Raw genomic sequence first — 72089 nt, forward strand, 5'->3', positions numbered from 1 at the left:
TAAAATCACCTCAAAACTTATTATTTTCAAAAATAAGAAAAAACATCAACCATATTTTAAATAATTAAAAACAATTATTTAATAAAAACAATTTTCATTTTTCAGCCCTCGGTCTCCGTTCCTCGATCGCAACTCGAATAACCTTTAAAATTACATTTTAATGCATTCAAGTAGACAACTACAATAAAATCATGTAAACATATCCCACATAATCCATTTAAGCAATTAAAATACATAAGAAGTTGATAATCTTGCATGCATGTGGTTCATGTGGACCTTCGAATTTTCGGGACGTTACATTTTAAATATTTAAAATAAGGTTGATGCTAAATGATATTTTTGAAATTAAGGTGTTTTGAGATGATTTTATACGCCGAGTCGTAATTTTTAACGGTATTTGATTTACAACGAAAATATGAACTTTTTGACAGCTCGGCTAATAATTACACGAACTTTCCTAAACAAAATATTTTAAATATTCACTAATTGGCTAAACGGGCCTAGTATGTCATTCTAATGGGCCTAAGCATATACTAGTTATTTTAATTAAAATAAATAGGCCACAAACCTCCCCCATCCCACAAAACTCACGTCCCCTTCCCCTCAAAATTTACAAGGACTCTCCCCTCCCCCTCAACACAAGCACACACGAAAATTCTTCAAGCAAAAAGCCACGGTTTTGCAAAGGAAATTCAGTGAGGAGTTCTACGTCATCGTTCTTCGCATCGTCGATTCGTTTTCGTGCGTAACATACGTAAAGGCACACCATAAATCTTTATTTTCTCATCTATCACATCCTAATATGTGTTTAATTATTGTTTGCATGAAAAACATGATTGCTTTATGGAAATTTTCGTTTTTATTCATAGACACATGAATAAGGTATGATTTATGTTCCAAACTTGATATATTATTGTATGAAGGGGCTGCCATGTTAAAGGATCAAGGAGGGACGTTTTTCCATGAGTTTAAGAGTCCTTAGACGCCAAGACGTAGGCTGCACGTGAACTGGAACAAACCACGGCTCATGGCTCGGCCAGGGCTTGACCAGGGCTGGGGCTGGACGTGATTGGGTGTGTGGAGGAGTCCTATCCACGCTAGGACTCAAGCTCGACAGCTAGGGAAGAGCCCATGCAGATGGGACTCTTCCCAAGCCACCTGAGAGCAACAGCTGGTGCGATGGGTTATGGCTTGACCAGGGCTGATCTAGGCTAGGTCACAAAGAGGTCTAGGGTTTGTCCAGAGGGTGAGGGTGAGGGTGGTGGCCTGGGCGAGGAGTCTTAATGGAGTTAGGAGTCATTTGCACAAAGGGTAGAACTCGCGCAGCTTTTTGTTTAAGTGCAGGAGGTTTGCAGCGGGTTAGGGGTTGGTTCGAGGGGTCATGGCTGGTCATTAGGGTTCATAGATGGTATGGGAAGATCTTGGCTTGGGGTGGCTCGATCATGGCTCGAAGAAATTGGACGATGGCTCGAGGGTACCTTGTTACGGTTCGAGTTAGAGTTTTAAGGGCTAAAGGGTTCGAACGTGGTTCTCGGGGGTCAAATCATGGTTCACAAGGGTATTTTAGGCAATCAAAAGTGTAAATTTAAAATTTGGGAAAAAAAATATTAAATTTTGAATTTATTCGGGAATTAAACGTTTCACGAATTAATAATTACGAAACAAAATGAAAGCCTCGATTTTAAGATAAATAAAAATATTAGAAAACTATTTTAAGCTTAAATAGTTATTTAGGATGGTCTAGAGTCAATGAAAGTAAGAAAAAGTCAATACCGAGAAATTTTACGTCTAGGGGTAAAATGGTCATTTTACACTTAAAATGGGTAGGCGGCATGACAGTGCCCCAAATGCTATAATATATGATAAAATGGTTATTTTGAATTTTTATGAAGTTTTATGATAAAACCTTAAAGCTAAAATACGTGTTGCATGCTTGGTTTTTAAAAAGAAAAAATGATATTTATATGCATGATTTTTTTTAAAGTAATGAAAATATGAAACATTGGAGGAGATGAAATAATTGTGACTATTATGATGCTATGATGATATGATTGGAGATATCGTGAGGGAAAATGTCCCAGAGGGAGCCCATTTAAGGGAGAAGATCCTAGAGGGAGCCCCTTTATGGGAGAAGGCCCTAGAGGGAGCCCGTTTATGGGAAAAGAACCCAGAGGGAGCCCGATGATCGTATTTCTATATGATGATGATAGGCCAAGGCTCAGTTGACGGGTGAGAGTGTCGTTGATTTACTCGCCGCCCAGTACTGTCGTTATATGTAGATGGATCCATCAACCTTATGATGAAACGAAAGTCACAATTAACGATTTGAACTCAATAAAGGAAACGTAAATATTTATGACGAAAAGGAAATGTTCATGATGAAACGATGTATGATATGAAATGATGAAAAGTTAAAATGTTTATGTTTATTCATGTTCATGAAATGTTATTTTAAGTATATATATGTAAGGTCCAAAATTAAAACGACGTAATCCAACTGCATGCGAATCTAGGAATTAATGGAAAATGAGTAATTAAGTGACTTTAATTGCTAATTAATTATGTGACATACATGTTGATATGTTAAATAAGATTCTTATTGTCATCATGCATAACATTGTATTTTTAGGAATATTCAAGTGACGATCGAGAAACGGGGACCGAGGGCTGAAAAATGTTTTTATTAAATAATTATTTTTAATTATTTAGAATAGGGTGGTTGCTTTTAGTATTTTTGAAATTAAAGGGTTTTGAGGTGATTTTATACGCCGGGACGAAAATTTTATCGGTGTTGGTTTTTCAACTAAAATACGAGCTTTTTGGCAACCCGATTAATAAATTCACATGTTAATATTTTATTTAAATCCTAAATAAGCACTAATGGGCCTAAACTTGGCTTAATAGGCCTAAACTTGAATTAATAACCTTATTTGCTATATAATATGCAAATCCCCACCCAAAACCCTACACCTTTTTGCATCAAGGATCGGCCACCTATTTTTAAAAATCTGAAACTCTCTCCCTCAATCACCAACCTCACGGCACACAACCCGAGGACCAGCGCTTCTATTTTTCCGCATTTACGTTTTTGATTCATGATTTAAGCTAAAGATTTTTTTATTTATGCTTTTGAGAGATTTTTGAGAGGTTTAGTATGGGCTATTCTTTTCAAAATATTGCTTTTTAGGTTTGGTAAACAGTAGACGATTTCAGTTTTACGACTCTTTCACCTGATTTTTAAATGCTTGTTGGTTGATGTTTTATTTCAAAGGGGAAAATATTTTTATGTGATGGTCGAAAATTGTAGAGGAGGAAAAAAAAATTTAGTACTCTTAAAGCAATAAAAAGGGCAGACGTTACAGTTGGTATCAGAGCAAAGGTCCTGTAAAGGGTTGTGCCACCATCAGCGCCGGGAAGATCAGTCGTCAAGCCTCAAAGTTGTAAGTTTTACATGATTTATGTGATTTAATATGTTGTTACCTGCATGACGATAGGAATATTATGTTTATGATACATGTTTATTAGCTTTTTGAGTATTTATGCTTTGCATGCTTAAATTGCTAAAATGAATTAGGACATGTCACATGATTAGAGAACTTAGATTTAAATGCATGTTGGTTACGTTAGAATTTGGAAAACGTTCAGATAAAATGCCTCCTAGACGTGCACTCGTTATCGAGAATCAGGAAGAGAACAGTGTTAATCGTCGAGGGAATAGTCAAAGAAATGCACCACTACCACCCCCTCCTCCAGGGGATCCTGCTACTCGTGCATTAGAGGGTATGGCTCGCCTCTTCGAGCAACAAATACAGCAGCAGCACTTACAACAGCAGCAGTTACAGCTACAGTTACAGCAGCTACAGCAGCCACCTAGGCCACAGCATGATATTTATGAGCAGTTCCGGGGGCTAGGGCCGAAGGAATTTTCTGGCACCATCGATCCATTTGCTGCTGAGAGTTGGATCCGTTCACTCGAGGTACATTTTCGCTATCTGGACATGGGAGACGCCGACCGTGTGAGGTGTACTACTTATCTGTTTAGGGACGACGCTTCTTTATGGTGGGAAGGAGCCGAGCATGGTGTTGACCTTGCTACACTCACCTGGGCACAGTTCAAGACAAAATTCTATGAGAAATATTTCACTCCGGATGCTAGGAGCCGAATAAAGAGAGAATTTATGGCCCTCCGTCAGGGAGATGCTACTGTTGCTGAGTTTGTAAAGAAATTTGATAGGGACTGTCACTTTGTACCCCTTATTGCCAGGGATGCAGAAGAAAAGCTCAGACATTTTATGGATGGCCTTCGACCTACCATTCGGGATAAGGTTATGATGATGCGTCCTGTGGATCACGCTACAACAGTTACCTATGCATACCAGGCTGAGCAATCCTTGAAGGACATTGACTTTGAGCTACAGCGCAAGAGGCAACTAAATCAGAATAATAATCAGCCTAATAAGAAGCCTTATACAGGTCCTCCTAGACCTCAAGGGCCTCAAAAGCCCCGAGGTCAAGTCAAGAAGCCAGCGCCACCAAAGCCACAAAATCCTGGAGCACCAAAGCCTGCTGAGAGGCAACTATGCAAACAGTGCAACCGCCCACATCTTGGCAAGTGTGAATGGGGATCATTTAAATGTTTCTACTGCAAGGAAGATGGACACAAAGCTAACGACTGCCCAAAGAAGAAAGCAGCTACTACGGCACGAGATTATGTTACGAATGCCGAAGAAGCTGAGGAGGAGGCAGACACTACACTCATCACGGGTAATCTAGTCGTTTAACATTTTATATTGCTTATTACTGCATGAAATGTTAAATTGGTTGTTATAATTGATTCGGGATCAAGATTTAACCTAGTGGAAATTAGGTTGCATGTTCTACCTAGTTGGATTTAAGTTATGATTTTAGAAACCATAGAAAATGATATGAATTTTGTGCCTTATTTTATGTAAAGGATGAAATGACTCCAATTAAAAAGTTTAGGGCCAAAATTAAAGAAAATCTTAACTAAGGGATTGTTAGGTTCGAATTATTGGGGGATAATTGTGCAATTTTCGAAAACATGGGGTCTAAAAAGGTAATTCTCGATAATTAAGGGACCAAATGGTAATTTCAGAATTCTTAAGGACCATGATCATAATGCGAAATCTTCTTATAACTGTGGAAATTAATGATAGTAAATCCTTAAGATTCAACGCAAAAAGATATATAAGACAATTTTCATCACAGGGAGGATCATCATTCTAGGTGTAGCTACCTGTGCATTGCTAGATTCAGGAGCTACACACTCTTTCATATCTGAAACTTTCATAAAAAGACTGAAAATTACTTCTCAAGATATGGGTTTGGGTTTCAAAGTTTCTATTCCATCCGGCGATCTTAAGAATCTGGAGCTTCGATTATTCAAAGATGTTGTTCGGGCAGATCTTATTGTGCTTCCTATGCCCGAATTCGATATTATACTTGGGATGGATTGGTTATCAGCGAATGGAGCATCGATTGATTTTCGTCAGCGATCAGTATCTATTAGGCCACCTAGTGGTAAATCTTTTGTCTTTGAGGCGGCAAGAAACAAGCAAATGCCGCACATTATCTCTTGTCTATGTGCGAGGAAGCTTATTAAGCATGGATGCCAAGCATATCTAGCATGTGTCACTACTACTCATGAATCCATCAGTCAGAAGTTAGAAGATGTTGATATTGTGAGAGATTTTCCTAGCGTCTTTCCCGACGACGTTTCTGGCATTCCACCCGATCGTGAAGTGGAATTCTCTATTGATCTTATGCCGGGCATTGTTCCTATATCAAAAGCACCATATCGTCTAGCACCTGCAGAAATGAAAGAATTGAAAGATCAAATTCAAGAATTGCTAGACAAGGGTTTCATTCGCCCTAGTTACTCTCCATGGGGCGCTCCGGTATTGTTTGTGAAAAAGAAAGATGGTAGCATGCGTCTTTGTATCGATTATCGAGAGCTTAATCGGGTCACTATCAAAAATAAGTATCCACTGCCAAGAATTGAAGATTTATTTGATCAGTTGCAAGGAGCATCGGTATTTTCTAAAATTGACATGCGATCTGGATACCATCAATTGAAAGTAAAAGAGTCAGATGTTCACAAGACAGCATTTCGCATGAGATATGGGCATTATGAGTTTATGTTCATGCCATTCGGGTTGACCAATGCGCCAGCGATCTTAATGGATCTCATGAATCGCGTATTTCAGCCGTATCTGGATCAGTTTATTATTGTCTTCATTGATGACATATTGATCTATTCCAAGAGCAGAGAGGAGCATAGCCGACACTTGAGGATCGCACTGCAGGTATTGCAAGACAGAAAGCTATATGCAAAGTTCAGCAAGTGCGAGTTTTGGCTTGATAGAGTGGCGTTCTTAGGCCACATCATTTCTAGTGATGGAGTGGAAGTTGATCCGAGTAAAGTGGAAGCAGTGAAAGAGTGGCCAGTACCGAAAAGTGTCACCGAGAGTCGCAGTTTTTTGGGACTAGCTGGCTATTACCGCAAGTTTATTCAGGGGTTCTCACCTATAGCAGTACCTATGACCGCCTTGACTAAGAAGAATGCAAAATTTGTTTGGGGACCCGAGTGTCAAGACAGTTTTGACAAGTTAAAGCAAGCCTTGATATCAGCACCAGTGTTATCTATGCCATCAGAGCAAAGGGAGTATGTTCTTTATACCGACGCTTCTAAACTTGGTTTGAGCGCAGTTCTGATGCAAAACGACCGAGTTATCGCCTATGCGTCAAGACAGTTGAAAATTCATGAAAAGAACTACCCTACTCATGATCTTGAGCTTGCAGCAGTAGTCTTTGCACTAAAAATTTGGAGACATTACCTTTATGGGGAGAAGTGCAAGATATTCACCGATCATAAGAGTTTGAAATACTTCTTCACCCAAAAGGAGTTGAATATGAGACAGCGCAGATGGCTTGAATTGGTAAAGGACTATGATTGTGACATTAGCTACCATCCGGGGAAAGCTAATGTAGTGGCAGACGCATTGAGTAGAAAAGCAGCAGTTATCACTCCAAAGACCGTTGTAGTCCGAGATACAGCGGTTTGAGCTTACAGTGTATGCTAGGGGCGAGGCCTCTAATCTTGCCACATTATCAGTACAGTCGACTTTGAGAGACAAAATTCGGGATGGGCAGTCTACTGATGAGCAGTTGCAAAAGTGGAGAGCTAGAGATGAAGCCAAGGGCCAGAATTTATATTCAGTAGTGGATGGCTTGGTCCGTTATCGAGACCGTCTATGGGTTCCTAGTGACGATTCCTTGAGAAATCTTATTATGAAGGAAGCCCATGACACACCGTATTCCATTCATCCGGGCAGCACAAAAATGTATAGAGATCTGCAGTTGTTATATTGGTGGCCAGGCATGAAGAGGGACATTCTGAGATATGTATCCGAGTGTTTGACTTGTCAGCAAGTCAAAGCAGAGCATCAAAGACCAGCGAGAAAATTGAAGCCACTCCCTATTCCCGAGTGGAAATGGGAAAATATCACCATGGACTTTGTTGTGGGATTGCCAAAGACTGTTAAGGGATTGAATGCCATTTGGGTGATAGTAGATTGTCTTACGAAATCAGCACATTTTCTACCTATTAAGACAACATTCACCATGTTTCAGTATGTCGACTTGTATATTCGGGAGATAGTTCGGTTGCATGGGATTCTGGTATCCATCGTTTCTGACAGGGATCCGAGATTCACGTCATCTTTCTGGAAAATTCTGCATGCAGCCATGGGGACCAAGTTATTGTTCAGTACAGCGTTCCACCCTCAGACCGATGGTCAGTCGGAGAGAGTTATACAGATTTTGGAAGATCTACTGTGAGCTTGTGTTATTGATTTTCAAGGCAGTTTGGAACCAAAGCTACCTCTAGTGGAGTTCACCTACAATAATAATTTCCAATCATCAATTGGGATGGCTCCTTTTGAGGCACTTTATGGAAGAAAATGTAGATCTCCTATTCATTGGGACGAGGTCGGGGAAAGAAGAGATATTGGTCCAAATGTGATTGAAGAGACAGCTGAGCTTGTAGTCAAAATTCGTGACAGAATGAAGACTGCACAAAACCGACAAAAGAGTTATGCAGACAAAAGACGAAGGGACTTAGAGTTTGCAGTGGGCGACCATGTGTTTGTGAAAATAGCACCTATGAAGGGTGTTATGCACTTTGGCAAGAAGGGCAAGCTAAGTCCAAGATTTATTGGTCCATTCGAGATTTTGGAGAGAATTGGGACACTAGCCTATAGAGTGGCGTTGCCACCAGCGCTTTCAGGAGTTCACAATGTGTTCCATATATCAATGCTGCGGAAGTACATGTCGAATCCGTCACATGTGCTTAATTATGAACCACTACAACTAACTCCAAACATGACCTATGAGGAAAGACCTGTCCAGATCTTAGCAAGGCAAGAAAGAAGATTGCGAAACAAAGTCATTCCAATGGTCAAGGTCAAGTGGCTGAATCACTCGGAAGAGGAAGCTACTTGGGAAACCGAGAGGGACTTGAAAAGTCGCTATCCAGAGCTATTCGGTAAGTTCTAATTTCGAGGACGAAATTTTATTTAAGGGGAGGAGGAATTGTAAGGTCCAAAATTAAGACGACGTAATCCAACTGCATGCGAATCTAGGAATTAATGGAAAATGAGTAATTAAGTGACTTTAATTGCTAATTAATTATGTGACATACATGTTGATATGTTAAATAAGATTCTTATTGTCATCATGCATAACATTGTATTTTTAGGAATATTCAAGTGACGATCGAGGAACGGGGACCGAGGGCTGAAAAATATTTTTATTAAATAATTATTTTTAATTATTTAGAATAGGGTGGTTACTTTTAGTATTTTTGAAATTAAAGGGTTTTGAGGTGATTTTATACGCCGGGACGAAAATTTTATCGGTTTTGATTTTTCAACTAAAATACGAGTTTTTTGGCAACCCGGTTAATAAATTCACATGTTAATATTTTATTTAAATCCTAAATAAGCACTAATGGGCCTAAACTTGGCATAATAGGCCTAAACTTGAATTAATAACCTTATTTGCTATATAATATGCAAATCCCCACCCAAAACCCTACACCTTTTTGCATCAAGGATCGGCCACCTATTTTTAAAAATCTGAAACTCTCTCCCTCAATCACCAACCTCACGGCACACAACCCCAGGACCAACGCTTCTATTTTTCCGCATTTACGTTTATGATTCATGATTTAAGCTAAAGATTTTTTATTTATGCTTTTGAGAGGTTTAGTAAGGGCTATTCTTTTCAAATTATTGCTTTTTAGGTTTGGTAAACAGTAGACGATTTCAGTTTTACGACTCTTTCACCTGATTTTTAAATGCTAGTTGGTTGATGTTTTATTTAAAAGGGGAAAATATTTTTATGTGATGGTCGAAAATTGTAGAGGAGAAAAAAAAAATTTAGTACTCTTAAAGCAATAAAAAGGGCAGACGTTACAATATATTTTCACTGTTGCATGCGATTGTATATATATTACTTGTTATCAAGATTCTGGTTTGCTGAGTCATTAAACTCACTAGGTGTGATGGGTGCAGGTGAGCATGATATTAACGATAATGGAGGTTTCGATAGTTGATCTTGCTGGACTGAAGGTGCAGACAACCTGAGTCCAGCGTTAGATTTTCCGCATTACGATTACGATTATGATTATGATTATGATTTACGTTTAGGTTTATGATAAAGATTTCTACGACTTTTATATGATTTTGAGTGGTTTTGGAGAGGATGTTAGAGTTAGGATGATTTTGAAATATTGCTAAGTTTAGGTTTTGTAAACACGTGACGAATTTATGTTTCAAATTATTTTCTTTTTAATTTACAAATATAGTTGGTATATTTTATTTTAAAATGATGTCAAAATATTTTATACATGTATGCATGTGTTCGGCCGAGACTAGGAGGGTACGGAAAAAATTATTGTTTAGTATATTTTATAGAAAAACGAATAGTGGACGTTTCAAGATTTTTAGTTTTTAAAAATCAAGTGTTTTTCTTGAGTCATTTTGTAATCATTTCTTTTCGTGTCTTTATTTATTAGGGTTGTAGTTTTGTTGAGATCATTATTTTGTTTGTTTTTTTAAGCTTAGAGTAAAAAAAAATTGAAAACCAAAAATGTGGTTGGATTTGTTAAGTCCGAAAGATTTGATTTTGAAGGGTTTTGAATAAGAAAATCTCTATCATATATCTTATTTACTTCAAATAGGATTTTTGATTGACTTTTTCTTTATTTATGACTCTAAACTTTATCAAAATGTTGATTCTTTCAATCCTATCACATATTATCCGCACACATCTTCAATATTTACCTACCGTTTGAGTCAATTTTGCGCTATAGTTGAATCTAATTTTCTAGAGTTTTCGTCTTTTCAATTTCTATCATTTTATGTCATAAAATTGCTATGAGATCCTCAGATTTTCAATGTGCAAGTTGGTCCTTAATCTTCAAGTAGTTGCAATCTCATTCTTCAAATTTTGGAGACTACATTGCGAAAGTTGAAGAATAAACATGATTTGATGACAAATCTTTCTAAAGAAAGTGGGAATGATGTGAACTCATGCTCGAGCTTTGAAAAGCAACTGAAGTAAGAAATGAATCCAATGAGAGCTTTCCAAAGAAATTGAAGGAAAAAATGAGCTGCACAAATATTATAATAAATCACATGGATTGAGCCAATCCATAACATGGATTGTTAGAGAAATAAAAGTCCAAGATCAAGAGTTTTGATTGACATTCTTATTTTTGGACTGTTTATTTTTATAATAAATTGTTAGTGGGTTTAGTGTGGATTACTTATTAGTAGGTCTTTTCTTAGTTTATTTTTGTAACTCAATTTTGTAGGCTATTTAGAAGGTAGTCTTGAGCTTATATTAAGTCCATTATGGTTAAGTTAGGCTTGTATTGTCATATATATACCTTGTCCTTGTCATTTTATGGAAAAATATTAGATCGAAATTCATCCTTGAATTTGAGAGCTCCAAGTGTCATATGGGATTTTCATCCCAATTTCGATCCTTTATGAACTTATCAAGGTAAATCCTTGTGGCGTTCGGATCTGGATACCTTTTGTTATTGTCACGATTATAAGCAATAGGTCAAGGTATGTTATGGATACTTTTGGTTCTTTATTCTTTGTAGTATTCGGTCAAGGTGCGATTTCATGTGTCAAAGTTGTTCTTGTCCAAATTATAAACAATGAGTTCATGCATAATCATACACCGAGGTTCTTACTTGGATATTCAACGGGTCGAAGTTCTTCATACAATATTACGTTCTTTTTATTTTTTATTTGCGTGTCTTGTTTTAAATAAATCGTGCCTTGTATGATTTTTAAGTCTAGGCAAAATAAGAGTCTAAAATACTATTATCTTGTTTCATTGGTTCAAGTTTATCAAACGATGTCACATGAGAGTCATATTATTTGGCATCAGAGCCTTAGTTTTTAAAAATCAAGCTTTTTTAAGTCATCTTGTCATCATTTATTTATGTGTCTTTATTATTCGGGCTGTAGTTAGGTTGAGATCATTGTTTTATTTGTTTTTTTAAGCTTAGAGTCTAACATAAAAAATTAAAAATTCGTCCAAAAATGTGGTTAGACTTTTTAAGTGTGAAAATATTTAATTTTGAAGAGTTTTGAATAAAAGAATCTCTATCATATATCTTGTTTACTTCAAATAAGATTCTTGATTGATTTTTTTCCTTATTTATGATTCTAGACTTTCTCAAAATGTTGATTATTTCAATCCTATCACATATTATCCTAACATATCTTCAGTATTTACCTACCATTTGAATCAGTTGTTGTTCATAGTTGCATCTAAGTCCCTAGAGCTTTCATCTATTCAATTTATATCCTTTTGAGTCATAAAATTGCTATGAGGTCTTTGGATTTTAAGTGTGCAATCTGTTCCCTAAACTTCAAGTTGTTCCAATCTCATTCTTCAAATTTTGGGGACTACAATGCGAAAGTTGAAGGATGAACAAGATTTGGGGACAAAATTTTCAAAAAAAGGGGAATTTGTAAGAAATATGACACATATTTAAAGAGGCGTGGCGTGTAAGAATTGGCGACGGCCAAGAAACCTACCATTTTTTACGAACATGCAGCCTCAACTTTAGAAATTGAGACGAGCACGCACCTCTTCCTTTGACAATAAGTCTCCCGCAATAACTCATCGATGATATGAGATGCCTATAAATAGCAGCGATTGAGGTCTCTAAGCACACACCTCATAAGAAATATACACCATCTACAGAGAGCGTGAAGTGCTTAGAAAACTTCAACCGAAAGGAAATCAGAGAAATTAAAAATTTTCAATGGCCGGAGGTAATACTCGATTTATTTCCGCATATTGATTATCACGTTTATATATGTGCAGAAACATGATTTTTAAGAAAAAATTCTATCATTTGGTATCAGAGCAACTAAATGCCTCTGCCTTGAAAAATTGTTTTCATATCATGAAAATTTGAAAATTTTTCTTTCTGAAATTTACGTAAGAAGCTTGAAGATATGAAAAAAAATAACTTACCTGAGAATTTGTTATCGGTTGCACCTTGAAGTCTTGAGATGAAAATATTCAGTTTTCTAATTTTTTTTTTTGAAAAAAAAAATTTTTGAGAACAGAAAATTTTAAGACAAAGGGTTCTGAAAATTTTTTGGAGAAGTTGAAGAGATGTCTTCGTGATATGATGAAATGCCTTCGTGAAGGCAACATTTCACAGAAATCACGTGAAGCCTTCAATATATATTAAATGAAATGAGACCCACGAATTAAATTATTCTTGTCGGTAAATGCATGAGATTCACGAATTCAATTATTCTTGTGGATTATTTTATTATTATTTAAATAATAATAATAATGGTAATAATAATAATAATAATAATAATTGATTTGGAAATAGATTTTAATAATTCCAAATTTAGTGCAATTTTCAATACATGTTTAGAAATTATTTTTGAAGTTAAATATCATGTCAAATATTATGGATAAGTGTTTGATGTGTACATGCAAATTTAATATTATGTTTGCATTTATTCTTGAAATTTAAAATACAAATAATATTGAAAAGTAATTGGTACATCAATATTCACATTGTGTTAATATTAAATTATATTAAGTTGTTTATAATTTGAAATGAACATATTAAGTAAGATGTGAATATAATATTATAAAATAAAATATTTTAGATGTTCACAAATGAACAAATAATCCTCACTTTATCATTACTCTGATAAAAGAGAAAAACTGATGAGAAGTCCACATTTTCACGTAAATGTGATCCTCACTTTATCACTACTCTGATTGAAGAAAAAAACTGATGAGGAAAGTATTTGTTCATATTAAGTAAAAATGTGAATATAAAGTTATTTAATGAAAATTTTTTGCTTATAAAGATTCCCATAAATGTGGATAATTAAGTTGAATAATAATTATAAGGTGACGTAAGAAAACATGATCTGAATGAGTTCTTCATAGATCGGTTTAAACTGCCTTGACTTGCCACTGGTCTCTCTGAGGAATGTTGCTCTGACTAGGAGTTAGGTATTTAAAGGGCCTTAGCACTACCTATCTTTCCTGGGAGTACTCTTGAAAAATGTTGATTATGTTACTAAATAATTATTATATAAAATATTAAAGTACAGCCAAAATTTTGTCCAGTGAACCGTATACTTTTAAATAATTGTGGAATAGTCACAACATCTTTAATTATGAAAAATTATGCATTAAGTGGATTTGGATCACATAATGGACATCAATTGTAATTAATTATATAAACATAATAAATTTTACCCCACATGGATTTTTATTATATTTATATAACTAATTAGTTTAAAATATCAAATTATATTTTTCTTAATTTACCCACATGAGTTAAGGAAAATACATTTTGATAGTTTTATCATAAAGTTAAAGAAAAATCTTATTGAATTAAAATCTTAGCCCACAGGCAAATTTTATGTCACTAGATTTTTAAAACATGAATTATATTGATAAAACATGATATTGTCTCAAAATTTTAAGCATATGATATTTTGTGCAGTTGTGCAACCTGCGAGTTTTTCTGATATGAAATGTGACATTCCCGAACTAAAGGGCGATAACTATAAAATATGGAAAGAAAGAAATCTTCTTCAATTATGGTGGATAGATATTGATTATGCTATACGGAAAGACGAACCATCTGCTATTATTGAAAGCAGCATTCCAGATGATGTTAATCTTTATGAAAAATGGGAGCGATCTAATCGACTCTGCGTAATGTTCATAAAGACCAAAATCTCTGCTGGTATGCGTGGTTCTGTCGACCAGCATAATAATATTAAAGAATTACTGAAGGCTATTGATGAACAGTTTCAGTCTTCAGATAAGGCACTTGCCAGTACCTTAATTATGGATGTCTCTTCATTAAGGCTCATCAGTGTGAGAGGTGTGCGAGAGCACATAATGAAAATGCGGGACATAGCGGCTCGGCTAAAGACACTTGAAGTGGAAATGTCTGAAACTTTTCTTGTGCACTACATTTTATGCACTCTTCCACAACAATATGGACCCTTCAAAATTTCATACAACACACATAATGATAAATGGTCAATCAATGAATTAATGACCATGTGTGTTCAAGAGGAAGGAAGGTTGTTAATGGAAACGAGTGATAATGTATTTATGACTACACAAAGAAAGTATAAGAAGCAAGCCAAAGTCAAGGGAAAAGGGAAAAGAATAATTCCACCCCAACCTGAAATTAAGAAAGAATCCAAGTATTTCTTCTGTAAAAAGACGGGACACATGAAGAAGGATTGCAATATGGTTGATATGATTTATAACACATGGTGGATTGATTCTGGTTCTACAATCCATGTTACAAATACCTTGCAGGGTATGCAAAACCTAAGGAAGCCAATAGAAAATGAATGGAGCATATATTCAAGAAACAAGATGTCTTCGCATGTGGAGACTATTGGGACCTGCTGCCTTATATTGGATAGTGGTTTTATTTTAAAATTGGAAAAGACATTTTATTTTCTTTGTTTTTCTAGGAATTTAATTTCAGTTTCGAAACTTGTACCTCTTGGTTATTCATTTCAGTTTTTAGATAAATCAATAAATTTGTTTTATAAATCAAATCTTATTGGAAATGGTACAATGGTTGATGGTCTTTTCTCTATTTCTTTAAAAAATAATAACACCACTATGCATGTTCAAGTAGATATTAAAAGATGTGTTATAAATGAAGATTTTTCTATATTGTGGCACAGGAGATTGGGACACATCTCCATATAGAGATTAGTAAATGATGGAGTACTCAGTACTTTAGATTTTACTGATTTTGAGGCTTGTGTGGATTGTATCAGGGGAAAGCAGACCAATAATTCTAAAAAAGGTGCCAAAAGAAGTACAGAAATATTAGAAATCATACATTCAGATATTTGTTGTCCAGATATGGACATGCAATGTCCGAAATACTTCATTTCCTTCATTGATGATTATTCACGATACATGTATATCTACATTCTTCATAATAAAAACGAAGCACTTGAAGCCTTTAAGGTTTTTAAGGCTGAAGTAGAGAAGCAATGTGAAAAACATATTAAGATTGTGAGAACAGATAGAGGTGGAGAATATTATGGTAGATACACTGAGAATGGACAAGCACCTGGTCCGTTTGCGAAGTTTCTCCAAGAACAAGGGATTGTTGCCCAATATACTATGCCTGGTTCTACGGACCAAAATGGCGTAGCTGAGAGGAGAAATCGAACATTATTGGACATGGTGATGAGCATGTTTAGTAGCTCTAAACTTCCTAAATCCTTGTGGACTGAAGCTCTTAAGACAGCTGTGTATATATTAAACCGAGTTCCAACTAAGGCTGTCCCAAAGACGCCATTTGAGTTATTTAAAGGTTGGAAACCGAGTTTGCAACATATACGCGTTTGGGGTTGTCCTTCTGAAATAAGAGTTTACAACCCACATGAAAGAAACTGGACCCAAGAACTATAAGTGGATATTTCATTGGGTATGCTGAAAAATCCAAAGGGTACAGATTCTATTGTCAATCTCGCAACACTAGAATTGTGGAATCAAGAAATGCAAAATTTCTTGAGAATGATTTGATTAGTGGGAGTGATCATTCAACTGACATAATTCTTGAGAATGATCCCATTAATGCACAACCCTCTTATTCAAATGACAGAATGGTCGTTATTCACACCCCTCAAGACCAAATGGGTGTTAGACAACCAGTTACTGAAGTTCTACAAATTGCTGATGAAAATCCAGTAGATCAACTTGTTGGTGAAGAACAACAATAAATTGTTGATCAACCAAACAACCTAAGAAGATCTACTAGAATAAAAAAAGCAGCTATATCTAGTGATTATGTTGTGTATTTACAAGAATCAGATTTTAACATCGGAGCCGAAAATGATCCTGAAACGTTTTCACAAGCCATGAGTTGTAATGAGTCAAAACTATGGTTTAATGCTATGAAAGATGAGATGAATTCTATGGCAGTTAATGGAGTCTGGGATCTTGTTCAGTTGCCTGATGGTGTAAAAGCCATTGGATGTAAATGGGTCTTCAAAACAAAGAAATACTCATTAGGCAACATTGAAAAGTATAAAGCAAGACTCGTTGCTAAAGGATTCACTCAGCAGAAAGGAATCGATAATAAGGAGATTTTTTCTCCTATATCTAATAAAGATTCTCTTCGTATCATTCTAGCATTTGTTGCGCATTTTGACTTAGATTTGCAACAAATGGATGTGAAAAAGCTTTTCTCAATGGAGAACTAGAGAAAGAGGTTTATATGAAACAACTTGAAGGATTCTTCTCTAGTAATGGTGAGCAATTGGTTTGTAAACTTAAGAAATCTATATATGGATTGAAACAAGCTTCCCGTCAATGGTATTTAAAATTTCATGATGTTATCTCTTCATTCGGATTCGTTGAGAACCACATGGACCAATGTATATACCAGAAGGTCAGTGGGATCAAGATTTGTTTCCTTATTCTATATGTGGATGATATATTACTTGTAACCAATGATAAGGGTCTGTTATATGAGGTGAAACAATTTCTCTCTAAAAACTTTGATATGAAGGATATGGGCGATGCATCTTATGTCATTGACATTAAGATACATAGAGACAGAATTTGAGGTATTCTAGGTCTTTCTCAAGAAACCTATATCAACAAAGTTTTAGAGAAATATCGGATGAAAGATTATTCACCAATTATAGCTCCCGTTGTGAAAGGTAATAAATTCAATTTGAGACAATGCCCAAAGAATGATCTAGAGCGGGAACAAATGAAAAACATTCCTTATGCTTCTGCTGTCGGAAGCCTAATGTATGCTCAGGTTTGCACTAGACCTGACATTACATTTATTGTTGGGATGTTGGGAAGATATCAGAGTAATCCAGGTTTAGATACTAAACAACCTAAGGAGATCTACTAGAATAAGAAGATCAGCTATATCTAGTGATTATGTTGTGTATTTACAAGAATCAGATTTTAACATCGTAGCCAAAAATGATCCTGAAACGTTTTCACAAGCCATGACTTGTAATGAGTCAAAACTATGGTTTAATGCTATGAAAGATGAGATGAATTCTATGGCAGTTAATGGAGTCTGGGATCTTGTTCAGTTGCCTGATGGTGTAAAAGCCGTTGGATGTAAATGGGTCTTCAAAACAAAGAAAGACTCATTAGGCAACATTGAAAGGTATAAAGCAAGACTCGTTGCTAAAAGATTCACTCAGCAGAAAGGAATCGATTATAAGGAGACTTTTTATCCTGTATCTAATAAAGATTCTCTTCCTATCATTCTAGCATTTGTTGCGCATTTTGACTTAGATTTGCAACAAATGGATGTGAAAACAGCTTTTCTCAATGGAGAACTAGAGAAAGATGTTATATGAAACAATTTGAAGGATTCTTCTTTAGTAATGATGAGCAATTGGTTTGTAAACTTAAGAAATCTATATATAGATTGAAACAAGTTTCCGTTCAATGGTATTTAAAATTTCATGATGTTATCTCTTCATTCGGATTTGTTGAGAACCCCATGGATCAATGTATATACCAGAAGGTCAGTGGGAGCAAGAATTGTTTCCTTATTCTATATGTGGCTGATATATTACTTGCAACCAATGATAAGGGTCTGTTATATGAGGTAAAACAATTTCTTTCTAAAAAATTTGATATGAAGGATATGGGCGATGCATCTTATGTCATTGGCATTAAGATACATAGAGACAGAATTCGAGATATTCTAGGTCTGTCTCAAGAAAAATATATCAACAGAGTTTTAGAGAAATATTGGATGAAAGATTGTTCACCAATTATAGCTCCTATTGTGAAAGACTATAAAGTCAATTTGAGACAATGACAAAAGAATTATCTAGAGCGGGAACGAATGAAAAACATTCATTATGCTTCTGTTGTCGAAAGCCTAATATATGCTCAGGTTTGCACTAGACCTGACATTGTATTTATTGTTGGGATGTTGGGAAGATATCAGAGTAATCCAGGATCAGATCACTGGAAAGCTGCAAAGAAAGTCATGAGGTACCTTCAAGGGACCAAAGATTATATGCTTATGTTCAGACGAACTGAGAATTTGAAAGTAATTGACTACTCTGATTCAGACTACGCTGGCTGCATTGATTCACGAAAATCCACTTCAGGATATATTTTCATGCTAGTTGGTGGAGCTGTATCTTGGAGGAGTGCAAAGCAGACATTGACTGCTACTTCCACTATGGAAGCTGAGTTCGTAGCTTGTTTTGAGGCAACCTCACATGGTGTATGGTTGAAGAGTTTCATTTCGAGGCTTAGAATTATGGATTCTATATTTAGGCCATTAAGAATATATTGTGACAATTCAGCTGCTATTTTTATGGCTAAAAATAACAAAAGTGGTAGTCGAAGCAAGCATATCGACATTAAGTATTTAGCCATACGAGAACTTGTTAAAGATAAGAAGTTGCTTATCGAGCACATTAGCACTGAATTGATGATTGCGGATCTTTTGACTAAAGGCATGCCACCATTAAAATTTAAGGATCATACAGAAGAATGGGACTTGGTTCCTTTATGTAATTTGTTGTAAGAACAAATTTAATGAAATTATGAGGTGATATTTTCTCATATTTGTTGTGTACACATTCATTGATTTGAGAAATATCAATAAAGTTGGACCTCAAATAAACATTGGGTTTATTCATTAAGTTATACAGATTTGAGACATAATTCATTGTGATACATGGAAGATCATACTCGCTTTTAGAGGACACATCGCCGTGATTCATGTATTTTGTTTTCTCCTATGGTAAATGAGATATATGTGTCAAGTGAGAGAATGTAAGAAATATGGCACTTATTAAAAGAGGCGTGACGTGTAGGAATTGACGACGGCCAAGAAACTTACCATTTTTTACGAACATGCAGCCTCAACTTTAGAAATTGAGACGTGCACGCACCTCTTCCTTTGACAATAAGTCTCCCGCAATAACTAATCGATGGTATGAGATGCCTATAAATAGCAGCGATTGAGGTTCCTAAGCACATACCTCATAAGAAATATACACCATCTACAGAGAGCGTGAAGTGCTTTGAAGACTTCAACCGAAAGAAAATCATAGAAATTAAAAATTTTCAATGGCCGGAGGTAATACTCGATTTATTTATGCATATTGATTATCATGTTTATATATGTGCAGAAACATTATTTTTAAGAAAAAATTCCAACAGGATGATGATCATGCACGAGCTTCGAAAAGCAACTAAAGTGAGAAATTGATGCAAGGAGAGCTTTCAAAAGAAACTGAAGTAAGATATGGGCTGCACAAAGTTGATAAATCATATGGATTGAGCCAAGCCATTAACATGGATCGTCAGAGAAATAAAAGTTCAAGATCAAGAATTTTTATTCTCATTCCTAGTTTTGAGCTCTTTATAATTATAATAAATTGTTAGTGGTTTGATTTTAGTGTGGATTACATATTAGTAGGCTTTTTCTTAGTTTATTTTTGTAATTTCGTAACTTGATTTTGTGGGATATATAGAAAGTTGGCTAGAGCTTATTTTAAGTCTATTATGGTTAGGATAGGTTTGCATTATCATATATACACCTTGTCCTTGTTATTTTATGGAAAAAAGATCATTTTGATTGAAATTCATCTTTGAATTTGAGGGCTCCAAGAGTCATATGTGATTTTCGTTCCAATTTCGGTCTCTGTGATCTATCATAAACTTATCAAGATAAATCCATGAGGCATTCTAATTTGGATACCTTTGGTTATTACCTGGATTATAGACAATAGGTCAAGATACGTTATGGATACTTTTGGTTATTGCTTCGTTGTAGTGATGGTTCAAGGTACGATTTCAAGTGCCATTGTTCTTGTCAAAATTATAGACAATGAGTTAAGACGGAATCATATACCGAGGTTCTTGCTTGTATAAATAACGAATCAAAGTTTTTCTTACAATATTATATTCCTGTGTTGTTTTATTTTCGTATCTTGTTTTAAATAAATCATGTCTTGCTTGATTTTTAAGTCCTAGGAAAAATAAGAATTTAAAATACTATCATCATATCTCATTGATTTGAGTTTATCAAATGATGTCACGTGAGAGTCGTATCATTTGATATCAGAGCTATAACTTTTTAAAAATAAGTGTTTTTTTGAGTCATCTTGTCATAAATTTTTTTTCCTTTTTTATTGGGGAAATATTTATATTGAGATAGTTGTTTTGTTTATTTTTTTAATCTCATAATCAGAAAAAAAAAATTGAAAATTCATCAAAAAATGTGGTTGGATTTTTTAAGTGTGAAAGATTTGAATTTGAAGAGTTTTAAATAATAAAATCTCCATCATATATCTTATTACTTCAAATAGGATTCTTGATTTATTACTTTTACTTATTTATGGCCCTAGACTTTCCTCCATATTTGCAACTGAGTCCCTAGAGCTTTCATCTTTTCAATTTCTATCTTTTTGGGTCATAAAATTTGTGTTAGGTCTCTCAAATTTAAGTGTGTAATCTGGTCCCTAAACTTCAAATTGTTGCAATCTCATTCTTCACATTTTGGAGACTACAATATAAAAGTCGAAGGATATACAAAATATGAGGACAAATCTTTCTAAAAAAAAAAAGAGAGAATGATGTGAGATCATACACAAACTTCGAAAACTAATTGAAATAAGAAGGGAATCCTATGAGAGCTTTCAAGAGCAATTCAAATAAGAAGTGAACGGCACAAAGATGATGAATCACATGGATTGAGCTAAATCATATCATGGATTGTTAGAGAAATAAAAGTCCAAGATCAAGAGTTTTGGTTTCTGTTCTTAGTTTTTGACAATGTATTTTTATAATAATTTGCTAGTGTCTTGATTTTAGTGTCTGCTCCAAAATTTGAAGAATGAAATTGCAAAAACTTGAAGTTTATGGACCAGAAAGACACTTAAATCTGAAGGACTTTTCCACAATTTTATGACCCAAAAGGATAAAAATTGAAAAGATGAAATCTCTAGAGAATTAAATGCAACCATAGAGGAAAATTGACTCAAACGATAGTTAAATTTTGAAGATATGTGAGGATAATATGTGATACGATGAAAAAATCCTCATACTCGATTATTCATTTATTTAATTGAGTAAAAACTCCATCCATACTTTACTCCATTCGAATTAAGTATTGGATTCATCGCCGGGTTCGAAAAAATTGTCATATCTACTAAGAGTTATTAAACTTAATACAATATCTAAATATTTTACATAAATATTATGTAACAAGAAAAATTAGTTTACATAAATAATCGTAATTTAAATAGTAAAAACGAAAATTCAAAATTAAACAGCCACTTTTCCCACTTCCTCTGCAAAAACCCATCTTAATTCCAATTGACCATTTACCAAAAGCACACTTCCATTGCATACCAAAACCCTAATTGAAATGCCGAGGGAAATTATCACGTTGCAGGTGGGACAATGTGGGAATCAGATCGGGATGGAGTTTTGGAAGCAGCTCTGCCTCGAACATGGCATCAGCAGAGAAGGAATTCTCGAGGACTTTGCTACCCAGGTTCATTCATCACTCCCTTGCTTTTTACAATCTGGTATATAAACAGTTCTTTTTTTGGTAACTGCTCGGTTTCGAGATCATTTCCCCCGCCGTGTAAAAAAGGTGTAAAATGATTGTTCATGCAGTGAGCAATGCTTATTTCTTGGTGTGTTGATGGCTATTTGCTTTCCGTGGGGCATTTTCTTACCTATGGAAAAATTAAGATAGAACTGAAGTGTGTGATACAGTCTAATACATAGGACACACGTGAATTTTTCAGGCTATGGGAAGGGGCCAAATGTATGGTATAATTTTTTTTATTTCTCTAATTTTCTCGTCATAGATTGTGTTAGATTTGGTAGATACGTGTCCTATGAAAGTTACGTAACCAGCTCCAGTTCTTTCTTTATTGAGATGTTGTGAGTAGATTCTTATCTATAGACAGATATATGTGGCCTCATATCAAGATTTGATTTTAATCGAGCCAAAGTCTTGGTATAATGTTATGACGAACTACTTCTCTGAACATACAGGGAGGTGACCGTAAAGATGTGTTTTTCTATCAAGCAGATGATCAACATTATGTACCACGTGCAGTACTTATGGATTTGGAGCCTAGGGTCATTAATGGAATTCAAAACAGTGAATACAGAAATCTCTATAATCATGAAAATGTCTTCATTGCAGATCACGGAGGGGGTGCTGGGAACAATTGGGCCAGTGGATACCATCAGGTTGGATACATTTTTATACTTTAGTTTGTTTATTTTCTTTATTGCTACCTTACTTCCACATATACTGAAAAATTTGGATGCCTACTGAATTTTCTATTGTTTTTCTTATCATTAATGAAATTTGCATCATTCTGACTAGGGTGAGCAATATGAGGAGGATCTAATGGACATGATCGACAGAGAGGCTGATGGCAGTGATAGTCTCGAGGGTTTTGTGTTGTGCCATTCTATTGCCGGGGGAACAGGCTCAGGTAGTTGACCTTTTTTTTTCTGCGAGTTTGTTAAGTCCTTGTCCTTCTGTCAGAGCATTTATAATGTTATTACACAGTGCACAAAGTATCGGATCAGCAGTTCATGGTCTCTCTCTTGTCCACACCCCCAAATTTCAATGGCCACATGTCTTCTATTACAACTTTAAAATCTTTTAACTCTGCTGATTAGTGCAATGTTATTAATTGCTCCATGCAGGAATGGGTTCTTATCTTTTGGAGACTCTTAATGATCGCTATAGTAAAAAACTTGTTCAGACGTACAGCGTGTTTCCTAACCAAAATGAAACTAGTGATGTGGTCGTTCAGCCATACAACTCTCTTTTGACGCTCAAGAGGCTCACACTAAATGCTGATTGTGTAGTTGTTCTTGATAATACTTCCCTTAACAGGATTGCTGTAGAGCGACTTCATATTTCAACTCCCACCTTTGCCCAAACAAATTCTCTAGTTTCTACGGTCATGTCAGCAAGCACAACAACCTTGCGCTATCCAGGATACATGAACAATGACTTAGTTGGCCTCCTTGCTTCGTTGATCCCTACCCCCCGATGTCACTTTCTAATGACAGGATATACACCACTTACGGTAGAACGCCAGGTCAGATATCATCGGCGAATGTTGTTTATGTTAGATAGATTGTTTGGTTTTTGTATTTTATGACAATCAATTAAACTGTTTCTGTTATCTCCAGGCAAGTTGTGTGGTAATTTGGAGCCGGTTTTGCTTAGTTTATAAGTTGTTCAAAACACCTTCTAAGATGCTTAGGAATTTATAAGGTGTTTGAAAGTTTTTCTAACTATTTTAAAAATGATTTCACACCAAGATCTTTTAGAAAAAGTAATGCCACCCCAACTTTTGTTCTAAGATCACATGGCCTTAATTTAAACTAATCGAAATTATCCCAATATTTATCCTTCTATCCAATATTATCCTTCAAGCTCATTCCCCTCATCATTATTAATCTCTATTAATGTTAACATTGAAAATTTTAATGTCGACCTTGTAAGATTGAAGGTTTTAATTTCCTCTGATCAGTTACCAGCTTGTAGATCTTTTATAGAAAGTGTGTTACAGTGTTACACATTGGACCCAAAAAGTGATTATTGGAAGCTTGAATTTTCCAGTGTCCAACACTATTTCAGAGCACCTCACACCACAAGAAATATTTCTTAATTACTCATTTGCATCAACCAACATTTTCTTATTTAACATTATATGTATTTATATTGAACAAGATGAAGTATATAATGCATCTCTTTGGTAGATGATAACAGACGAGGTATTATGTCTGATTTCCATTATGAAATTCACTACTCCTATAAATGCAGTGCACCCTTTTTCTTCAAATTCCAATCAAATATGAACATTTTTGGCAGGCTAATGTCATCCGGAAAACAACTGTGCTTGATGTGATGAGAAGACTTCTTCAGGCAAGAGAACTAAACATCAAATCTGTTAATTCATTTATGCAGAATTTCTAACCATATCTTTTGCAGGCAAAAAATATCATGGTTTCTTCTTGTGCTCGAACAAAAGAGGCAAGCCAGGCGAAATACATATCCATCTTAAATATTATCCAGGGAGAAGTGGATCCCACTCAGGTATTTATCTATATTCTATAATCACCACACACTTAAGTATGACTCCTTAAGTGAGATTTTATATACTTTTGCTTTTGGATTAAAGATTTTGGTAGAAGTCTTTTTTGTTTTTAAAGTGATTGCTAAAATGATTAATATGACATTTTGCATGCAATGCCGTGGATATCCATTTCCATTCATATTGAATCTATCCTAAGACTTCTAAGTAGCCTAAAGAAGCACACACCAAAATTTATTATGGTTTCTAGTTGAAGGGCCAAATTTTCATGTTTTTCTGTAAGTGGAAACTAGAATGCACTTTCAGAAACAGTTTCTTGTTATTAATATTTGTTTTTCCATCAAGTTCACAATTTTTATGATGATGTTGACTTTTTCCATAACGATCTTATGGGAAATTTTATAAGCAGTACTTGCTTAAAAGTAATCCTGTACTTCAATAAAACCCTTAGTTTGTGAACTTCTGCTTTCAATTTTTTCCCCTGTGAAAGAAATGCCTAGTTTGTACTTCATTTGACCTTCTCAACGTGACTGAACTCATACTTCTCAACTTTGGTGTGACGAAATCTCGATTATGGTAAATGGCCATCAAACTATTGTTGACAATTCATAAGGTATAGAATTTCTATTGTGCTGTAATTCATGGGGGAAACATTCGAGGTTTTATTTCTGACAAAGATTCATTACTGTGGAGATGCACTTCAACAAACTTAAACAAGCCTGCCCATATGATTTATCCAAGGCACATGTTGATAATATGTTTCAAACTTGTGGCTTCTGGAGCCATGATTCAAATCGACTATCACTTGTGATCTCTATGTGCGTGTGAAAAAGAGATATGACCGTTGATTTGCTGAACTTTGCTTAGATATGTAAAGTAATGTGTGGCGCAGTTGCACCATCATTTTTTTTTTTGGCAACTAAAGTTAAATTTTAAAATCAACAGGAACTACAATTACAAAATAAATACGACATTGCCAGTACCTTTCCTGTGGGGGAGAGGATTGGTTTGCCAAATCTGAGTAACTTACTGTACTTGAATAATCAGTACTTGAAAACTTATGCGATTAAAAACACCCACATCCTTGTTGAAATGGATGTAGTTATCCTAGTGTCTTTATTGATCTTGGTGTTTCTATGCTTGATTGTTGCACTGTGGCTCTACTTAAATTGGATGATGATCTCTAGAGGATCTAGTATCACTTTTCTGTTTTATATTTTGTTTTTCTATAATTTCAAATGTTTATGTACTAATATTATGGACAAATTTAAACCAGGTTCATGAAAGTTTACAGAGGATTCGTGAAAGAAAGCTAGTTAATTTTATAGATTGGGGCCCTGCTAGCATTCAGGCACGTTTCACACTTATCAGTTGGTGTTTGATTTGGTGTTTGATTTATTTGTCCATAAGGTATATTTTTTGAAACGATGTGGTCGTTGGCAGGTTGCTTTGTCGAGAAAATCTCCTTATGTTCAGACTGCTCATAGGGTAAGCCTTTTTTGTTTAGTTTCTTTTTCTCCTCTCTTTTTGAGGGGTTGAAACATTTTGAGCTGGCATGAACCTTGCTGCTAAATTCTGTTTGATGGTTCTCATCTAGGAGCCAATTAGACGCATCTCACCTTATGACACATGATGAATTTGATGGAATCTTCAGCTCAATGTAGTTGTTGATGTGCATTTTTTCCTTCCCATTTGCTCTATGTTTGATTCCTGTGACTCATGACTTCTTAATTGATGGTCTTCATGTCAAACGTGATAAAATGTTGTTGGAGAAGAAATAGCAGAATATACACTTTGAATTTCCTATCATAGTTGTTTCTGTTCATCGATGCAAAACATTTTGAAATCATCATACCCTGTTTGTTTCTACCCGTTTTTGCTGTTCGGCCCTTTCCTTCAAAGCTCAGACTTGTGCAGTTGCATATTTCTTTTACCCTTTTCATATGTTGATTACTTGAAACAGCTTATGTTTTGAAAGACTGAGCGACATCACAATATGCTCTTTCTGTATATAGGTTAGTGGTCTCATGCTAGCGAGCCACACTGGCATCCGCCACTTATTCTCCAAGTGCTTGAGTCAGTATGAGAAGCTGAGAAAGAGACAAGCTTTTCTCGACAATTACAGAAGTCACCCAATGTTTGCCGTAAGTTATCCATCATGTGCCTTGGGCTATATTTGTCCAATTCTTTTTAAAGCTTTATTCCTTATGGGTGTGATTGCTCTTATTTCTAGCAGTGTTATTGACTGAAACACGAACTGCCTTCTTTGTACATCGTTGCATGAACATATTATGATCTGTGCTGCAAAAAAATAATTGAAGAGAGATAGATGCGGTTTTGTGGATTTGCTTCTTATTTTTCAAAGATCTTGTAAGCATAATTGGACTGTTTGGAGAAGATATAAAGACTGTGAATACGAGAAAAAACATGATTTAGTCCTTGTATTTTAGGGCTTGAACATTTTTAGTCCTTAAAACATTTTCTCTTGACAATTTTAGTCCTTAATCTTTTCAAAAAGTAACAAACATAGTCCTTACCTTTAAATAAGGATGGTCCTTACCTTTAAATAAGGTTTCAACCGTTCAAGTTAACTGCAAGACAATAAATAGAAACAAACATGATAATATATTAATATATTATCAAAATTGTGGCAAAACATACAATAAATATTCGTCTTTCAATTGTCTTATTTAAGTACTAAAATACCAATCAGCCGTAACAAATCAATAGCATAACCAAAATGCCATCTCCAACATGTCAACCCCCTGGCCCCCTCCAGTTATTATCTAATCTGTTACAATTGTGAACCAAAAGAAAGAAAGAAGGAAATTAAGTACAATAGGAGACGAGGGCTAAATCTTCGTCAGCAAACTCCATAAATGGTGAACCACAAACTTGAAATCTTGGAAAAATCTGAATAAATCTAAAAAAGCCCCACTTATCAAATCCTTAGAGAACAGCTAATTAGCTCTTCAAGATCCAAAGATTCATCAAATACCAAACAACATCAAAATATACAGAAAAATATCTAGGATGATACTAAGCATGAGAAATCGAATCAGCCTACTAAAAAATAAGTGAGAAGGTTTCACACCAGTATCCTTTAAAGACAAAATGCTTCTAAAAATGGCAGAAGCCTGGAAACAGTTGTCTGCTCCTAAGTTCCATAGGGCAAAATAAAAACATGTAAATAGAAAATGGCACGAGTTGAAGAGAATTAACAACCTTCGAAGGGCGAAATATCAAGAAGGATGACAAAAATGTAACAGATTGAGATTGTGATGACAAAATATAACAGATTGGGATTGTTCCTATACTATTTCTGCAACAAATATACAGGGGTACTGTGAAGCGGAAATGAGAAATTTGAAGGAGAAAGAGCCCTAATTATTTTACCTTTAATTTTAACTCTAATTTAACGGAAAGGACTATTCTCATAATTTTTTGAAAACATTAAGGACTAACGACTAGTACAATAAAATGTTTAAGGACAAAGCCCTTATGCTCTGTTGTTAAAATGTTCAGGAAGATCTTTCAGAATTTGATGAATCTAGAGACGTGATTGAGAGTCTTGTTGACGAGTACAAGGCGTGTGAGTCCCCAGATTACATCAAGTGGGGAATGGAGGTAGCTTGTCTTTACTTAATTGTTTATTACATTACTTCTCTCAGCCATTGACTTCTATATTTTATTAACACTCACAGGATCCAAACCATGTTCTGTCTGTGGAAGGAAATACTAGCGGGACAGTGGAGCCAAAATTAGAACTGTGACCTTACCAGGTTTGATTAACATTGACCCTTTTGGATCGCATCTCCTCTTTGATCCTATACACCTCTGATAGCTTCTCAGATGGCATAATTTCGTATGAGTAGTAGTTTATTTGCCATCTATAAATTGATAAAACAATATTTCAGGGTTTGCTTAGCTTTGGATCCACTAGGTTTTGTGTTGCCAGATAATTTTTCTGCTTTATTTACAACCAGATCTCTTGTATTGTTTATTTTTTCATATGTAATCTTGACCTCCCATACAACGAAGTCGCCATATTAAAATTCCAGGTTCTATGCAAACAAAAATCACATCAAGTTGCATATCGTTGTTAGATGACATTGATAGAAGTTAATACGAGCGTGCACGTGGTGGACAGTTCTGCTCGGGCTAAGAGTGTCCATTTTTATTTATAATTCAACATCTAGCCTTATCAGTGTAAAAGACAGTACTCGAGATATTAATATGGGCAAATTTTTACCTCATATCTTTATTTTTGCAGCGTGATAAATGCTGTCTTGTGCATTAGCTCCTACGGATTGGGGTTCACATTTTTAAAATTGTTCATATTTCATTCTGATTGAGGAATTTTTTTTTTATTTCTTAACAGATTTTTGTCGCAAGGGAATGTGTTTCTGCTCTTAGAAACTGGCGAGGATATAATGGAAGTCAGAAATTGGTTTTGCGCCAATATCGATTGTAAATTCTCTTTGTATTGGTTATGAAAGATATTATATTAGCTTTGGTTGTTATGATGAATCCTAAATTATGGTGTGCATGCGGTTAGTTGTGTTGAATGAATTTGGACAAAGTTTTGTGGAAGAAAATGTTGGCAAAATAGTACAATTACAACATGAAATTATAAGACAATTGTAATCAAGTGTTGAACAAAATTGAAGTAAATCATAAATTAATTTATGCGTTGGAGGGTTGAGATTAAGCGCGTAATTTACATGTTTGAGTCAATGATGATTATTAGATCTGCAGTTGGGTGTTATTCCACGGTAACATCTCATTAACTGTGATAGAGTAAGTTTTTTGGTAGAGCTCAGATCACGGTAGAGGAACCGACACAGTGAAGAGTGAGATTATAATGGAATTGGGAACAAATTTATTTAAACACTTTCCTTTGAAAGTTTATTCTCTAATTCACATGGCTAATTTTGATATCAAAAGGACATTATTTTTTAGGATACGAAGATAAAATTTAGCAGCAATCAAGTATGAAGTACTAGGTAGTTGAATGTTATCATTGTAGAACTAATGTAAGTGTAACGTACATTGCTTTTATATTATTTTAAAATTTGAGGAAAATAATTTTTTTTTTAAATATATCGTAATAATCCAATTGGTTAACAAATATTTGATCGTCTAAAATATTTGGAATAAAACAACTACCATCGAAGTTTGCAAAAAGGGAACGTTTAAACATTGTCAACGCAAGTTGTGAAATCAAGTATTTGAACATGCATAAAGTCTTAAAACATGGACGGTCTTCGGGTTTAGCCTCCTGCGCAGACCGAGCCGGCGCATTGGTCCCAACCCCTAATCTCCTCATACTCGTCATCACCTGCATCGATCAAGTCTAGTGAGTCTAAAAACTCAACACGTATAAACTGGATATAACAAGTAATACGTAATAAAACCACATGCATCTTTAAAGTAGAGCGTACATACTTGAAACTTGAACGTAATATCATAATCATAGACGTGTCGTCATCGTAAAACTTATCATAAAAATACTTGCATCATACATATTTGAACATGCATAACTTCATCATTTTGCGTAGAGATATGTTTCAAAGCAAGTTATCCATACATAAATGTGCCTGATCAGACTAAACCACAGTACTGAGCCGACAGGAAAAATCCACTACCACATACATGAGATCCCCGGTCATGCTTTACCGGGTGGATTGGTCCCTGGTCATGCTTTACCGTTTCTCAATCCTGATCTAAACCCGATAATATTTTCTCATTTTGCACGTCGAATATACTTACATGGCGTTGAGAGATTCGTTGGATCTTGCTTGGGGCCACGGCTGCACAAACTAACATGAGTTCAAGCACTTATCTTTCATAACTTAGACGTATTAATCATGCTCACACCCAAAAACAACAAATTTCTTATGACGTTCTAAATCTCTCGGGACTCGACCTCGTTTAATCATCGTACTAAACTATGACATCGAACCCCAAAAAAAATCCCAATATTTTCCCAAACATGGAGGACACGGACCCCGTGTACACATCCGGGTCTGGGTCCGTGTAGCCTTTGCAAACTTAACCTACGGATTTAATAAAGGCACGGACCCCGTGTCAGGGTCCGGCTGCGGGTCCGTGTAGACTTTGGAATTTCACACTCCGAAGGAAACAAGGGCACGAACCCCGTGTCAGGGTCCGGCTCCGGGTCTGTGTAGACTCTGAAAATGGTACCCAACGGAAATCACTGCACTTATGGCTTAATCCTCTTAACTCGATCGTGCGGACCGTGAACCAACACCTAAAGACCTATCCTAGGATGCTATGACAATGCTTCAAACTCCTAGGACGCCTCAAACAACGATACAAATCATACAACGCAACTCAAACCGTGAACACGCTATTTTGACACCAAAATGCTTCCTACGACTTCTAATGCAACCAAGTGCCTATCGACACGAAACAAAGCACCAAAAATCATCCCTACATCATACTCACAATACTTAAACGCAGCAGCGATCACCCAACGGTTCCCAACGAAACCTGCAACAAATAACTTCAAGAGCACATTAAGAACACATTTTCAGAAAATTATAGTTTGAGCAGTCCCACGAAAACAATCATAACTCACTCGTTTTTTGTCCAAAAATTACAAATTTACTGTCAAATCGAATGTATCAAAAGTACTACGTTTTGTATGTTGAAAGTGTTTCCAGTAAATCAACCGAATTTACACAGGAATAGAAATTACAGCAAACACGTTTTAAGATCTAAAATTTTCGATCCAAAATTTAACCCAAATGTTTTTGATCAAACGTTTCACAACATACATAAATTTTTACACATAATAAACATAAAAACATGTACTATAATGAGATCGATGCATAAATGAAGAATATACATGCCTTTTGATTTTTAAAGTTACCGAAACGACGACACCGAAGTGGGAAAGATGCGAGGGTTGATCCGGGACGATTTGTGGCTCGATTTTCTTGAACAAAAGAGGGCAAAACTTGCTGGAAAAATCCTAGGGGAGGGGCAGCCGCTGTTTCTCCAAGAACCCTAAACTTTTCTTTAAAAAAATGAAATGAAGAGGGGAATGAAATGTGTGTGTGTTGTCGTGTATGTGTATGTAAAAGAGAGTGTGTGTGTGTGAGTTTTTAATAAATTAGGGAAATAACTTGCTTAATTGCACAATTAAAATGCACAATAGCTAACTTTAAAAGTTTTAAAATTCTAAAATCACTAAATAAATAAGTTAGACTTTGAAATTCTTAAAACTAAGTAAATCATTTAAAATGCCCCAATCTTAATTTAAAATAAAATATCACTTTTTAAAATCACCAAACTCGTCGCCGTTCTCTTTTTCCTCGATCCCACATCGAATAATCGCCTGAAACATGAAACTCAACAAAACATTTTAACGTGCATCACATAAACATTAATAATTTAAAATAATTCATTTAATTAAATCATGCATCTCTAAAATCAATTTAAATTAAATAAACGATTTAAATAAATGTATGAGTTTTACGTGTACTAAATTTAGGCTCTACAGTTCTTCTCCCACTTAAATAAATTTTGTCCTCGAAATTAAGTCTTACCAAACAACTCTGAGTAATCTGCCTTGGCCTCCCAAGTGGTCTCCTCCACTGATTGATTTAACCACGGAGTTTGACCAGCCTGGTCACTTTGTTCCGAAGTCTCCATTCCTGTCTGTCTAGGATTTGGACAGGTCTTTCCTCATATGACAGATCTGGAGCCAACTACAATGGCTCAAAACTCAAAACATGCGAAGGATTGGCTAGGGACTTCCTCAGCATCGAGACGTGGAACACATTGTGTACACCGGCCAGATTCGGCGGTAAAGCTACACGATAAGCAAGTGTCCCAGCTCTGTCAAGAATCTTGAACGGTTCAATAAATCTCGGACTAAGCTTGCCTCTCTTCCCAAACCTCATAAAACCCTTCATAGGTGCTATCTTTACGAAAACGTGATCACCTACAGCAAAATCGAGATCCCTTCTCCTCTTATCAGCATAACTCTTCTGGCGGCTCTAGGCGGTCTTCATCCTATCTCGGATCTTGACCACCATGTCTGCAGTCTACTGAACGATCTCTGGACCAAGTTCTGATCTCTTGCCGGCTTCATCTCAATGAATCGACGATCTGCACTTCCTCCCATACAGCGCCTCGTAGGGAGCCATACCTATAGACGATTGGAAGCTGTTGTTGTAGGTAAACTCCACTAGAGGTAGTTTAGATTCCCAATTCCCATGGAAATTGATCATGCAAGCTTTCAACAAATCCTCCAAAATCTGGATCACTCGCTCAGACTGGTCATCTGTCTGAGGGTGAAATTCAGAACTGAATAGCAACTTCGTCCCCATGGCTGCATGTAAACTCTTCCAAAAGGACGATGTGAATCTCATGTCCCTGTCGGACACAATAGTAACTGGGATTCCGTGCAATCGAACTATCTCCCTGATATAGAGTTCCGCATACTGCATCATGGAGAAAGTCTTCTTCACTGGCAAGAAGTGTGCCGACTTAGTGAGTCGATCCACTATAACCCATATGACATTGGATCCCCTGACTGACCTCGACAACCCAACAACTAAGTCAATGGTTACATTCTACCATTTCCACTCGGAGATATGGAGTGGCTTAAGCATTCTTGCTGTCCTCTGATGCTCTGCTTTCACTTGTTGACAAGTGAGGCATTCAGACACAAATCGGCGGATGTCCCGCTTCTTACCTGGCTACCAGTAAAAAATATGTAAATCCTTGTAAATCTTGGTACCTCCTGGGTGGATGGAATACGGAGATGTATGTGCCTCTGTCAGAATATCATCTCTGATCAAATCAACACTAGGCACCCACATCCTTCCTTTGTACTTCACAATACCATCAGACACAGTGTAGAGTACACTACCCTTGGCTTCATCCTTCAGTCTCCATTTCTATAACTGCTCGTCTGAAGATTGACCTCTACGGACTGCAACTTTTCTTTTCAAGGTATCTGCCACGACATTAGCTTTTCCTGGATGGTAGCTAATTTCACAATCGTGGTCTTTCACTAATTCCAACCATCATCTTTGTTTCATATTCAATTCTTTCTGCGTGAAGAAATACTTGAGACTCTTGTGATCAGTAAATATCTGGCATTTCTCTCCGTACAAATAATTTCTCCATATCTTCAACGCAAAGACAACGGCAGCTAACTCAAGATCATGAGTCGGGTAGTTCTTCTCATGCAAATTCAACTGTCTGGAGGTATAAGCTATAACCCGACCATGCTGCATAAAAACTGCGCACAAACCGAGCTTAGAAGCATCGGTGTATAGCACAAAATTGCCTTGCCCTGCTGGCATGGCTAACACTGGCGCTGTGATAAGAGCTTGTTTCAAAGTATCAAAACTCTTCTGACATTCATCACTCCATATGAATTTATCATTCTTTTTAGTAAATGAGGTGAGTGGCACTGCTATCGAATAAAATCCCTGAATGAAAGTAGCCTGCTAAGCCTAGAAAACTGCGGATCTCTGACGCATTCTTCAGCTCAACCCATTCCTTAACTGCTGCCACCTTAGCTGGATCCACCTCGACACCACTGCTAGATATCATATGACCCAAAAACTCTACCTTCTCCAACCAAAATTCACACTTACAGAATTTTGCAAAAAACTTGCGTCTCTGCAAGACCTGCAAAACTGTACCCAAGTGTTGACTATGCTCCTCATGGCTCTTCGAGTAGATGAGAATGTCGTCAATGAACACTATGACAAAATGATCTAGGTAGGGCTGAAATACTCGATTCATGAGGTCCATAAATATCGCTGGAGCATTTGTCAGTCCAAACGGCATTACTAAGAACTCGTACTGCCATACCTGGTTCTGAAGGCTGTCTTATGAACATCTGCATCCTTTACCTTCACCTGATGATACCTTGGTTGTAGATCTATCTTGGAGAACACTGTAGCTCCCTGCAACTGATCGAACAAGTCCTCGATCCTTGGAAGTGGGTATTTATTCTTGATCGTTACCTTGTTTAGTTCTCGGTAATCGATACACAACCTCATGCTCCCATCCTTCTTCTTTACGAAGAGTACTGGTACGCCCTATGGTGAGAAATTAGGGCGGATGAATTATTTATCTAGGAGTTCTTGAATCTGCTGCTTGAGCTCTAACATCCAGCTATAGCTAAATGGTACGGTGTCTTTGGGATTGGCACGGTGCCTGGCACAAGGTCAATGGAAAACTCCACCTCTCTCTCTCGTGGAAGGCCTGTGACGTCATCTGGAAAGACGTCAGGAAAATCTCTGACTACTGGTACATCGGATATCGACGGAGTGGGTGCGTCAGGCGCTGAAACAATGCTGGCCAAGAAAGCCTGACAACCCTTATGAATAAGTCTCCGTGCCTGCATGCAAGAGATCATGCGAGGGAAACTTCTCCATCTATCTGGCTCAAAAGAAACTGCTCCATGCCCAAAGGTCTTACCAACACTGACCCTTTCTGAAAATCAATAAGAACTATGTTATTCGTCAACCAGTCCATTCCCAAGATGATGTCAAATTCAGGAATCAGCAACACGATCAGATCGGCATACACTAGGTGACCTTGTAGTTCGAGATCGTTGTCTCTGATCACGCTAGTAGCTGATAATTCTTCTCCTGATGGGACTGTCACTGAATAGTTAACCTCGAGTCCAATAGACTTGACGTCCAGATGATTTGCGATCGTCTCCGAAATAAAAGAGTGAGTGGCCCCTGAATCTATCAAGGCCTTCGTGGCTACCCTCTTTATGAAAATATTTCCTGAGAGACGTGATCACAACACACAAACTTATATCCCAAAATTCTAATCTTAATATCAAGCATAGTAGAAAAATATCTACACAAGTCACCAAAAATACTAACTAGCACACTAATAATCCCAAATAAAATTCGAAACATGCATATAAAAAACAAGACGGTGCTGAATTAAATGAATTACCAGTTAGGAGGTTCGTGTCTGGGTTCGTCTCCTCTGACTGCATGGCGAAGACCCTACCCTGGGTCGGCTTGCTCCACTGTGGGCAGTCCTTCAATATATGATCGTTGGCTCCGCATTTGAAGCATTTGCCTGATCCACATAAACACCGTCCCGGATGCTGGCGGTGGCATTTTGGGCATACCGGGTACTCACCAGGCTTATGTGGAGCCTTCTGCTGCAGGATAGGACCCTTGCCTTTCGGCGGTCCTTGGAATGAATTTTTTCCCTGCTGACCTTGGAAAGACCTCTTGAACTGGGGTCGCTGCTGTTGCTGCTGCTGAGGTGCCTGGTAGGGTCTCTTGCCCTGTTTGTCGACCTCTATGTCTCTCTGGTCCTGTTCGCCGTCAAGGCTCTAGATACGGCAACGACATAGGTAGTCAGACCAGCAACCATCACATCACGGCGCAAGATCGGCCGCAAACCATCCATAAAATGCCTCAACTTCTCCCGGGCACAAAGTGACACCCATCTCGAACTTCCTCACGAAATCAGCTATGCTGCTGTCCTCCTGACGCAGCGTCATAAACTCCCTAGTCAGTCTGGATCGTACTTCCTAAGTGAAGTACTTGGAGTAAAAGACCTCCTTAAAGTCATCCCATGACAGAGTCTGCAGATTCACCGACACAGACGCGCTCTCCCACCATAGTCTGTCGTCTCATGTCAGTAAAAATGTGGCGCACCTAACCTTGTCTGCATCCTGCAGCTACATAAACTCAAAGATTACCTCGATGGACTTAATCCATCCTTCAGCTATCATCGGGTCCGTAGTCCCCGAGAACTCCTTCGGGTCCATCCTCCTGAACCCCTCATAAACAGCTTCTGGTCTGGGCTTCGCCCCTGTATCCACTGCAGCATTGTTCCCTGCAAACTGTGTGAAGAACTGGGTCATCCCTGCAAGCATCTGAGCTTGCATATCTCGGGGTGGACGAGGAGGAGTGACCCTCTCCCCATCCTGAGCTTCCCTTCCCTCATCCCTTGCTCCACGGACAACCATACGTGTAGGAGGCATACCGTTCCAAAATTTTCCAACACGTAACCCCATATGCATGGACATCATATCAATATCATAAAATGCACATAATTTGAACTTAAAACATGTACTTGCTGAAATAATGACTTGATGCTTACTGCATAAAATAATTTAAAACCTTAAAACTTACTGACGTGAGGTGTAACTTTGTGAGCTTCTCGCAACTGAAAGTAGGCATAACCCTTTACAAGAATACTGCTTTGATACCAACTGTAACGTACCATACTTTTATACTATTTTAAAATTTGCGGAAAATAAAATTTTTATTAAATAAATCATAATCATCCAATTGCATTAACAAATATTTGATCGTCTAAAATATTTGGAATAAAAAAACTACCATCGAATTTTGCAAAAAAGGAACGTTTAAACATAGTCAACGCAACTTGTGAAATCAAGTATTTGAACATGCATAAAGTCTTAAAACATGGGCGGTCCTCGGGTTTAGCCTCTTGCGCAGACCGAGCCGGCTCATTGGTCCTCACCCCTCGTCTCCTCATACTCGTCATCACCTGCATCGATCAAGTCTAGTGAGTCTAAAGACTCAACACGTATAAACTGGATATAACAAGTAATACGTAATAAAACCACATGCATCTTTAAAGTAGAGTGTACATACTTGAAACTTGAACGTAATATCATAATCATAGACGTGTCGTCATCGTAAAACTTTTCATAAACATACTTGCATCATACATATTTGAACATGCATAACTTCATCATTTTGCGTAGAGATATGTTTCAAAGCAAGTTATCCATACATAAATGTGCCTGATCAGACTAAACCACAGTACTGGGCCGACAGGAAAAATCCACCACCACATACATGAGATCCCCGGTCGTGCTTTACCGGGTGGATTGGTCTCTGGTCATGCTTTTCCGCTTCCCAATCCTGATCTAAACCCGATCATGCTTTACCGGGGTGGAGAGGTCCTCGGCCACGTTCACCGACTTCCTTTTACAGTTCATAATTGGTCGCAAGACATTTAGCATACAACAAAAATAAAATATTTTCTCATTTTGCACATCGAATATACCTACATGGTGTTGAGGGATTCGTTGGCTCTCGCTTGGTACCACTGCTGCACATACTAACATGAGTTCAAGAACTTATCTTTCATAACTTAGACGTATTAATCATACTCACACCCAAAAATAACAAATTTCTTATGACGTTCTAAATCTCTGGGGACTTGACCTTGTTTAATCATTGTACTAAACCATGACATCGAAACCCAAAACAAATCCCAATATTTTCCCAAACATGGAGGACACGGACCCCGTGTACATATCCGGGTCTGGGTCCGTGTAGCCTCTGCAAACTTAAACTACGGATTTAACAAAGGCACGACCCCGTGTAAGGGTCCGGCTCTGGATCCGTGTATACTATGGAATTTCACACTCCAGAGGAAACAAGGGCACAAACCCCGTGTCAGGGTCCGGCTACGGGTACGTGTAGATTATGAAAAATGGTACCCAACGGAAATCACTACATTTGTGGCTTAATCCTCCTAATTCGGTCGTGCTGACCATGAACCAACACCTCGAGACCCATCCTAGGATGCTATGTTAATGCTTCAAACTCCTAGGACGCCTCAAACAACGATACAAATCATACAATGCAACTCAAACCGCGAGAACACGCTATTTTGACACCAAAATGCTTCATACGACTTCTAATGCAACCAAGTGCCTATCGACACGAAACGAAGCACCAAAAATAATCCCAACATCATACTCAAAATACTTAAACGCAACAACGATCACGCAACGGTTTCCAACGAAGCCTTCAACAAATAACTTCAAGAACACACCAACAACACATTTTCAGAAAATTACAGTTTGAGCAGTCCCACGAAAACGATCACAACTTACTCGTTTCTTGTCCAAAAATTACTAATTTACTGTCAAATTGAAGGTATCGAAAAGTAATACGTTTTGTATTTGAAAGTGTTTCCAGAAAATCAACCGAATTTACACAGGAATCGAAATTACAGCAAACACGTTTTTCGATCTAAAATTTTCGATCGAAAAATTAACCCAAACGTTTTTGCTCAAACTTTTCACAAAATACATGAATTTTTACACGTAATAAACATAAGAACATGTACTATAACAAGATCGATGCATAAACGAAGAATATACATGCCTTTTGATTTTTAAATTTATCGAAACGACGACACCGAAGCGGGAAATATGCGAGGGTTGATCCGGGAAGATTTATGGCTCGATTTTCTTGAAGAAAAGAGGGCGAAACTTGCTGGAAAAATCCTAGGGGAAGGGGCGGCCACTGTTTCTCCAAGAACCCTAACCTAACCTTTTCTTTAAAAAATGAAATGAAGAGGGGAATGAAATGTGTTTGTGTTGTCGTGTATGTGTGTGTGTTTGAGTTTTTAATAAATTAGGAAATAACTTGCTTAATTTCACAATTAAAAATGATAATTAAAATACTAATTAAAAATGATAATTAAAATGCTAATTAAAAATGTTAATTAAAAATGTTAATTCCCACTACTAAACAAAACCCCTTAATTTAAAATAAAATGCACAATATCTAACTTTAAAAATTTTAAAATTCTAAAATACTAATTAAATAAGTTAGGCTTTGAAATGTTTAAAACTAAGTAAATCATTTAAAATGCCCCATTCTTAATTTAAAATAAAATATCACATTTTAAAATCACCAAACTCGTCGTTGCTCTCTTTTTCCTTGATCTCACATCGAATAATCGCCTGAAAGATGAAACTCAAGAAAACATTTTAACGTGCATCACATAAACATAAATAATTTAAAATAATTCATTTAATTAAATCATGGATCTCTAAAATCAATTTAAATTAAATAAACAATTTAAATAAATGCATGAGTTTTACGTGTACTAAAATTGGGCTCTACAGGAAATGTAACCAGGAATACGAGATTTCTAAAATATAGAGAGTATAGAGTGAAATTGCTTGTAAAGAATGAAAAAAATAGTGTATGAAGTGTAAAAACTGATTTCACAATTTTGTGGTTCATATAATGGTGTTAAATTACACATTACTTCTATGTTTATTGGGGGAAAATTATAATTTTATTCATGTCACTTGTCCAAGTTTGTTTATATCTAATAACTTAGAAATTTTTTTTGTTTTGATTTTTTTCCGATCGAAGTCACTAAAGTAATCGAATATTGTTTATTTGACAGTATTACATGCTCTCTTGCATGTCTCATGCGACAATAATAGAACTTATATTACACACATTAAAATCGACAAACTTTTTGAATCAAATATTTAAATTATATATTAATTAACTAAGAAAATAAATAGGAAATATAGCTATCTATACTGAAAACACCACTACATATATTAAGTAAGAATTTATTGTAGGATGATGTTGTTTACACTTCACCTTATCTATAAAATCTATATGTTAAATGTGATGTAATCAAAAAGTGTATCTTGAGTTCGGTCTTGTGAGCCTAGTACTTCTTGTGGGTTCAACGCATGTCAAACAAAGATTCAGCTAGGATATGCACATGTTTGAGGGCGCCAGAGATTGTTTCTGATGTAACCTCTTTGATACTTAAGTCAGTACTGAGATAAAAATCAAGTGTGCACAAAATTAGTGCTAGTGATAACAATGAGCGAATGTCTGTAACCATGAGAGATACCTGATATTTATAAAGTTGAGAGGAGTTAGATTACCTTGCAGAAGATGCACTCTTAGCGAGACAAGTATGTGAAACACTAGCTTCATAGAAAGATTTGACCTTATCTATGACATATTATGATTTTTAAATGTATCATGTTGTCGTTGAAGTTTTTCCTTTATAGGATATTTCATTAGATATTTTGCATTACTAGGACGTGTGTACTCCCCGCTATAATTATTATGAATTCCACCCAAGAAAATCTCATTTAGCTCGGGTGCTCAGGCCTGATCATCTTATGCAGCCTTATCCTGAGTAGAGGACAATTCGGACTCCGGGTAATATTTTGGGCTCGGGCTCTGACCCTAACTTTATCCTCACAGGCTCATTATTTCTATCATTTATGTAAATGGGCTCGTGTAGTAAATTCTTCCGGTCAGATTCGGGTTAGGTCGGATCAAGGGGTATCAATAGTATCTCAATTTTTTGGTCTAAAAGAAGTATGAAATTTAGACCAATATTTTTATCCAGACGTTGCCGACCCGAGCACACGATGCTAATTCCAAACTTGTGTTTCTTCAGAATTTGTGTTAGTTTTAGTTATACATAAACTGTAGAAATGGATGGTCAAGATCCCGATCAGAGTGCTTTATACTTCTCCCTTATTTGTGTTTGTTAGGACTACAACCGAACCATCTACATTAACAATGTAAATTTCAATTAGTGTGTTTCTGGTTTCTACCACTGATAAAAACACAGAAGGTTAAGGTTTCATGACTGTTTAACTTCCAGAGGCGCTCATTCGGATTTCTGCCCAAATCCGCATCATCCGATTATTTTCAATCGTGCGACTTTGATAATCTGAGTCCCATATAAATACGTGGTCCCTTTATGTCATTTTTACTTTTATCATTTTCGTTTCGTTAGTCCCTGTCTAGCAAATCCAGACCAGAATTTCTTGCTTGGTTCATATTCTCTATTTTTGTACTATTCCATTTTAGTAAGTCACTTGTCTTTTTCCAAAAAATGTCTAGTCTAGACTCTAAAGTAGTTAATGAAGTAACCAATTAAGTAGATGATATATCCTCTCCCAAACATTCTTCGGGTCCCAAGAATGAGACTCCTCTTAGCTTGGGGACTACAAAAGGTCAAAGCCCTTGAGGCCGAATTGAAAGTAGCTGATGTTAGGATCAATTAATATGAATGAAGTTTTTAGACGGAGGGGTTGAATAACTGAAACTCTTAGTTTTCTTAGAAAATATATCAATTGATAACTGAATAGCTCAAATGAGTAGCTGCATGCTACAAATATATCAATGAGTTGTGAGATTGAGATTGCGATTTGCAAACTGAATAGAAACTTGAAAAAAAATCGCAACTGACTGAAAAACTAATTGTTCTAGTTGTTCGTTACTAACTGTTTTTTTCACTAACTTGGACATTTAACCTCTTCACAACTGCACTCCTCCACTATATATCGTATTCGATTCCAACATCACACTGAATGCATTAATTAATGATATATGTTGAGTAATCTTTTACTCCCTGTGACATTTTTTTTCTGACAATGGTACGATGTATCAGACTGTTATGCTTCGTCTGTTCTGCTTTGGTACGGACTATCAATTTGTCTACTGAGATTCAAATTGTAACTGAAGACATGGCTAACTGATCAGGAGTCAAACTGGTCGACTGATCAGTTCAGTTGGTCTATATAAGTTTTAACTGATGTCCTTTCATTTTGAACGTTCTGCTATCAGTTCAGTTTGGTCGTTTCAGTTTAGCTCTATCAATTCTGAGAATAATATTTTCATTTCTGATATCCAATCTGTTTGTCAATCTTCGAGTCATCAGTTTGAGACTTATTAATACTTATGAGAAATTTAGTTTATTTACTTTAGTTCTTAGCCTATTTCAGTCCGATAAGTCTTCTTCAGTTCTGAGATCAGTTAGGTTCTTTTAGTTCAGTTACTTGTTCTGTTTAGGTCTTTTGTTCGTGTGGGGATCCGGACGCTAATTCATGTCTTAATCATTATTAATGTCAAATATAACAATTAAGAAAAGTGGGACTAAATTTTTTTTAAAAATATAAATGCGGAAACGTAATGTAATCTATTTAATATACATGTCAGTATAAAAGTACAAATCATGTACTACAATTTTCTATCTCAACTAGGTTCAACATCTATACATCAAGTGCTAAATCCTATTCTGCTTCTGGGCCCGGATCTCCACGCTAACTAAATCTCTCATCCTCTTCTTGATCCTGATCCTGTCCCACCTGTTGTCATGCACACATACAAACAAGACAACTGCCGGATAACTCCGATGAGAATTACATTCCCAGTATAAATCATGCATACATGCATTTCATATAAACAGATATAACAGCATGAAACAGATATTCATCACATGTATCAAAATCAGAACATGAATCAATATAAACTCCGAATCGCACTCTTTGATTCTTAGACTCTGACTCGACTCATCCTAATCTAGGGATCCCGATCTGAATAAGAACATACACCCACCTACACTCCCGATCGGGGTGGTGGCACGTTCTTATTCACGGACTTTGGCTCTTTCCATATCGAACACCAGTAATAGAAGAAACTCCAATTCTATCCACTTCGATATAACCAAACGTCCGGTGTCTTGGCAGTTCTGTCCAAGACTAGGCACATCCGCCCTGGCATATCTTGCCGAACCTCTGTGACAATGTGCAATGGCCCAGTGACGATTCTATCATTATTTGGTACCTCAGTCATGAGATCAATAATCTACAACTAGGCGATCTGCCTATTACTCAAGACATAACTCAATAAATCAAAGATATCAATCATATCAATTGCAAATATCAGTGCAATAAAGTAAAGTATGTGATTTTGGGAAACTCAAGTCAAATCAACTCGAGTTGTGCAACCCCGCATCAACATCAATTTATACCTTTCTCTTCTCGGTCTGACGAAGTCGAAGTCTCGAAGTCAAATCTGTCCATATCAATCTGAAATGACAATATCGCATAGGCACAATATCAATATGCAACTCAATTCAAAACCTGTTCTGATCAATACTCAAATCAAACAAAATCTGATCCATATCAACGATATCATGATAAAATCTCAATCAATACTGAATCTGATCACAATCAATCTACTGATGTTTCGACAACATAACAATACAGTCTTGATAGCCCCGTCAATCTCAACGTCACAAGGATAATACCATAACTCATAATCATCACAAATATGTTCCATAATCTCAAAATCCATATAACTCAACTCAAGACATGCTGGAATTTGAACAAAATTCGCATATCATATCCGTTCTTCAATCCGGTTACGAATATAGGTTCACAATAATCATAAGAACATATAATAGAAATCAAAATCTGATTTCTCCAACATTTCAACTTCAAAACCTGCTGAAGGCCAGTAATACTTACATCCTTTTGTAGCTTGTAACAAGAGGAACAAGAATATGAACTCGGATTAAAAATCTTGTGGTCGGCTTTTTTGCACAATCACTTCTCTATAATGACATGAAGCTTAAGAACATTCTTCCATGGAGTTCTCGGTGGTTTCTCTGCTGAAGAAATGATGAAACTACATGTTAAATGTCTAACAAGCCATGTGTCCAGTTAATAGGCATGCTGGATTTCTCGCACTACCCTACCGCGGGTGCGCTAACCTTTGGACCGCGGGTGCGCTGAGCGTACTGGATTACTTCCACAAATTCAGAAGGAACGACCGCGGGTGCGCTGGCTTTTGGACCTCGGGTGCGTTGCCCTCTCTGTCTCAACACCGCAGGTGCGGTCACTTTTATGGCGCGGGTGCACTGACTCTACTGTACCACCAAAACTCGAATTGCAACGTCGCCTCTCCATGTCTGTTCTTCCATTCCCTTATTCATAATATGAGATAACTCAAAAGTATCAAACTAAAATTTCGGGCATTACAATTCGATTACTGATCAATTTGTTAAACTCTGTAATTTATAAATTCCAACAATTTTCTCCTTTTTGGTGTTTCAAAAAACTTAGAATTCTGAATTGTTTATCAGATTAAGATTTTTGAAACTGATTATCTGAAAAATTGATTGTCTGAATTAACTGACTTAGGTTTTCTAAACTCATACGTAGACAAAATAATTCTTCTGAAATGTACAGATTCATACATAAATAAGAATAAAATTTTCATTAATTTTGAAAGAGATAAGCATTTATTCATACAAACGTTTCAAAATAAAAAGTTACAAAATATTAATGCTCCTCAAACTGTGTAACTGATGCCAAACTCTGTTCATTTCTTGGCTTTCTTATCAGCTGATCTTTTATCAGTTGAATTGTCTGGTTCATTGTGCTTCTTGCTAGTTTCTGCTGTTTTCTTCTGCTCTTCCCCTCTTTTTGTCAACAACCGCCACCTTGGAAAATAGGAAGAATGCTGAACTGACTTGAGCGGATACTTCAGCTAACTGATTTCGCACAATATCAATTTTTTTTGATAGGCTTGTGTGCACAAAGTCAATCTATTTGCTGAGTAGTTCCTGGGTGGTTACTAGTTTTGGAGTCGTAGTTGCATCACTTTTCATCTTTTCGACAGTACTGAACAAAGGATATACGTCCATGGTCAACTTCTTTAAGCCCTTCATTGTGTGATCTTTGAGTGTATCAAGAATTAAAGAGTGGAGCAGTTGAGTCGATTTGACTTGAGAAAATTTATACCCAAGATCTCGCAAACTGGACAAAATATTCTCAAGCATTACATCAGTTGCAATCGACAGTTCAAGAGAGAATTCTTCAGCAATAGCTGAGGCTTTCCTTTTTTTCTTTTCCTTTCCCGCTGACATTGACAATTGCTAATGGTCCAGGGCTAGCATCTTGGTCCACATCCTCAGCAACTTCATTTACGGCTTCTTCTTGAATAGAAAGGCTCTGAGGCTGATCTTCATGAACATGAGATGCACTAGGTACCTCAGAAGTCTTCTTTGAAGCCGAAATCAGTTGTTTGGAGGCTTCTGATATGAAGAACGTCTCATAAACCACCAAGCTAGTGGAGATCAATTATGATAAAACTGATGTTTCTTGGACTGATGTCTTTGTTCAGTTCCGAACTGAACATCTTTTGTGTGTATCCCAGCATCAGCAGCCGGTTCAGTTACTACCTCATCCACTTGTTCATCAACAACTTCTTTAGTGGCCTGCTCTTCCCTATACTCTTGCTGTATATCTTCTGTAACTGATAGCAGGAGTCCATCCACGTTGCTTGAGGATAGCTCTTCTTCTGCGTACGTGGTGAGTGGAGCTGCTGGTTCAGAAATTGGTAGAATAATGATTGCGATGGAGGAGGAAGGTTGAGCTGCTTCAGAAACTGATTGAAGAATTGTCTCTATGGAAATTGGTGCCAAAACTGATCCACTTCAATTGGTCCAGTGGAAGGCTCTGCAGCAGCAGAAGCTTTGTTTAACTCCTCAGTTGGACTGCTTGTATCAACTGGGATGTGCAGCTTCTATCCCATATCCCAATTCCTGACTTTGAGTTGGAGGATGATGGGATCAGAATCTAGTTGCTGAAAAACTGCCTTGTCGTCATATGCATTTGGTCCAGCTGGGTTATAGTTCTGCTTCAGCTTAGCTGTGACTTCAGTCAAACATTTGATTATCATCAAATCGAAGAAATACGCCCATCTCTCCACAGCTTGGGTGATTGAAGTAGCCTTTACTGCCTTCAACACCACTGACTCCACTTAGATGAATCTTTTAAGAACTGATTTCTTCTAGAACTGCTTGGGTAGAGTGACAGTCCTGAACTGTACCTACTCATCATAATGATCCACCTTCATCTCAGCATATTCATTGCTTTCATATATGATAAGTTCGATCTGAGTCTGAATGTCATTATTAGGCCTTGGTTCTTTGACCAGATTCCATTTAACCTTAGGATCAGTTAGGGCATGAGGAAGATCCAGTCTCGAGCATGTGGTGTCCACCACTTCTCTGATTAGTGCACCTTTCGACCGTGCCTGTGGAAGAATTGTTGGGTGCACCACCATGGTGAGATGCATTGGAATTCTGGTAAGCTTCAGAGTCTCCCGAGATTTAATTATGATTCTTTGGGGATAGTCATCCTTATTTTTGGATCGGAGCTCTATTGCTAGTTGGATTGATTGGATAGGCACTGCAGAGATTGGTGTCTCAGCTCCAGTTGAAAGTAAACTAAGCTCAGGTAGAGCTCCTGGTACTCCAGATGGCTTGGTCTTCTGTGACCTAGGCTTCTTAATCTACTGAGGGGAGGGAGTTTTCTTTGAGTCACTGGCTGATAAAACCAGTTTTTTCTTAGAATTAGGATCAGAAACTTTAATCTTGACAGTTTTCTTCTGTTTAATAGCTGCCTCCTCTTCTCTGGCCTTCTTTGAATGAACATTGTGAGCATTGTAGACCTTGAATTTCCTGACTCTTGAGGCTGATTCCTGATGTAGCCTCGAACCTCGATCAGTCTGGTCCGCTGAAGTGCAAATCCTTTCGAATTCTTCATCGATTTCACCATGTTCTTCAAGAATGTGAACAAAATAAATGACTAGTTCATGTTGATTCCTTTCATGATGTCTGTCATCACTTGGAACTTTTCAAGATTTAGGGCTGAAAGGAACCAGCATTGGCCAAGATACCCTTGGCAATAATATCGGCTAGCAGATGAAATTCTAGCTTCAGTTCCCTCTTCACCTTAGATACCTTAATCATCTTCCCGTTGGCCGATAGCAGGGTCTGCATTTCTTCGATGTCTGCAGTAGCCACTTCATATAAGCTTGAGAGGCCTTCAGTCGGCAGATTAAATAGATTTTTGAAAAACTATAACATCAACAAATATGGAATGATTGTTGACCTTTATCTGTATCTTGCCATCGTCAGTGACGTTGCTGGACTTATAGATGGATATAAGTTTTGGAGACTAAATTTCTTGAGTTGCCAGCCCCATAAATTGACGAAGTCCAGTAGATTCGATCTTCTGGGAAAAAATTCGAACGAATTCATCTTTGAAGGAGAAAATCGATTTGAAATCGATAGCCACAATGTTCTACAAGAAAGCGGGAGTCTGGGTTGCCATTGATTGAATTTTTTGTAAGAAGGGAAAGAATTTGCAAGTGATTGCTCTGAAGATTTGAGAGATAGAAATTTTGAGGATTCGTAAAGTAAAAACTGAGTAAGGCGGTTACTAAATATGTTTCGTTACTTTTCAAATTTCGGACACGTGTCAGTCTATGAGTAGTTTGACCATAAATTCAGGTCTTTAAACCGTTATATTTATTTTGGAAACTGAAATTAAGCAGTTAGTCAATAAAGTGATTCAGTTGAAGCTAAACGGTTGTGAAATAAATTTTTTTAATTAGTCACAAATCTCATTGTAGAACTTAACTGAATTAAAATCAGTTAACTTATTTGATAAGATCAGTTAGTTCGAGTACCGAGTGATTAGTTTGAAACTTAATTAGTTCAGTTCAGGAGCAATAGACATATGTTTTATCAGTTAACCAACTAAAATTCAATGTTCCCCCTGATTTAAGCATTAAGATAAATCAATAAGCCCTAAAATATTTCTAAAATAAGAAAATTTAGTCTCTGGTAGAGGCTTGGTGAAGATGTCCGCTGCTCGTCGTTCAGTTGATATCTATTCCAGTCTGATGCCCTTATTTTGAGCATGATATTTGATGAAGTGATTTCTGACATCAATATGCTTGGTTCTGGAATGGAGAATTGGATTGGGACTCGACTTCTTCCTCGAGCTCTCTAGTTCGGGTTGAGTGAACCATTTATGGCCCTGAGGTGTCACTCATCCAAAACCCTCAGGCCCCATGGCATTGAGCCTCGTTCAAAACTTGATATCTGATGCGGAACTACGGCAGGTGCAGAAGCTTTCAGATAAGGAGGTGGCCGATTAGATGTCCATCGTTTCTCTGGTTTATCTTCTTAATCATGTCATTTTTGTGCATTAGTTTGCTAACTTGTTTCATTTTATTTCCCATATCGGGTATGTTCTTTGCTAGGGAGCAATCTCTTTGTGCAGGGGTAGCTGCCCGGTCCCATAAAAAAGACATGGATGACATGTGGGATTGGTACGCGGAGCTGATGCGACAGATCCGACTGACGAAAACTCCGACAATAGAGGACAAGGTTTCTCTTATGGCTGAACTGGAGGAGGCTCAAGAGCAGACCTCACTATTTGAGCAGGAGGGAGCCCAACTGACCGAGGAGGCTCTTGACTTCGAGACTCAACTGTTGAGCTAACGACAGGAGGCCGATGATCTTTGGACCAAGAAGATGGAAGAATTCATTATGTCCAAAGAGTTCGAGGTTCTCTGCTCGGATAAAGCGGTGGAATATTTCGAGCAGGGTTTCCAAGGCTGCTTGGCACAATTCCTAGTCAACGATTATACTGAGGCCGAGCATCCGACCCACTTCCTAAATGTGGAGAAATCCCTCTAGTATATGCCCGAGGAGGTGACAGGAACGTCGAGTAGGAGCTTTGATCTTGTTTCATTGTGTGTAATTTTTTTCTATAATAGCTAGGAAATTTTATTCTAATGAAATGTACTTTCCTTTATAGTTGAGCCACTTTTTACCCAAGAAAACAATGTGCTTAAAATTTCAGAAATTTCAGCAAGTGTTGAAACTTTAATCCTAACCAAGTATCAATTCAGGTAGGATTTAAGAATCAAAATTTTGCTAAGTCTGAAACTTATAACTCGAGTAAGGTGGTTATCGACTAGAACGTAAAGATTTAATCCGTCCATGGTGTTTGTCCGGCCAAGATAAAAAATCAAAATTTTCCAGGTGTTGAAATATATAATCCAAGAAAGGTACCTAGCCGGGCAAAACATGAAATATATAAAATTTCACTAATAATCGGATTTTGCACCCGTATGACTTTTTAATAAGAAAAACACAATCTGTAACGCCCGGACATTCGTATGCATATGATGTAAGGTAATGATTATGATTAAGTATGGTCATTATTATTTTTATGGTTTATTATGATGATCGTTTGGGATATGTGATGAAATGGTGATGGTTTATGGTTTCAAGATATGATATGAATAGTATTGAATGATATAGAATGAAACAGAGAATGTATGGGTAGAATAGAAAGTTGATCTTTAGCCAAATAAGTAATGGAAGTGCTAAAACTGTAGGAAACTGTGGCAGTAGTTGTGGTTTTTAGCATAATGTTTTTTATATTGATCCGAATGATGTGAGGCCACTTTCATTAGATAGATAAGACATAAGGCTATAACTTTCATGTTTTGAGTTTTGTTCAAATCATTGTGGAAGACAAGCCAAAAGCGCCCCGAAGTGTGTCGTGTGTATCGTTGTTCCTCCAGTGACACAGGTTGGGAGATTGCGCATAACACTTTACTCAGACCTTCAAATGACATGAGGCCAATTGGATACGCAAGCCAAGACATAGATCTACAACTTTCATGTTTACCACTTTTCCAAATTATGAAGGGAAAAGGCGTTTCGGAGGCGATATTTAATGTGGCTGTGCGCAGAGCGGCGCCCGAGCGGTAAGAAATGACCGCCCGAGCGCCACTGGTTCTGAAATTTTGGTCTTGGACAGTATGGTCCGTGCTAGGGCGGTAGTTTATGATTGCCCGAGCGCCCAGCACAGTACAAAAACATGTTTTGGGTATTTTAAGGCATAAAATCGGTTGAGACTCTCATTTTTCTCATTTCCCTTCTCTTCCTTTCTCTTCTCCATCGATTCTAAGCAAGGGTTCTTCATCTTATTCTTCTTCTCTCATTCATTCAAGCAATTAATCTTCAATCCGGAGTTGGAACTTCATCTTTTTAGTGAAAGGGGCAAAGATAAGTGGTTTTTCTTCTTGTTCTTGAGTTATTGAAGATGGTGGAGTTAGGGGATGATAGTTGTGATGGATGTATTGGCTTAAATGGTCATCTAATGTTATTATTTGGGTGTTGATTGTTAGTTATTGGGTTTATTGTTGTAGGATCATCGTCAAGTTCTAGGAAACCAAGTGCTCCAAGTGTAGTAAGTGGAATCATTTCTTAAATGCATCACATGATCCTATATGTATGTGTTTTGATGATTTTATGATGTTAACTCCTTTCAAATTCCATTCATGATATATATATATATGTAAATATGTATATATAGTAGTCCAATTATATGCATTTTTTGATGAAGGGAGTTAAACTATATATGATGCCTCAAAAATGTTCGTTAAAATGCTTGAATGAAGTTTTATATGATTGAATGATTGGATTGATAGTGATAGTAGCGGTGTTGCCTCTGGCAGTTCTAAATCCGCAATGTAATTGGCCAATTAACGATGAAAACATGTGCTCTCTTATAAGATGCATTTTATGCAGACATACATGTCCCTCCTATAAGATTCGTTTTTACGAAGAGGGTTAGCAATGGATGAACTATCTTATAAGAACTATCAATTCTTCAGTTAATCAATGAAATGAATATCATCCATATGTATTGTTGTATTATGATTCTTGACGGATGATATTAATGATGATTCGACGATTATGAAAATGAAATGGATAATGTTTTCAAGAAAATGAAATTGAGGCTATCCATTTTATGTTTTTCAGTAAAATGTTATATTTGTATCTTGTTAGTATTGATTCCATTTGCTGAGTTTTATACTCATTCCAGTTATGTTTATGTGATGCAGGCATAGGTAAGAAAGAATGATTATCCCTGAGTTGTCGAAGCGAGAGAAGAGAATATGCCAAACTTTGGAGTTAGTGGTTGGATGCTATTTTGATATGTTAAGCTTTTGGTTATTTTGGGAAACATTGAAAATTTTGTGTTGTATTTGAATCAAAAATATGTGTAGTTCCTGCATTAAATGGTATTTTATGGATATGAAAATCTTTTGCATGTTTTTATGTGTTGCTTGAGACAGATGGCAAGTCCTATTTGTGAGGAGATGCTGCTCAAATTTTTTAAAAATTATGCATTTTCCCCAAATTATATTTTAAAGCTTCCGCACTAATTATGTATTTTAGTCACGAGTGTTACTTTTAGTGGTATCAGAGCAGAGATTTTCAGACCAATGATTTGGAATATGACTTCCTCTGCTGTCGACAATTCGGTATGTGTGTACCTTCATCATTTGATATAATATGGATGTGTAGCCTCAATAATTATGATATGTTATGTATTGAAATGGTTTTAAACTATTATGTATCATAAGATAATGCCGCCTAAGCGTAAAGCACCAGAAGGGGAGGATAGTTCATCATCTAGAGTGGTTGGTGAATTTAGCAAGTTACTGAAAGAACAGGACAAGGTACATGGCGAGAAAATTCAGCAGCTCTTACGGATGCAGAATGCAGGGCGAGGGAGAGAGAGAGAGAAGATGAGGCCCGAGCCCAATAGTGAAGGCGCATACGAAAGATTTCGTAAGATGAAGCCACCAGAATTTGATGGTAGCACTGATCCCATGGTCGCCTTGGAATGGGTCAAAGCTGTGGAGGCTATATATGATTACCTTCAGTTTGAAGATAAAGATCGAGTCAGCAGTGCCATTTTTATACTGACCAAGACGGCGAGGACTTGGTGGGACGCCACCAAGATATCAGTTAATGTCTCGGCACTCAAGTGGCAAGAGTTTAAAGATTTATTCTACGACAAATATTTTCCTCGAGATGTTCGAAGCTGAAGCAAGGAAATATGTCAATGCAAGAGTATATTCTCAAATTCGAAGAGGAGAATTAGTTTGCCCTATATCTGGCCAGCAATGACATCGAAAAGGGCGAGCATTTTCTTAGAGGTGTCCGAGTTGAAATTAAAAGAGACGTTCAAATGTCTAAAGCTGCTTCATTTAAAGAGATGTTGAAAATGCAAGGATGGATGAGCAGGACGAGAAGGAAATTGAAAGAGAAAGACAGTTGAAGCGCCAAGATTTTTCTACTAAAGGCCAAGGTTCTGGATGGAAAGGTAAGGGCAAGTTCAGAGGCAAAGAAAAAGAGGAGCATCGACCCAAAGCTCCTATGCCACTGCCTATATATGATCGACTTGTATGTCCAAAGTGTGGCAAAATTCATACAGGTGAGTGCTTGGTTGGAAGTAATCGATGCTTTCATTGTGGAGGTGTTGGTCATGTTATCAAAAATTGTCCAATGAAGGGTGAGAAAGGGAAGGATAGGGTTCAAGGCAGAATCTTCACAATGACCAAAGAAGGCGCAAATCCTGATTCTTCTGTTATATCAGCTACTATCTTAATTTCAGGCAAGTCCGCTATTACATTGATTGACACTGGTGCTACGTATTCCTTTATGTCTGAAATTTTCTTGCGCTCTTTGAATGTTGTTCAATCTTTTGAACCCCTCCACTATAGTATTTTGTTGCAATCGGGAGACAAATTATGGCCTTCTAGTATTCTTAAAGGTTGTACAGTACAAGTGAATGAGGAAATCTATTTTGCTGATTTTATTATTATTCCCATGGTGGCGTTTGATGTTATTTTGGGAATGGACTGGCTATCGTCATATCGTGTCGTTATTGACTGTGTGGCTAAGATGGTGCGATTTCCTACAAAAGATGATGATAGTGGGATTTTCCAGAGTTCAGGTATTTCGTTTGACACTCCTTATATTTCTTGTCTCAAAGCTCATGAAATGTTATCAAAGCGGTGTCAGGGGTTTTTAGCTGCTGTGATAGATGTGAATACTGAGATGACGATGAAGTTGAATGAGATTGAGGTAGTTCGGGATTTTCCTGATGTATTTGCAGATGATGTGACTGGATTGCCACCTGACCGTGAAGTTGAGTTTGTGATTGACGTGGTTCCAGGTACTGCTCTGATTTCGAAAGCTCCTTACCGAATGGCCCCGACTGAAATGAAGGAACTGAAGAATCAGTTGTAGGATCTATTATACAAAGGCCTTATTCGTCCGAGTTCTTCTCCGTGGGGAGCTCCAGTTTTATTTGTCAAAAAGAAAGATGGATCTTTGCGGTGGTGCATTGATTACAGAGAGATCAACAAAGCCACGATCAAGAATAAATATCCATTGCCGAGGATTGACGATCTTTTTGATCAGATGTAGGGAGCGATAGTGTTTTCAAAGATCAATCTGCATTCTGGTTATTATCAGCTGAAAGTTAGGGAAGCCGACATCCCTAAAAATGCATTCAGAACTAGGTATAGCCATTATGAGTTCTTAGTCATGTCATTTGGGTTGACGAACGCTCCGTCTGTCTTCATGGATCTAATGAACCAGGTCTTCAAGCCATATCTGGATAGCTTCGTTATCGTTTTCATTGACGATATCCTGATTTATTCCAAGACTAGGGAACTTCATGCCGAGCATCTCAGAACTGTATTGCAGTTATTAAGGGAAAAGCAGTTATACGCAAAGTTGAAAAAGTGTGATTTCTGGTTAGAGCAATTATAATTTATGGGCCATATCGTTTCAAGAGACGGCATTGCAGTGGATCCCATGAAGATTGAAGCGATTAAACAATGGCCTATTCCTACGATAGTCTCCGAGGTGCATAGTTTTCTTGGTTTGGCAGGTTATTATTGACGTTTTATTGCCAATTTCTCCAAAATAGCCCTGCCATTAACCAATCTGACGAGGAAAGCGGTGAAGTTTGAGTGGACAAACGAGTGCCAACACGGATTTCAAGTGTTGAAAGACAAGGTGACATCAGCCCCTATCCTAGAACTTCCGTGTGGTACTGAAGATTTTATTGTTTACACTGATGCATCAAAGATGGGACTTGGAGCTGTACTAATGCAGCGTGGGAAAGTTATCACTTATGCTTCTCGTCAGTTGAAGGATTACGAGAAGAATTATCCCACCCACGTTCTTGAGTTGGCTGCAGTGGTCTTCGCATTGAAAATATGGAGGCATTATCTGTATGGCGAGAAACGTGAAGTTTTCACAGATCACAAGAGCTTAAAGTATCTATTCTCTCAGAAGGAACTTAATATGCGGCAGAGGAGGTGGTTAGAACTTGTTAAAGATTATGATGTGACCATTAGCTACCACCCAGGTAAAGCAAACGTTGTTGCAGATGCTTTGAGCCGTATGTCAGTTTCTTCTTTGAGCTCGTTGATTCAGAAGCCGTTGTTATTGGATCTTCAGAGGAGCGAGATCGCTATGGTAGAGCAAGGGACCATCGCTAGACTTTCAGCTTTAGTTATTCGACCTACGTTGACAAATAGGATACGACAGGAGCAGCCTAATGACAATCAGTTGATGGAATTGCGATCCAAAGCCGATGAGAAAGGAAATACAGAGTTTATGATGAACACTAATGATTTGTTAACGTTTAGAGGTCGGATATGTGTTCCCAGTGGTGATGACATTTGACGGGATGTTTTGATAGAGGCTCATACCGCTCCATACTCGATACATCTAGGTAGCACCAAGATGTATCAGGATCTCCGACGTCTCTACTGGTGGCCAGGTATGAAAAGTGATATCGTAAAGTTCATATCCGAATGTCTAACATGTCAGCAGGTAAAGATTGAGCATCAAAGACCTGCTGGAACTTTGCAATCCCTCCCAATACCTCAGTGGAAGTGGGAGCACATCACTATGGACTTCGTAACGGGACTTCCAAGAACACCAAAGGGTTACAACTCCATCTGGGTGATTGTTGATAGGTTAACCAAGTCTGCTCATTTTCTTCCGGTCAAGACAACGTTTACAATGAACCAGTATACTGAAGTCTCTGTAGCTGAGATTGTGAGACTTCATGGTATTATTGTGTCAATTGTATCTGATCGTGACCCAAGGTTTACTTCTGAATTGTGGAAGAGCTTGCACAGAGCCTTGGGCACCAGGTTGGCTTTTAGCACAGCTTATCATCCTCAGAGTGACGGGCAGTCAGAGAGGGTGATTCAGATTCTTGAAGATATGCTACGAGCCTGCACGATTGACTTTCCTGGTAGCTGGGATTCTAAATTGCCACTAGCGGAATTTACATATAACAATAGTTATCAGGCGAATATTGTCATGGCACCATACGAGGCATTGTATGGCAAGAAATGTAGGTCACCGTTGAACTGGGATGAAGTCGGTGAAAGAAAGATGTTAGGACCAGAATTGGTCCAACAGACAGCTGATGTGATTATTTAATCTAGGTCAGAATGAAGACAGCCCAAACCAGACAGAAAATTATGCCAATAACCGAAGGAGACCTTTAAAGTTTGAAGTTGGAGATCATGTTTTTATCAAAATTGCTCCTCTCAAAGGGGTAATGAGATTCGGGAAGAAAAGTAAGTTGAGCCCAAGATTTATCGGCCCATTTGAAATTCTGGACAGGATAGGAGAAAGAGCATATCTTTTAGCCTTACCGCCGGACTTGGATAGAGTCCACAATGTATTTCAAATCTCAATGCTCAGGAAGTACATTTCGAACCCTTCCCATGTTCTCAGACATGAAGCATTGGATCTGATGCTGAACTTGACTTATCAAGAAGTACTAATACAGATTTTAGATCGCAAGGTTAAAGTACTGAGGAATAAGGAGATTGGCATTATCAAGATTCTTTGGCGTAATCAGTTGGTTGAAGAAGCAACGTGGGAACCAGAGGAGGAAATGAAGCAGCGATATCCTGAGTTATTCGCTCAGTAATGGCAATTTTGGGGACGAAATTTCTTAAGGAGGGGAGAATTGTAACGCCCAGACATTCGTATGCATATGATGTAAGGTAATGATTATGATTAAATATGGTCATTATTCCTTTTATAGTTTATTATGATGATCGTTTGGGATATGTGATGTAATGGTGATGGTTTATTGTTTCAAGATATGATATGAATTTTATTGAATGATATAGAATGAAATAGAGAATGTATGGGTAGAATAGAAAGTTGATCTTTAGCCAAATAAGTAATGGAAGTGCTAAAACGGTAGGAAACTGTGGCAGTAGTTGTGGTTTTTAGCATAATGTTTTTTATATTCATCCGAATGATGTGAGGCCAATTTCATTAGATAGATAAGACATAAGGCTATAACTTTCATGTTTTGAGTTTTGTTCAAATCATTGTAGAAGACAAGCCAAAAGCGCCCCGAATGTGTCGTGTGTATCGTCGTTCCTCTAGTGACACATGTTGGGAGATTACGCATAACTATTTACTCAGACCTTAAAATGACATGAGGCCAATTGGAGATGAAAGCCAAGACATAGAGATATAACTTTCATGTTTACCACTTTTCCAAATTATGAGGGGAAGAGGCGTTTTGGAGGCAATATTTGATGTGGCTGTGCGCAGAGCGGTAAGAAATGACCGCCCGAGCGCCAATGGTTCTGAAATTTTGGTCTTGGACAGTATTGTCCGCGCTAGGGCGGTAGTTTATGACTGCCCGAGCGCCCAGCACAGTACAAAAACGTGTTTTGGGTATTTTAAGGCATAAAATCGGTTGAGACTCTCATTTTTCTCATTTCCCTTCATTTCCTTTCTCTTCTCCATCGATTCTAAGCTAGGGTTCTTCATCTTATTCTTCTTCTCTCATTCATTCAAGCAATTAATCTTCAATCCGGAGTTGGAACTTCATCTTTTTAGTGAAAAGGGCAAAGGTAAGTGGTTTTCTTCTTGTTATTGAGTTATTGAAGATGGTGGAGTTAGGGGATGATAGTTGTGATAGATGTATTGGGTTAAATGGTCATCTAATGTTATTATTTGGGTGTTGATGGTTATTTATTGGGTTTATTGTTGTAGGATCATCGTCAAGTTCTAGGAAACCAAGTGCACCAAGTGTAGTAAGTGGAATCATTTCTTAAATGCATCACATGATCCTATATGTATGTGTTTTGATGATTTTATGATGTTAACTCCTTTCAAATTCCATTCATGATATATATATGTAAATATGTATATATGGTAGTGCAGTTATATGCATTTTTGGATGAAGAGAGTTAAACTATATATGATGCCTCAAAGATGTTCGATAAAATGCTTGAATGAAGTTTTATATGATTGGATTGATAGTGATAGTAGCGGTGTTGCCTCTGGCAGTTCTAAATCCGCAATGTAATTGGCCAATTAACGATGAAAACATGTGCTCTCTTATAATATGCATTTTATGCAGAGGTACATGTCCCTCTATAAGATTCGTTTTTACGAAGAGGGTTAGCAATGAATGAACTATCTTATAAGAACTATCAATTCTTCAGTTAATCAATGAAATGAATATCATCCATATGTATTGTTGTATTATGATTCTTGATGGATGATATTAATGATGATTCGACGATTATGAAAATGAAATAGATAATGTTTTCAAGAAAATGAAATTGAGGTTATCCATTTTATGTTTTTCAGTAAAATGATATATATGTATCTTGTTAGTATTGATTCCATTTGCTGAGTTTTATACTCATTCCAGTTATGTTCATGTGATGCAGGCACAGGTAAGAAAGACTGATCATCCCTGAGTTGTCGAAGCGAGAGAAGGAAATATGCCAAACTTTGGAGTTAGTGGTTGGATGCTATTTTGATATGTTAAGCTTTTGATTATTTTGGGAAACATTGAAAATCTTGTTTTGTATTTGAATAAAAAATATGTGTAGTTACTGTATTAAATGGTATTTTATGGTTTTTATATGTTGCTTGAAACAGGTGGCATGTCATATTTGTTGGGAGATGCTGCCCAAATTTTTTAAAAATTACACCTTTTCTCCAAATTTTTTTTAAAGCTTCCGCACTAATTATGCTTTTTAGTCCCGAGTGTTACACAATCCGAGCATGGTACTTATTCGGTTAGAAACAAAATGTAAAATTTTTTAGTAGTGTAAAACTCATAACCCCAGAAGAGTATCACTCAGTCGAAATGCAAAAATTGAAAAATTTCTGATTATGGAAATCATAACCCGAGTAGGGCATCCACCCGGGCAAGGTGTGGAAAATCAAAATTTTGGTATATGTTGTAGCCGTAAGACGAGCCAATCATATAATTAGAATCCGATCCACATGTCCATTTGGGAAGCAGATGGAATTTTTTTACCAAGTGTGATAATCACAATCCGACTAGCATGCTCAGAAAATATAAAAATCCAAAACTTTTGCTAAGTGTATTAAATTAGGCATATACATTGATCACCAATCTGGTCGGATTTTTCCACTGGTTAAGTTGTGTTAGGCTTTGGTTTTGAGCTAGTCGTGTTTTTTTGTAATTTATCAAGTAATGTTGGACTTAATAATGTAGGTATCTCAACCGATTTGATCTGTTCTCGAATGGCTGGAACTTCCTCATTTATCTCAATATTATCCTGAGCAACATATTCTCTGGCCAGAACTCCTTCACCTTCTGTATTCTTACCCGTCTGACCTTTCCATAGTTCAAATACGACAGAAATGCCTTCTTCCTTTTCAGCTTCCGGCAACTCATATTCATATATCTTCAACTTGACATTCATGGACGAACACAATGCACACATATTAAGTTTACTTATTATGGCTATGTCATCTTTGGCAGTTGGGCTGTGAGCTACAAAATTTTCATGCCTTTGTTGAATGTATAGGCGCATAAGACTTTCTTTTAGCTCCATCTCGATGAAGTCTTGCCATTGGAGAGCTTCAGAGATAACTTGAGTTTCTGCCCATTTTAGCATCTTTTTTTTAAAGGCAACAACGTCCTCGACCCTTTTTTAATTTTGGATCACAGCAAATTGAACAACTGTTCGAAAGTATACCCAACTATCAAACTCTGCCATTTTTCTTTGGAATTTTGATTGACCTGATCTATAGTTAGGTTGATGTCAACTTGCACATTTCGCAGTTTTTGAGCAAGCAAAAGGGTTGTCTTTCTTTTTTCTTTGGGATCGATCGGAGGTAGCTCAGAATGAGTAGAAGAGATGTCACGCTCAACAATTGTGTCACCCTTTATCATAGAAAATATGGGAACGACTGAGATTAGGTTATGAACCACTTTCATATTCAATTGTTCCAGTAGATAGCAGATAGGAACAACAAATCCATTGATTTATCTTCCTTCTTCACCCTGGATATGAAGACCTTGAATTTCTCCACTGCAACCTTATCAAAAGCTCATGATTGGGCCAACAACGGCTTGGCCACAATATCTGCTAGCATCCTATACTCCACATTTATATATTTCTTTTGGTTGGTAGGAGCATTGAGTGGAGAGCTAGACAGTGAGAATTCCTCCCTTCGATGGGCAGAGTTACCTTTTGGAAAATTTGTGCCACTCGTTGACAGATCAAACATTTCTATGAATAGCTTCTGAGTAATATATAGTAAAGTTCATTGAACTAAACAGATGATGGATCCATGTTCCATCGTGGCTGTAGAGAAAATTTCATTTAACATTGTCTCTCAGTATCTTTCATTGCATCCCATAAACTTCATGAGGCCTAAAGCCTCGAGCATCTTGAACATATTGACCATTGGCTCATCTTTCATAACAAGTACCAAGACAAAGTTCATCTCTAGAGTGTTTTGTTAGAAGCTTGTCATTTGATAGATTGAAAGAAAGCAACTTTAATTTTTTTCTACAGAAGTCATTAGAAAACAAGAGAACAAGAATGCAATAATACCAAGAGTTTGATTAAAGAAACAAACTTGGTAAAATTTAATCATATATACAGTCTGATGTCATAAACATGTCAATCCATGTGTCTAAATTTCATTATTGGATTTTAGAATTTTGAAAGTCAAAAGTAACTTTTAAGCTGTTCATATATCATAACAAAATTAAATCATTCAAAAATTGGATAGTTACCGTTAGACATTTAAATGTGCAATACAAAATAATTCAAAAATTGAAAATTTTGAAATCTAATAATCGTTCCGTTCAATTATTGAATTAGATGTATTGGGAAGAACAGTCAGAACATATAATAATATTAAATTTTCCCAAACTTTAGTCGGACCATTTAGAGTTGTGTACTTAATTAATAAACTATTATATCAGTTCGACTTTTATTCCCCCTAAATTCATGCATTAATTTAAATCAACTAAGTCAAGAATGTTACGAAAGTAAGAAAACTTAGCGTCTGGTGACAGATTAGTGAATAATTCGGCGGCTAGATTGTCTATTGAGATGTACTACAACTGGATATACTTCATAACATGATCTCATATTATATGATTTCTGATGTCAATATTTTGGTCCAAGAGTGAAGAACATGATTATAGGTGATTGATAAGACACTTGTGTTTTCAAAAGAGTTTGGGAATTCGGCAGTTTGAATTCCATAATCTCTAAGTTGTTGAATCCATAGCAATTGTGCACAAAAACTCCCAACTGCTAGATATTATGCTTCATCCGTTGATATGGAAATGGAAGTTTGCTTCTTGTTGAACCGGGATGTAAATGTATCTCCCAATAATTGACATGAACCATTGGTGCACTTCCGGCCTATTTTGCAACCTGCATAATCTGCATATGAATATTCAACAATATTAAAACTTGAGTCTTTGGGATACCAAAGACCCACACATTGAGTGCGTTAAAGATTTTTAAGTATGTGTTTGGCTGTAATATAATGAGATCACTTAGGATTAGCTTGAAAGAGATCACAAAGATAAACCGCAAACATGATATCTAACATGCTGGCGATCAGATATAGACGTGATCCTATCAAGCCTCTATACATTGTGATGTCCACCTATATTGATCATTCATCTTTGTCTAGCTTGATTGAAGATTTCACAAGGGTTGTGGCAACAACACAATTCTCCATGAATAAATTTTTTAGTAGATCTTTTGTGTACTTAACTTGGTTGATGAAAATTTAATTTTTAAGCCGTTTGACTTGCAACATGAGAAAGAACGTGAGTTCTTCCATCGTACTCATTTAAAATTTTTCCTACATTAGCAAAAAATGATATAATTAACTTATATTTGTACTAGTAAATTATGATCACCTTTAACAAATTTAAATTAAACAGTTTTATTGGGTGTTCCAATTACAAAGTCATGCTCAAGAAAGAATTTATTCAAGTTATCATACCATGCATGAGGGGCTTGTTTTAGATCATACAAGGCTTTCTCTAGTTCACACATGGCTAGGATTAATGTGACTAACAAAGCCAGGACATTGTTCAACATAAACTTCCTCATTAAGCAGACAATTCGAAAATGATGATTTAACATCCATTTATATATTTTGAAATCTTTAAATGCAGAAAATGCAAGAAATATTCTAGTAGCCTCAACTCTAGTAACATGAGCAAATGATTCATCAAAGTATATGCATTCTTTCTGTCTATAACATTGATCTACTAGTCTAGATTTATTTCTTACTACTGAACCGTTTTCATCCATTTTACTATCTAGTTCCAATTACAAGCATATTAGTCGGTCGGAGAACTAGATGTAAAACATTACTTCTTTAAACTTATTAAATTCTTCTTGCCTAACATATATATCCAGTTTGAATAACCTAAGGCTACATCAGTCTTCTTAGGTTCAAGTTTTGAACAAATGAGGCATGCATGAGTTCATCTATCAATTATTTTCTAGTTCTAAGAGGTGCACTTGGGTTACCGATGACCAGCTCGAGTGGATGATTCTTATGCCAGTGGAGGCTTGGTCCAAATGGATTTGGATTTGGCTGTTGAACGGTTGGATTTAAATTGGTTTCAACATCATTTTCTTCTTGATGAATTTTTAGGTCGTGATTGTCCATCGGCTCAGTTTCTCGGATGTGTTGATCTTGTGCAATTTATTCATGGACGAATGATTTTCTCCGGGATTGATTCCAACCGTTCTCAAATCTATCTCATGATCACTGCTAGATTCAAGATTAGTGACATCTAATCTCTTACTTAAATCATGGACTTTTCTATTATTATTATTATCATGGAAAATATATGATTCATCAAATACTACATGTAAAGACTTTTCAATGGTCAGAGTTATGTAATTATAGACTCTATAAGCTTTGACGACTGCTGAATAGCCTAAAAACACACCGTTGTTATATTTAGCATCAAAAACGGTTATATGTGTTTTGCCATTATTATAAATGAATCACTTACAATCAAAAATGCGAAAGTATGAAATTTCTTACTGTTTGCCTTTCTAGATCCCTAGGATTTTTTTCCATGATATTTGTTTATCATTCATCTATTCAGTGAATACCATGCGATGTCGACAACTTTTTCCCAAAAACCTTTGAGAGATATTAGATTCTGCTATTATGGTTCGAGCCGCCTCTTTAAGTGTTATGTTTCTTCTCTCAGTAACACCATTTTGTTGTGGTGACCTTGTGGCTGAAAGCTCCGCTTGATGCTATAATCTTATAGATAGGTTTTGAGGAGTCCGTTTGTGAATTCAATGACTCGGACGATTCCTATCCACATCGGTTCTCTCAGTTTGTAATATCCTCAGGAGCTTTATAAGTTAGGCAGCGGTCTGATCTTAGAACTCAATAAGATCACCCATGTAAACCTTAAAAAATCATCAACAAACTCCAGGATGTGCTTATTTCCCCCTAGGCTTATAACATGTATTGCATCAAATAAATCCATGGGTAGAAGTTCAAAAATTCAAACCGTTGAGGTACATAATTTGCTCTTGAAGGTTGATATGAATTGCTTACCTAACTGACATGCAGAACATTTTTTTTTAGTAAAATCAATGTTAGGAAATTCATATACCAAATTTTTTTTTATTAGGATTGACAATCGATTTGAAATTTAGAAGATTAAGTTGTTTATGCCAAAACCGTTCTTATTATCACCCAAAGCCATAAAGCATGTAGGAGCACTAGGGTTATCATCATTCCATCTAACTTATAATTGTTTTGTTCTCTTAAACCGGTTATCATGATGTCACCATTTGCAAATTTGACAATGCATATATGCTTCAGAAATTTGACAGAATAATCATTTTCACATGACTGACTTATGCTAATCAAGTTGTAACAAAGATTTTCAACCAATATTACATCCTTAATGTTTACCTTTTCATGAATAATCTTACCTTTACTCATGGGCTTTACCCTTGGAATAATAACCAAATATTATTATTGGTCTTTTGTAATCAGTCCCTTCTGGTGAAAGCTTGATGTCACTGGTCATGTTTCTCGAACACCCATTGTCCTAGAACCACATAGATTCTTTAAAAATCTTCTTCGTTTGTACCTACAATCATCAAGATAAAACTTTGGTACCCCAAGAATAGTTGGGAACTGATCGAGTTAATCCTTTTGGGTCCCACACTTGAATTATCCGAATAAATTTTCCATTGTTTGTTCTCAATAAGGTGCGGTTGTGTGCATAAACAGATGATATGTGATGTGTTCTATCTCTGTCTCTCACCAAATGTTGTTTGGATAGTTCATCATTTCCTTTCAATTTGTATCTCTTCTGAAGTGGTCAGCAGTTGTGACAACAATTTGATTTTCCTTTTGTAGAGTAATGTCCGGTTGGACTGGCTTCTTGCGATATCATTTCAAGCCGTTGTGATGCTTGAATTTGTATGCCCTTTAGCCATGACCGGATGGACTTAGAATTCTTCAGTTCAATGTAACCTAAGCCACGATGTCTACCTTTGTTCTCAAAATTTACATTCCGGTTGGATTGAACTTCTGGATGGTCATGTTCATATATTGTGCTAAATCTTACAAAGTTAATAAAAATTTACTTGCCCTTGTCTAGACACGTTTGAGTACTTTCCTTAGAAGTACTGAACTGTTTATTGCCAAACCCTAGTCTGGTTCTATCATCGCCTGGTTTTTGCAACTTATGTATCTTTTCTATGGAAGAAAAATAATGGTTCCAAGAGTTGACTAGGAGTGTCAATAACTTGTTTTCATTCAACATTGCATGGAATACTCTTCCGCATATCATCATTCCCGGCTGCTAAGAGATTAAACTTTATTTTCAGATCGTCAACCTCATTTCGTTGCAAACACCTAAAATTGGTTGCCTTATCTTTTAAGTTTTTTCTTTATGTCATGGCTCCATGGAATAATTGCGAGAGTATTTTATACTCATATACCATGTCGTGCAATGCATGACAAGATTCTTACTTGTAAATTCAATTGATTCAAAATTAAATACCATGTCATCGACAGTTTCCAGTTCGACTTCATAAATCTCCGGCTAAATAGCTGCCACGAGACATTGGACTTTCTCATCATCGTTTTATCTTGATGAGGTCTCTGAACTAGATTGTTCTAAGTTTGAATCGGCTAATTTGCTTTTTGTCTCCTCAGAAACAAGCAGTCTTTGATATTTTTTCTTTTTTTTTTGAACCACAATATCTCAAAATATTTATTTTCATCTTGTTTTGCCTATTACAACCTTCAATGAAATGACCTTGTTTCCCACAGTTAAAGCAAGCTTTATTTCAATCATCTTAATCCTTTTTACAATAAGAATTGAACTTGAGCTGATTCGTTTTCATAAATTTGTCAAATTTCTTAATAAATTGAGACATAATTTCATTTTTATCTAGTCAGCAGATTTTTTGCTAGAAGCTTCTACATTTGGAGCTGATGTTGTGGTGGCCAGAGCTTTTAAGAGTTGAGGAGTGGATGACTCCTCTTCTATCTTGATTCCTAGTTCAAACTCGTAAAATTTCAGGTCAACAAACAAATCATGAAGATATAGTTTGTTGAGGTCTTTGGACTCTCTCATGGCCATTGCCTTTACATCTCACTCTCTGGAAAGTTCTCTTATTACCTTCAAAGAGATCCCACGCTTAGAATATTCCTTAACAAGAGATGAAATTTTAACAGGGATACTTCTAAATCGTTCATCAAACTCGTTTAGAGGTTCACCGGCTTCATTTTGACATTATCAAACTTCTGGATGGCAACGGTTTTCTTGTTCTCCAGGGGTTGGTCCTTGCCCTCACAGAGTTGGGTCAGCTTATCTCATATCTCTTTAGATGTGGAACAATTTTTACTTTTGCTAAACATGTTTTTACATAAAGTTTTGTAAAATATATCATTGGCCACATTGTTAATTTTGGCCTTTTTCTTGTCCTCATCTTTCAAATCGGATTGGTGCGTCTCCATCATCTACAGAGCATTATCAGATACGGAAACAGCTGTGAAACGTCCATAACTCGTTTTCTTAACTTGTACTAGATTTTTTTTCTCTTTAATCACTATAGTTCGAAATATACATATATATATTTTAAAATACTTTGACACCATTTTGAAAATAAAATAACCAACTAATATTTAAAAATCCAAAGGAAAATAGTTCAAATCGTAAAATCGTTAAACATTTTACTAAACCTAAAAATATTATTTGAAAAGTATAGCCATACTATAACCTGTCAAAAACCACTCATAAATAAATCGTCGTAAAAATATCTTTAACATCACTTTAAATCATAAATCATAACTAGTGCGAAAAACTAACGTTGGTCCTCGGATTATGTGCACCTTCAGTCCAGAAAAGTCAACCATCAAGACCTCCATTAACATTATTATAATAGTCAATAGCACCTGCATCAATCACACCTAGTGAGTATAAAGACTCAAAAATGAAAATACTTGTACTTAAAATATCATTTTCATGAAAATGCATAAACTTTAAACATGAACATTTTCGTAAACATTTTCATGATGCATAAAACTTAAACATAAACATTTCCAAAAACTTTTCATAAACATTTCCGTAAACGTTTTCATATCATAATAAACATATTCATATGAACATGTATAACTTAAACATCAACATTTTCTTTTTTATCATTTCATATCATATATCCTTTAATCATTTTATCATAAACATTTCCCTTTTTCATCATAAGCATATATGTTTTCCTTAAGTTGAAAATGATTTTTTGAGATGCATAACTTATGAAACTGCATTATTTCAAATTATTATGTTTATGTGATGCACGTTAAAAGTTTTCTCGAATTTCATGTTTAAGGCGATTATTCGATGCGGGATCGAGGAGAAGAGACCAGTGACGATTTTGGCAATTTTAAAATGTGGTAAATTATTTTTAAGTTTAGATTGGGAGCATTTTTAAGTGATTTATAAGTTTTGGTAATTTAAAAGCCTAAATTATTTATTTAAGTGATTTTAGAATTTTAAAACTTTTAAAGTTTTGACACTTGTGCAAGTTATTTTAAATTTAGAGATTTTATTATAATTAGGGAGGGTTAATATTTTTAATTAGCTGTTAATTATTAATTAAGCAAAACTTTTCCCCTAATTACTATCAAACTCACGCACACACACACATTTTTACACACACTCACTCACGATATCACACACACACACATTTTATTCCACAATTCAGATTTTTATTTTTAGAACAAAACCTAGGGTTCTTAGAAGGAAGAGCAGCCGCCGCCCTTATTCCCCATGATTCCCAGCAAGTTTTCGTCACTTTCGTTGCAAGAAAATTGTTACACAATCGTCCCGGATCAACCCTCGCTTCCTTCCCGTTTCGGTGTCGTCGTTTCGGTAACGTTAAAGATTTAAAGGCATGTATATTCTATTTTTCCTGCGTCGATCTTGTCATATTATGCGTTATGTTGTTTATTATGCCTAAAAATCCATATGTGATGTGCAAAGTTTGAGTAGAAAATTGTTGAATCGATTTTTTAAACGTTTTTAGATCTAAAACTCGTAATTTGCTGTAATTTGAATTACTGCGATTTTTCGGTCAAGTTTCTGGAAAAACTTTCAACATATGAAATGTAGAACTTTTTGATACCTTCGATTTGACAGTAAATTAGAAATAGTTAGATAAGAAATGAGTGAGTTATGATTGTTTTTGTGGGACTGCTCAAACCGTGACTTTTATGAAAATGTGTTCTTGACATGTTCTTGAAGTTATTTGTTGCAGGCTTTGTTGGGCATCGCCAGGCTTGTGCTATTGTATTTAGATATGTTATGAGATGTATTTAGGTGTTATTTGGTGGTTCGTTTGGGCCAGGATTGGCTTGGGATGTAATAGAAGTCGTAGGAAGCGAAACGATATCGAATTACGGGTTATTGTTGTATTGAAGTTGCTTGTCGATGCTTGAGGAAGTGTGGGGTGTTTGTACGGGTTTGAATCAATGAAATAGTATCATAGAATGAGTCTCAAGGTGTTAGTTCATGGTTCTTAGGCTTAGATTGGAAGAATGAATGAATAAGATAGCGAATTTTCGTGAGTTTCCATGTCCAGAGGCTACCCGGACCCCGACACGGAGTCCGTGTCCTTTTTCCTTCAAAAATACGAAATTCCAGTGCCTAACCGGACCCCTACACGGACCCCGTGTATAATGACCGAGATTTTATTCTGTTAATATGAGATTATTGATTATGAATTGATGTGATTATTGTAACGCCCCAGATTCGACGACTTTCCTCACTGTATCAAGACGTGTCTTTTCAGCGTGCTTATGTCCTCACTCACACGAACCCTAGAAAACTTCCCAGGAGGTCACTCATCCCAAAATTACCCCAAGTCAAGCACGCTTAATTTTGGAGTTCTTATGTGATGAGCTACCGAAAAGAAGATGCACCTTCGTGACATGAGTAGTACAAATCAAATCTTTTAAGCCCTCTTCAACTGTACAGTCCATTACATTGAACAGTCTCGGAATCCCTCTCATTCCGGTGTGGGATCGGTTCATTCATGTTCCCTCCACCTAGAAGCCTGCCAGGAGCCGCTCATTGTCCGTGCAACCTCAGTACCCGAAAAACCAATATGCGTAGATATGTGCATAATTTCTATTATTTAATTTTAAATGGTTATTATTTTAAGAAATTGTTGATTTAATTGCATTTAAATCATTTACGTAATTTTTAAGGATTTTAAATCGTGTATTTCAAATTTTAGCTTTTTAGATATTTACGCGAAACCGGACCAGAGATAGGAAATCGGAGATGAATTTTATGATCCAAAAATATTCCTAAATTTATTCCGAGCTAAGAAATAATTTTTTTTAATGAAATCAAGTGGATTTAAGTCTACTTTAATTAATTAATCACCAATTTAATTGTAGGCTTCTTAATTCATCAAGATTATGCTTAATTAACCTTTTAATCAAGCTTATATAACCTAGGATTCTACTTAGCAAAACTTAAACAAATCCTACACCAATTGAAAAGACAACTCTCGGTCAATTCCACTCCACAAAATCCCAACTTGACACCATTTAACTTCCCCAACAACAAAACAAAGGCCACCCATTCATCATGCATGTTCCCCCCCCCCCCCCCCCCCCCCCCCCCCAAACTTGACATCATTTACTCCTCCATGCACCATCTTATTTGACCACAAGCCTTCACCACGTTCTTCATTCCACCTAGCACGAAATTATAGAGATTTAGCAGCTCCCATTCTTGGCCAAGACAACAACAATAACAAGGTTTCTTCATTTCCGTTGCCGTGTCTCCCGGTCCGACGTATCGTGTTGTTTATTGTAAAAACAACTTAAGGCATGTATATATGGTTTCTTTGCTCTTCAATCAAGTCATATATCTATTTTTAAACCATTACAAGTTCTTGATCCATGATAAAACCGAAATGTTTTCAGCAACTACACAAAAAAGTTTCTGCACAGATTTTTCGGCTTCCCCTTGTGCTTCACGGTTTTGGCTTGTTTTGTGGTTCAGGAGGTTGGCTCGATTTCCAAGCACCCAAGTATACATCTAGGCATGTACTAGGGTGAGTTAGGATCATGTTGGTCCATTATTTTAAGCCCCCAACTCGCTGGATTCAAGACTTGACAGCAACTCCACCATAGTTGCAAGTTGAGTCTCGAAATTTCTGGTTTTGATTGTTCAAGGAGGTTCGAATCTTGGTTGGCTTTTGGGCCTGTAACCATGGTTAGGACCTTCCCTTAGCATGTCTAGTACGTGACCAAGATGGCCTTTCAAGGCTTGGTTCATGGTTCCATTGGTTTTTTAAAACAAAACAAACACATGTCCCTCGGTTTCATTTTCTGATTTTTGTGAGTGAGTTTCGGCTCTTGAGGTTTTGGATGGATATTAATTGGCTTTTAGCCCTTAACCTTGGTTCATACAACACTTCATCATGTCTAGATTGAGTCATGGTTGATCATATGACCACTGGAATGACACATGACAGCAAGCGATCCAAACAATCGCATGGTACATAATTTTTCTGTGTGTTCTCGGTTTGAGCTGTGCGTCGTACTAGGTTTTTGGGTGGATTGTGGTTGGCCTAGTGCCCTTAGCCATGGTTCAAGCCACTCCTTAGGATGTTGGTAAGAGACTTTGGTCGGTGGTTCAAGCCCCAATGACCATTAGCCTTGTAATAAAAGCGAAGCAAGCACAGCTGCTGCCGCTGGAATTTTACAGCAGATTTGCTGCGGTTCAGAGGTCACGTACGAGTTCTTGGTTTGATTTTAGCCTATAGCCTTGGACTGGGCAGTACCTTGTTGAGTTAGGAAGGTCATGTTTTTGGCCGTTTGTGATTTGGTTAAGTTTAGAGGTCGTACGAGAATTTACGGTGCGATGTGCCAAAGTGACTCTCGAAAGAGTGTTTCATGATTTTGGCCTCCATGCAAAAATTTTCGTGTATTACAGCCCTTGGTATTTATTTTCCAGTATTTTAGGTGTATTTTAATCATGACTAAACGATGGTTCGATGTTGGTTCGGGTTGGTACGAAGTCATGGTTAGATACTAAGTTGTTGGGCGTAATTGTCTCGTTTTTGGTTCGGTTATGATATGTTGGTCAAGTTAAGTTTATTTTCATGGTTCTCATGTTAGAATTAGGTCACAGCGAGCTTGGGAACGATCCAACCCAATTGGTAAAATAACACAGGAATTTAATTATATTACGTGCATAAAAATATAAAAGTTTATTTTTGAGATATATGCGATATGTCTTGTGGCTACTTCATGCTTATGGGATTGCAGCTTATGGGATTATTACTTCAACCGGTGACCTACGACCGGTTTATGTTTATTTATGGGTACGGGTATCCTGTCCAAGGGCTGTGATGATCTCTACCGCCCAGTATACTGTGGTTTAGTCTGATCAGACGAGCATGTTATGTTATGTTACGTTATGGTCCACTTGCGTAGAACATTATCTCAACAGAAAATTATGATATGCTATTTTATGACTGGGCTCTATCGAGCAAACATTTTTACGTACGATTTTTCAGCTATGCACGTATTTATAATTATTCATGACACGATTTTTCATGTTACGCTTTACGATATGATATATTTACATGGCATGAGATTTTATGATATATTTACTTGTTATTCACGATATATGCATGTTGAGTCTTTAGACTCACTAGACTTGATTGATGTAGGTACTGACGATGCAGAGGCTGAGGGCGGGGACCAGTGAGTTAGCTCGGATCGGCGGTAGTACGAACCCGAGGACCTCACGTTTAGTTATTCAGTTTTATGTTCAAACTCTTGTTATAACTTTTATATATTTTAACTTATTGTTTAAAACATTATTCAGTTTCCGCTGCTATGTTTATGTTAAACCGTTGGGTTATTTTACGAAAGTTTTTATACGTTGCAAGTTTATTTATTTAAAGAGAAAATTTTTAATAATTCCGAAAAATTATTAATACGAATTACGGATCATCACAGTTGGTATCGGAGCGACGTTTCTTGTAAAGGGTTGTACTTACTACTGATTTCAAGAAGCTCACAAAGTCACGTTTTCAGTCTGTAAGTCCTACTTTCACGTATTACATTTTTTTTTGAGCATGAAATGGTTTACCAGCATGTTCTCATAAAATATTTTATCAGCACGTTCTCATGAAAAATATTTTATGTCAAGATTATGTTTTAGCAATATATATTTAAATATCAAGAAAAATAGTAGAAATATTGCATGTTGGTTACGTAAGGATTTTACATGGTACAGTATGCCTCCTAGACGAGTTATTGACCGCCCGAGGAGTGCTGAAAGCGAGGCTGATGAGACTCAGAACCTTTATGAGGATAGAGGTCCACCGCCACCTCCTCCACCACGTGATATGCATACCCAGATGATGGCGGGTATGACTCAGTTCTTCGCACAGTTCGCAGGGAACAATGCTGCAGCGGTAGCTAGGCCGCCTAGACCCGAGGCTATATGTGAGCGGTTCATGAGGATGAACCCGAAGGAGTTCACTGGGACGTCTGATCCCATGGTTGCTGAAGGATGGATTAAGTCCATAGAGGTTACTTTCAGATTTATGGAGCTGGAGGATGTTGACAGGGTCCGCTGTGCGACCTATCTTTTTGGAGGAGATGCTCATCTATGGTGGGAGGGCGCATCTGTAGCTCTGGATCTAGCTACTCTGAGTTGGAAGCGCTTTACAGAGGTATTCTTCTCTAAGTATTTTACTGATGATGTGCGTTCGAGGCTGACCAGGGAGTTTATGACCTTGAGACAGGGTGACATGACTGTTACGGAGTTTATCCGTAAGTTCGAGAGGGGTTGTCACTTTGTACCCCTGATCGCGAACGACGAGGGTTCCAGGCTTAGGCACTTCATGGATGGATTGCGGTCGATCTTGCACCGTGATGTTAGGGTTGCTGGCCCTACGACATATGAGGTCGCCGTCTCTAGAGCTCTTACTGCAGAGCAGGATCAGAGAGATATCGAGAATGACCGCCAGGGTAAGCAGCCATTTCAGGCGCCCCACCGCCCTCCTCAGCAGCAGCAGCATAAGAGGCCTTTCCATGGCCCATCGAGGAGCAGAGGGCAGCAGCAGCAGCAGGGACGTGTGGTCCCGAGGATGCAGGAGTACCCGG

At 36.8% G+C, this 72089-nt stretch overlaps 1 protein-coding gene across 1 annotated transcript; it reads left to right on the plus strand.

Annotated features, from left to right (window-relative positions):
- Window positions 1–21921: 21921 nt before the first annotated feature.
- LOC142547413 (tubulin gamma-1 chain) lies at window positions 21922–29432 on the plus strand. The gene is made up of 12 exons (XM_075655695.1): window positions 21922–22159; window positions 22672–22872; window positions 23012–23123; window positions 23341–23741; window positions 24521–24574; window positions 24641–24745; window positions 26020–26094; window positions 26187–26231; window positions 26759–26887; window positions 28269–28370; window positions 28448–28525; window positions 29125–29432. The coding sequence occupies exons 1-11, from the start codon at window positions 22031–22033 to the stop codon at window positions 28514–28516; spliced, it is 1422 nt and encodes a 473-aa protein (XP_075511810.1). The 5' UTR covers window positions 21922–22030; the 3' UTR covers window positions 28517–28525; window positions 29125–29432.
- The last annotated feature ends 42657 nt before the right edge of the window (window positions 29433–72089 follow it).

This window comes from Primulina tabacum, chromosome 5, assembly GCF_025594145.1.
Source record: "Primulina tabacum isolate GXHZ01 chromosome 5, ASM2559414v2, whole genome shotgun sequence".
Taxonomy (NCBI): Eukaryota; Viridiplantae; Streptophyta; class Magnoliopsida; order Lamiales; family Gesneriaceae; genus Primulina; species Primulina tabacum.

Bases quoted from the DNA above. Each gene is read 5' to 3' on its own strand.
- LOC142547413 (XM_075655695.1), top strand. From the start codon at position 22,031: ATGCCGAGGGAAATTATCACGTTGCAGGTGGGACAATGTGGGAATCAG. The intron at 22,160-22,671 runs GTTCATTCATCA...CTGAACATACAG, and splicing joins TCGAGGACTTTGCTACCCAG to GGAGGTGACCGTAAAGATGT. The intron at 24,575-24,640 runs GCAAGAGAACTA...TATCTTTTGCAG, and splicing joins TGATGAGAAGACTTCTTCAG to GCAAAAAATATCATGGTTTC.